This window comes from Telopea speciosissima, chromosome 9 (genome assembly GCF_018873765.1).
Source record: "Telopea speciosissima isolate NSW1024214 ecotype Mountain lineage chromosome 9, Tspe_v1, whole genome shotgun sequence".
NCBI lineage: Eukaryota > Viridiplantae > Streptophyta > Magnoliopsida > Proteales > Proteaceae > Telopea > Telopea speciosissima.
This window is the reverse complement of record NC_057924.1, coordinates 51721559-51793647: the sequence shown is the minus strand read 5'-3', so window position 1 is coordinate 51793647 and position 72089 is coordinate 51721559. Positions and strand designations below refer to the sequence as shown.

Genomic DNA, 72089 nt, shown 5'->3' with positions numbered 1-72089 from the left:
CACCATAAGCTCCTCCGATGCCCTCTGCGCAAGGGCCTTGGCCCTCTCACAGGCATCACGATACCCCTGTAGCTCCTTCTCCACCTCGTGCAGAACACGTTGTATCTGTACCTCACGGGAAGCGTGACCTTCCAGTCGAAGCACCGCCTCAGCAAGACGGTGATGGACCTACAATCAACATAGCAAGCAGTAAACACTCTAAACATAGGAGGAACGACGAACATAATGAAACCAAAAGGAATAACTCATCGAAGCCATATCGTGGTAGAGAGTCTGGACCAGACACGCATCGCTGAACCTCTGCAAGGCTAATCTCACGGTAAGAAGCCTCCCCTTGTCCACCCACTCCCGAGACACACCGGACCCGGCCAAGGTCAAACCCTTCGGTACCCCTAAAGTGATTACCAGTGACTCATCCATGGCACGAAGATCAGCGGCAACACCACCGGAAGAACTCACCCCTTTCCCCTTGGAGGGGGGCAATGCAAAAGACCCTGAGGGAACGACAGTAGAAGGGGGAGGCGGAGATCCTGAGGCATCGTCCACAGCTGAAGAAATACAAGGAAGGACGAGTCGCACACCAGAGCTCGTCACATGAGTAGAGCTTGGAACGCCCTTCAGCTTGGCCCCGACGACCACAGGCACGGAGGAGCCATCGACATCTGCGACCCCCGCAGATGAACCTCCCTGAGAAGCAGCCTTCTTCCACAGATTACTACGGAGCAAGCGAAAATCCGAATGCGTATCCACTGCATGACAACATCACATCAAGACCAAACGAGTCAAGCAACTAATAAAGCAAAAGATAAATGTAGGTGCAAGCTAAAAAAGGAAACATCTTACCGGGACTCAACTTCCAGAGGCACAAGAAGGCCTCAGAATCCAACTGATGAACATCGAACGGGTCACGTCCCTGACACTACCGGAGGGTGTCGAGCTTCGAGTCACTCAGCGCAAGAGGGCGCGGTTCACCCCCTTGATATCAAGAGCCTCCCAAGAAGACCGCAGTCCACATCAAGGGATCATAGCAAAAAAGAAGCAGTCCCTCCAGCGCTTCACCGAGTCGATGATCCCCACAACAGGATCGAACGCGGCAAAAGCGCCCTTGGGAACGCGACAGGCAAAGTGATAGCACCTGCCATCCCCCTTCCTCAGAAGATAGAAGTACGAAAACAGGGAAACAGTGGTTGCACGCCCCACCAGGGCGAAAAACACATACACCCCTAAGATAATTCACCACGAGTTGGGCACCACCTACCCAGGGGTGAGACACCAATGCTCCAAGACTAACTCTACAAATCGAACAATGGGGAGACGGAGACCAAAGGTGAGGAAAACACAGAAGAGGCAGACCTCATCCGCTCCGTGGGAGTAAGCACGGTCACCGGGATCGGGGACGTGAAGAATGATCTCAGGACGGATATAGAACTTGCAACGGATGGAAGCTAAGTCCGGGGCGATCAAGACACTAGTAGTTTGGGCCAACACACTGTGAGGGTCCCCCAGCAAGGCCCGGGGAACTCTGCGAGCCCTACCGAAACCAAAAGTGGAGCCTCTAGGGACCTCCTCCTTCCCATCACTAGCAGGGGGCGAAGGCAACGGCGAGGTGGTACCCGTAGGAGAGGACGACCCCGACAAGGACTCCCCAAGAGACTCAACCAACGCAATACTCAAATCAGAGTCGCCGGAGGATGACATGAATAAAAAGGGGAGGATCAAGCTACGTACTCAGAGCGACAGTTCCGACAGTCGAAGAGAGACGTCAACCTGCAACCATCAGCGTGTGGAGATAGTTAGGGAAAATCATATCTGGAAAAAAAAAAGAAAGGAAAAATGTATAAGTCCTCACTAAGCACCAACCACTGAAAGAGCACTGATCGTGATGGTGACGCACAAGCGGGCCGTGACCTATCACATGACCGTCAGCGACGAGGAGCGATCCAGAAGGCGAGTACGATGTAAGGCGGATGCAACCCAGGAGGGTGTAACAACCAAGAAGGGAGCGACGGCCTAAGGTGGGACGCGACAACGGCAGGCTGGCGCCACACACCAGAGGGAGCACAACAACAGGCGGGAGCCACGCACCAAGAGGGCGCTACAACGAGGCAGGCGGGCGCCACGCACCTAGGAGGACGCAACGATGCAGGTGGGCGCCATGCACCATGGAGGGCGCAACCACGAGGCAGGGGAGCCACGCGCCAAGGAGGGCACGACAGGAGGCAGGGGCACCACACACTAAGGAGGGGGCGACGGCAGGCGGGCGCCATGCACCAACGAGGGTGCGACTGCAGGAAGACGTGATGTGATAGCAGGCGGGCGTGTGACTCACCAAGGCGACCGCGATTGAGAGCTGGCGTCACCAACTGAGGGCGATCGAGTCAGACCAAAAGATGAGGGCGAGAACGAGGCGCAAGCCAAAGCCCAAGTGTGGCACGGAACAAGGAGTAGGATCGTAGACACACCTCTAACATAGAAGACACCACAAAGGCAAGCTCAAGGCAAGCCACAAGACACTAAGCTCCCAAGGCTAGTGGGCAAGAGAAAGCTTGAGAAAGGACATGTAACAAACACTAGGGGGGCAAACCAAGATGGGGACAAAGAACAAGGCAAAGAAGAAAAGCCAAAAAACAAAAAGTAGGAAGCATAAGACAAGAGAGAGAGAAAGTGAAAATGAAAGGGAGGAAGAAGAATATATATCTATACAAAAAATAAAAGAAAGGAAAAAGGTAAAAGGATGTGAGAGGAGGGATTTGAACCCACAACCTCCTCACATCAATAATTTGCAGACTCACCCTTGGAGAGGAATTATTTGCCAACAACCCCCTGGATGACATACAAATGCATGAAGAACGCTCTTGAGCATGTTGTTCCAAGAGACTGGGGGGAAAATGATGAACCACAAATCATCCCCACCAATCGGAAGATGCCACGTGTCCCTACGAAAGAAGATCCACTTGGACGTCCTCTCCTCCAAGGCAACGTACTCCAACGAGATATAAGTACGAGTTAGATTACACTACGTCAACAACAAGATGAACACCTCTGCAGGACTCCGAAGCTTGGCTTACTACTCACGTAACCCACATGGACTCAAGAAGGACCTAGTCATCCGGAAGGATCTATCCATCTAGAAGGACAATCCTACTGGGACTCTAAATCTCATTGGAAGACGACCAACCAGAGAGGAGCCCTGTTACTCAGGGAAACCTCCACCTACGAAGAAGACTCTACATCAACTAGGGACTCTCCACTCCGCCATGCATTACTATAAAAGAGAAGGTATCTCACACCCTCAACTCATCTTGAATAATCACTATTCATCTATTTGCTCAGGAGATCTAACTTTGGCATCGGAGAGCCCTAGGCCGAAACCGCACCGGTTCTCTCTGGTGACTTACTTGGTCCTCTTGCAGGTGACGGCACTCGTAGGACCGCTCGACGATTTCTTGTCGCAACAGTGCCCAATGAAACATCAAACGACTGGGCTGATTGGGTATGCATTGGGAATGCGCATAGGCACACATCCTGGTCTGGGCCCAATCAACTTAGCCGTTGGATGCTCACTAGGCACTCCCTGGGCGATGGGGGTTGTGGGAGAGGAGCCTAACGTTCTACTTAATGGGAGGACCAAAACCTTGCTTTCCTGTTTTTGCTAAAAAAGAAAAAGAACAAGAAAATTTTATTTTAATTGACCATGTAGTTGATATGCGATATAAATTTTGACATGTGAACAATTCATGGATCAAACTTATCTAAATACCCAAAGTAGGGTTTTTTTTTTTTTTTTTTTTTTTTTTTTGTTTTGTAAGAACCACGGTTTGTAATCTCGAATCAGATCGACCGATATCGGTCGGATCAGATTGGCATCGGCTAAGGTCGATCCCGAGATTAGACCAATCCGACAAAGTATATTTGTCATTTTTTTTTGTTGGTATTTTAACTCATATTTTGGGGATTTTGATCAATCCACACTGATTTTTAGTGTTTTATAATATTTTTTTATTGATCCAGTAAAACTTGAATTTTGATCATTTTTAACTGATCAAACCGATTTTGATCGATCTAGATCGATATCGAACTTGACCGATCCCGAATCCTATACCTAGATTACGAACCTTGGTAAGAACACAAAAAGTAGGTAGATCTAAGAAAGAAGTCACTTTGCAAAGTCCATCCATAAACCTTAAAATCAAACTGAATACCCAATGAATAATTGAAAGTTTTGATCAATCACAAGTCCATTCTTAACCATTTTAGCCCAAACAAATCAATGACTTGGTTCTTTTTATGGGTCAAACCACTAACCAACCATTTAAACCGGACTTGTCCCAAACACGAAACATCCATCTTAGTTTGACTCTTCCCCTTCTCGAGAAGGGAGACCCATTTTTTCTTCTGCCATTTGAATTGTACTTTGTTAGTATTAATTAACAAATCTAATCAAATTATTATCATTGGGAAAGACTAAAATCTTTTTAAAAGATGATTTGAGAGATTCAAATCAAAATCAAATCACCAAACCCATTACCCAATCAAAACACGACAAGGTGTGCTGACATGGGCTTTTTTTTTTTTTTTTTTTTTGCCAGATGTACTTATTCTATACCCATTTGACCTTAAAAAATATCCTTAATTTTCCATTACTATCAACACATCGTATCTCTTTTCTTTTGGTCTGTTTTTCTTCCTGGTTTGTTCTCTCTGCCTCTGACATCCTTTTGTCCTATCAAGAATCCAATCTTATGGACAAACCCAACCCCAACCCCAACCCCCAACCCCTAACCAGGATTTAGTTCTGACACTATTAACTACTACTGAACTCTAAATTTGAACAAAGGATACAAGGGTCATTTTAAATTTGATGCTTAATTCCCAAAAAGGGCACTTACCCACTTGCATGGAGCATAATCCATCATCATGCATTGTGTAAGTTTATAGTAACATGATGGCCTGCAAAAGGAAGTGACCACCCACTCCTTTCCCATTTGGTTCACCCATTTCTAGCTAAAACCTAATCATTAAACCCATGGCCAAAACTTTATGGTTTCCAACAAAAAAATTTGTTTATTTTTATTGGTTTTTTTTTTTTTTTTTTTTTTGCATTTTAAAAAAGAAAAATGAAGAATTTTAGGGAGCTTAGTTGGTCCACTATTGATTAATGCACTAATGCATTGGGTTGTATGAGTTCATGATTAATGGGGACTAGATGAACTTCCTAAGCCATTTGGACCGTATGGTTTCTTCGAATGGAACTTGTGGTTACAATTGTTGACATGTTGTGACCTTAAGGTCAACCACAAATTAATGTTAGTCCACAACATTTAATTAGTATGAACCATATAAGTTAATGTTTAAGGTTTCAAGCTTTTTATTTGGAGAGCCAATTAAGTACGTGGTTTAAGGTTAATTTTTTTTTGTACAATTTGGTCTCTTGGTATCCTAGGCACTGTTTGATAACGTTTCTATTGTTTTTGTGCTGAGAAACAACAGAAACAATTTTTTTTCCGATTGTGTGCAGAGAAACAGTTTTTGGGGTGTTCAAAAAGCGTTTGGTAAACTTGTTCCGGAAACGGTTCTAAGGGGTATAGGAGCTCTCTCAAGTGATAGCAAGTTGCAGGCAGTAGGAGCTCTCGAGCGATAGAGCTTGAGGTGGAGGATAGTCGATATGGCGTTGGAGCTTGAGGTTGGAGGAGAGATGATGGAGTTTGAGCTTTTTATCGAGAACTACTATTCCCTCGCCCCCACCTTTATTTTATCGGGCACAAGTTTCCTTCAAATTCTTTCAAAAAACAAAAAAACAAGTCATACTTGTTTCGTCAAACCTATTTTCTAACCCATAAATTTTAATTTATGTTTCAAACAACAATAGAAACGAAATGCATTTATCAAACACTTTTAGAAGTGTTTTTTCCGTTTCTCAGAACATAAAGACAAAAACACATGTTTCTTAGAGTGTTATCAAACGGACACTTCATGTAACATTATAAAGTTTTGAAGATTTATTGTATTTTAAAAAATCAATAAATAAGAAATAAACAAAAAAAATTTTGACATGTGACCAATTTAGGCCAAGCTGTCAATGCACATCGAAGCTTCCATGGATGGACTGATCATTTCTATTTTGAATATGCCAACTCACATAAATGGCTAAAGCCTATGAGGTTTCACAAGAGAGCTAGATCTTGGTTAAACCATTTGTCTTCAATTTACAATAATTTTATTATCCAATTATTATAAAATATTTTTCATGGAAGATAATCCACTCAAGCTTTGAAATTGTAGATTATCATTGCATTGAATTATTTATTGACAATTAATCGGCTTTACAACATCTTCATTTTATAATGATGTTTAATTAAGAGCTAAAGAAAATGATCCAAGCCCAATGGAAATGTTAAATAAAATTTCAGATGGTCAACTAAGGTCATCATCCTAGTCAATATGAAAATAATGGCTTTTGACTTTTTCATGATTAGCTAGTCTAAGAAGGGTTTAAAAAAATATCATAGCAGCATCTACAATGAAGTAAAGGCTTACACATTAATTATCTGGACAAAGACATTCTCCACAGGTTGTGTCTAGAGGCTTATCAACATGGTTGTGCTTCTTTCAGTCACATAGAACGGAGTATCGGTCAAATTAGCCGTTGGATGGAAATATCTAGATTTTTCTTCAATCAGGAATTCATCAAATGTTGAGTTTCATCTAAGGGTGCAAGTTTGGTCTTGGCGGCTCCAGGTCAAGCTAGGGTTGAGGCCTAGGGTTGAGCCTGGCCCGGTTTGACCCGATCCTGTTTTAATTTATACTATAAAATATATATTAATATATTATATATATTATAAACTACAAATGTCACACATCTTTGTTATATAATATATTATATATGAAGATAATAAAGTGATAAACCTAGCCCAACTCAGTCCACTCCATGCATCTCTCCCTTCCCCCACTCCATGACCAAGGCCAATCAAGGTTGGATTTTCTAGGCCCTGAAGCAAGGTCAGGCTAGGCCTGGGCCCGGCTAAGGGGACTTAGGGTTAGGCTTGGGTTTTAAAAAGCTCAGCCCAACTCAGACCCGAAGGAGAGTTGAACTCGTGACCTCTTAGTTAGGGATGTAAACAGATCGGATTCGACTCGGATAGAGCTATATCCGCATCCGCATCCAATTAGCTTTCGGACGGATTCGGATAATGCTAAACGGATACGGACACGGATACGGATCGAATATTTTATCCGTTTACATGTAAATATAGCTTTTCGGATAGCTATACCCTATCCGTATCCTCATCCGTTTAGCTTTCGGACGGATTTGAATAGTGCTAAACGGACACGGAAACGGATTTCGGCTATTCATTTACACCCCTACTCTTAGTTGTGCATTATCGTCGTGACTTTTTTCTTTTATGCATTATCCTTTCAATACACTTGGGATGCCTGATGGTTCCAACCCATCCCCAATTGAAAAAACTTTATTATATACATTAGTTCACAACTTCATTGGTTCTCATACTAATTTTACATTGATATTGTAGCACACCTATAGAAAAACGAGAACCTAATATGATGCAGAAAAAAATGAAAGTCGCAAACAACAATCACACAATGCACACAAGGATTTACATGGTTCGACAAGATTGTCTACATCCATGGTAAGATGAAATCTGCTTCAGTATAAATGGAGAATGGGGTTGCAGCCGCTCGTCCTCACACCTCTCTTAGATCGACTATAGAAAAAGAGCACTCGCTACAAATATATAGCAAAAACCCATACAGTCAATTTATCAAAAATACCCATATATTCCTTCAAAAAAAAAAAAAGCATTGATGGCCTTTTAGCCTCTTAATGATTATTTTGAATTAGCCCACTCAAGCAAGCGACGAAATACATGGCTTCGTAAAACCCCTCTTCTCCCCCCCCCCCTACAAAAAAAAAAAAAAAAAACACTGTCCTTGGTTTAAAAACTTGATTAATCCAAAAATATGAACCAAATGTGATTGGTCCAATCAATGTAGCCCGGTTCAGCCTACCTGGTACACCGGATAACTGTTTTGATAACATTGCTGCTATTGACAATCCAGGCCAACTTTTTTGCTTTTTCTTTTCCCTTAAATTTTTTAATGGGCAATAGTTTGGGGGCATAGATGTCTTTTTACATGAGGATGAGAGATACACTCATGGGCCAGAGATAGAGTTCTTTTTCTTTTTTTTAATAAAACAAATCTGAAATCCACCAATGAAAAGATAGATCATGTATCCGTTTTGAGTGGTTGAAAGCTAACATACACCAAGATCCCCTACAAGTGGTTTACAACCCACAAGGAAGCTATTAAAAAGGACAAAGGCATTGATGCCTAGGAACCCCATTTCCCTTTTATGAAACCAATAGATTTTAAACTAATAAGAAGTTGAGAATTTAGGGAATTCAGGGTCGTGTGGCTTTTGATACTCTGCATCGGATCAGATAACAAATCATTCCTTACACAGAGAACAGAAGAGAAGAGAAGAGAAGGCTTGAGAAGAGAGAGAATGGATGTAAACTTGTTCATATGGTGAATTTTCTCTGTGGGCAGTGCATGCCCATCTGTCAAGATCACTTCAAATCCATGGGCGTCAGCCAAGTTGTCAAAAAAAGACTAAAAGCAAAGACTTCAACTTCAACAGGTGAGTCAATGAAGCTTATATGGTCACCACATGAGACGTACAGGATCATTTCAAAAGCAAGCTCATAAGTTGATTCACTGATCTACCGTCAGATTTGATGACTCACTGTAGGTGTTTGGGGTGACTTGTACAGTAAGTAATGAAGATCCTCTTGTCTTGTTATGAAAATTCCTTCACCCATGGAAGCCAACTGCTAGTAGAAGGGTCTCTGTAGAAAATGAAAATTCTTCCCATCACAATCAGTTTTTATATATGACGACTTCGGTTCTAATTATAGATAAAACACTCATGTCAAGCTCAAGGTTCATACACTAATTACACACTATTGAGCATTTTTATTGATAGAGATAAATAGTGAGAGAGAGATAGAGACCACTGGATGAATTTTTCCTCTGCAAGCTAAGCAGAAAAGTGCTCTGAATCAGGTAGATTTGATTTTGTTCTTTTATTTACTTAATTTGGTTTTTGGGGGTTTTGGGTTTCTGTTCTTATTTCATAGATTTCTGTTTTTGTTGAAAAACCGCAAAGTGGTTGATATAGATTGGTAATTGTTTGAAAGAATGCTTGCTTACATGATAATTGGTTTCTCCTGCTTCTTAATTTGCTTGTTTCTAGCTGGGTTTCTTGATTTTGCCTCTTATCTTTCTTCCTCTGGTGGATTATTTCTTGGTTTCAATTTTTTTTTATAAGTTATATACAAATGACCCAGTGATTCCGAAATTCATACTTGATGTTTTATTTTATTTGTGTGAGTTATGCTGCTATTATATTTTCTTAGTTGCAATATTTCTCTTCTATCTTTTTTCCCCCTTTTTTTTTCTTCTTGTTTTCTTTTATTTTCTGCTTTGTTTTCCCGCTTAGATTTACTTCAAGTTATTATTTCCCAAATGAGTTTATTTGGCTATGTTGGAATTAAAATTTACACTTTATACGTGCATTTAAGTTCCTTTTTGTTCTTTCTCCACCTAAATTTACCTTTTTTGGGTTTTATTTTTTGTTGGTGATTGTTTGGGGGAATCTGAAACCAAGGAATTCTACTTTAAGTGGTTCTGATAAGTTGGGTTTCTGTCCATTGCTTCTTTTTTTTTCTCTCTCAAGGCAACTTTCAAATTCCCTATTAAAAGTCTTGAAAATGGCAGTTTTGATTACTCTGTGGAGTTGTATTTTGTTGCATTTGATCCTCATTCTTCTTTTATGATGTACGTTTGGTGCTCTGATCTTTTACTATATTTAGTTTTAAAGTTCAGTACAATGCTTTTTGATCATGATTACAACTCCTTTAGTAAGGGGCCTTGCTTTATTTGAGCTGATTGCTCTTTTCCTCATCTTTTCTTGTTTCCAGAATAACTACTGTCTGCCATGAACCACTGCGTCCCCAGTTGGAACATGGAAGGTGATCTCCTTCCGGTGGGACACCAGAAGATATCCATGGGGTGAGTGTCAAATCTGTGTGTGTGTTTAAACTGCAGCTATTACTTTCAGTTTGCTGGTTTATCTCTGAAAATAGGTTTTAAAAGAAAAATAAGATAGATGAAACCTGTTTTTATTTGTTATATACAGTGACTTATGCATACTTGACTTGATCCACAGGCCTGACCATGAGCTTGTAGAGCTCTTGTGGAGAAATGGACAAGTAGTGTTACAAAGCCAAACAAATAGAAAACCAGGTCTCATTGCTAATGAATCCAAACAAGTTCAGAAGACTGATCAATCCATGTTCAAGGGTATTGGGTCTTTTGGAAATTCAAGCAATTTGATTCAAGAAGATGAGACTGCATCATGGATCCAATACCCACTTGAAGATTCTCTGGAAAAGGAGTTCTCTGATTTCTTCTATGAGTTTCCAACTACCAATCACCCCGAGGTTTATAAGCCAGTCAAACAATTTGAAGCCGATAAATATGTTAAATTTGGTGTCGCAGAGGAGAACAATGCACTCGTCACTAGCAGAGCACTAAGATCACAGCAACCCACTTTCAAACAATCAAATGATCCTAGTTTATCTGCAAATCCAATGCCTCCTCCAAGATTGCAAGTTCCTCCTCCAACTCCGCAAGACCCTAACTTGGGTGAGATTAGAAGAGTTGTAAACTTTTCTCACTTTTCAAAGCCAGTCAAGACTGACTTAGGACCATCAAAAGGATTAATTGGGGAGCAAGGACCAGGAAAAGTAATCAGGGGTGAGGTTGGAGACAACTCAGCCCTGACTATTGGTTCAAGCCACTGCAGCAGCAACCAAATTGTAAATGAAGCTGATTTGAGTCGTGTTTCGAGTAATGGGGCTGGTGCAACTGGTATACTGCCCCAACCAGTCAAAGAAGCTGCTAAGAAAGTGCTTGTTCAGTGTGACAGAGCGCAAACAGGTTCCCTTGAGCCAACTGTTACTTCATCTTCCTGTGGATCTGGGAGCAGTTTTGGTAGAGCAGGCAAACAGTCCACTAGTACCCCTAGTAACAAAAGGAAGAGCAGAGATGCTGATGAATCTGAGTATCAAAGTGAGGTAAATTGTTATTGTCAAAATGAGAGTATCTCTTATCTATTTTCATGTCAAATGTAGTGGAAATGTTTAGCTAATGTTGTCATTTATGTCATGCAGGAGGCAGAATTTGAATCAGCTGAGGCAAATAAGCCAGTTCAAAGAACTGGGTCTTCTCGCAGGAGCCGTGCTGCTGAGGTCCATAATTTGTCAGAAAGAGTAAGTTCCAATAGATAATAACCTATAAATTTATTTTTGCTGATCATATGAATGGCATTATTATGGTAGCTCTTTTGTAATGTAGAGGAGGAGGGACAGAATCAATGAGAAGATGAGGGCACTGCAAGAGCTTATTCCACACTGTAACAAGGTCTAATTTTTCTCTCTGTTTTTTCATCTAATTTATCACTTGAGCAAGGGCTATACCTGCTTGCAAGAATTGGTTATAAATTGTTGGATTTCAGCTAAAGGTCAAGCAAGGCGGTGTTCTGTTTCATCATTGTTTCTTGGATTGAAACCCTTTAAACTTTCAAGGGATTTTACAAACATTTTGCATTGGCTCCAAAACTGATGTAACTTCTCTTTCTCTGGTCTTGGGATCGATGCTGCATCACGGAAACAATATTCGGGTGGAGTTCAGTCCCAATTGCCATAGCTAGGTTATTTGTATTTTACCATAGTTGTCAAATTTCATCCTTAGTGTTGAACATGAAGTTTTTGGCTCAAGGTTCAAAGCATCCCACAGAGACACATCCAGAACAAAAGGTTTAAATGAAAAAAAAAAATTACGATTTTTAAGTTGCAGGTCTGATCTAAAGCTGTAAAAGTGAATTAAAAAAAATAAGAGAATAAAATATACATTTTGTAACAATTTCTCAATATTTTTAGCCTACTGTGCTCCTGTTGGTGTAAGTTCCTTATTTGATTACTCTGGTGCTGATCTAATATTCATTCTACAGTCAGACAAAGCATCAATGCTAGATGAGGCGATTGAGTACTTGAAATCACTTCAGTTACAACTTCAGGTTAGAAGTCAGTGCCTGATATTAATATTTCTTCTCATCTTTCCTCTCAGAAAAACTTCGAAGGATTGTTGTACATAAATAAAAGTATGAAAGGACGGGGTGCGAAGACATACTAAAAATCCAGAGCTATTCTCATTGTTTACTCGTATTTTTTTTTAATTATTTTTTTTCCATATGGCTTCTGTAATAGATAATGTGCATGGGGAGCGGAATGGCGCCAATGATGTTTCCTGGTGTTCAACACTACATGTCCCGAATGGGTATGGGAATTGGTCCACCTTCCTTGCCTTCTTTGCACAATCCAATGCAATTGCCAAGGGTCCCAATAGTTGATCAAGCAATAGCTGCTTCTGCACCAAATCAATCAGTGATGTGTCCACCTCCAGTTTTGAATCCAATTAATTTTCAAAACCAGATGCAAAACTCCAATTTCCCTGAACAGTACGCACACTACGTGGGCTTCCAGCACATGCATGCTGCTCCTCAGGTTTCTAGCCTATATGTTTTGCCTTGAGACACATCTTTTGGTTTAGTGAGCGATACTATATGAAGAAACTTTTCTAATTATCTCATTGGATTCATCTTACAGCCCATGAATATGTTTGGATATGGTTCTCAAATGGTACCTCAAGGCCATAAAATGGTTCCTCCTGTCACTAGTGGTGGACCCTGCAATGGAGGAGTTCCTATCGACAATACTCAAGGCAGCAAGCTGGGTAAGACTGTTTCCTCCTTTAATGACATCAAAAGTTAAGAAACTAATATTCTAAAGGGGAATTTTGACTTCTTAGCTAGGTTAGATATGTAATGGATGAGGCATCAGTTTGGATGAAATCATACCTATCTTTTAAGCTAAAAGTCAGGTACTTTTTATAAATGGATAATTTACATTAATGATTCCTATACCTAAGCAATATCATGGAGCAAGAATATTTACTTTTGGCAGTTAAGTGGCATTACAAAGACCCCGCCACTCCTTTGGGTTCTCAGACTGCATCAACTTGTTTGCTTCCTTCCTACCCAATCATTTTAGAAACTGAAATGTTTCTGCTCAATTGCTCACTGCTAAAGGGGAGATGGTCTCTGTGTAGTGAATAGGTCACATGGCTGGCAGCACAGTATATATGGCTAGTCATGAAGATCCCTTACTGGATGAACATTTGGCCACATCCCATCACAATTCACATGACCTCTAAACTTTTCCATGTAATGAGAGAAAAAACTACATGGCCCATAGTGTTGCCTTGATGTTATAATTCTTGTTATTTGATCTTCTAAGAACTGGTTAAATGCAAGCCCCGATCGGGCTTCTATAATGGCTATCTTCTCTGATGTTAACAGGTTGACCTCCGACAATTCATGCTTATCTGATGCAGATGGTCCCCAGGGTGAATGTAACACACCCATAACTTGAAGCCATCGAAGCTTCCTCTAAGTCCTTGTGCAGCAATGGACCAGTCGGAGTATTTAAACTATTTGTACATGCTGGTGACAATTACTGAACTTCCATGATTACTACTGCAAGAGAAGGGGTGAAGTATCTCATCCATACAGATCATATCATTTAAACGGTGAAAGCGAAGTCTTAAGAATATTTCAATCAAGCTTCAAACTTGAGCTGTAACTATGTTGATCTTTGGTTCAATTATCCTGAGCTACCCTTCTGAAGTTTTGGAAACAAAGTTCTTTGTATGAATTTCATTATATGGGGAAATGTACAAAATCTGTAATTGTTTCTAATATGTGAGCACCTGGTCGTATCTCTCAAACCTCTTTTTCTTCTTAGTGGACTTGATATTCTTGTTTAATGGAATCGTTTTACCTTGGGAGATTTACTGTCAATAATCATTGCTACCATAGCTTGACATTCCAATTTTTTCTTGGGGGTACATGGTGGGGAATGAAACTGATCAAATGATCCATCTCACCTATGAAATTTCTTACATGTCATACTGAAAGAGTAAAAGGTCTACCCAGTGCACGATGCTCCCACAGTCGCCATTGCGGGGTCTGGGGAGGGTCATAATGTACGCAGCCCTACCGCCACTGCACGGGGAGGTTGTTTCCAAACTCGAACCTGTGACCTCTACGTCACAATGGAGCAACTTTACCATTTGTTGTACCTTCTGTTTCCTGTTTGGTCATAGCTTGATCTTGGAAGCAGATATGCACTGAACCTACAGTATCCCTTCAAATTTAAAAAACCAATCATCAGAAGGAATTCACTGGGTTAATATCTTCCTTAAACCAATCACCAGAAGGAATCTACAGAGTTAGATTTTCATTTTCTTCTCATATTCAACATTTATAATGCAAATAGTGAGTATATTGTCAAGATTTAACCTTCTTCTGATTGATCCTTGTCTTATTTTTGAAAGATTTTTAAGTTGGGTAACAAAAGATTTTCAAAATAATTTTAAAGTGACTTACAATTATACATGTTAAATGATTGGATTTTATCCACATTAAAAGAAAAAGAATGTATACTAATAGGGCAAAAAATTAAGTATGCATGGTCGAGTGCAGCCTGTGTACCTACACACAGACCCCTTGAAATGCCCGTCATACCCCCCTACAAAATGAAAAATCCTGCTTGATCGATGCCCCTGTGTGTTCCCATTGGCCCCTATGCTGGTGCAGGGGCCACATGATCAGGCAATAAACCTTTTCCCTAAAGATTTATATACATATATCGAGGGAAAAGGTTCTCCAAGCCTTATAAAAAATGACCTCGTTGATCTTCCATGTATGAAATCATTTTGTTGCTTCTCATTGGTGCACTCCTCTATGCCATACACTTTAAAAACCCTTCTCATATACCAAACATTATAAAAGTCTCCTGTTTGAAGAAACTCTAATTGTTTTGCTAGTTGTCAGTGGTCCCTTAACAAAATTAAATTAAAGCTAGTGAACCAACTGTTGCTCTATGGATACAATAAGAGCTTTAAAAACCATACTACCTGGTTACAGATCTTCAGCAACAGACAGGGTTCATGGGGACTTATTAATTATCTGATATTTCAATTCAAGTTCACCCCAACTTGTCCACAAGCAAAGGAGATGAACATGGACACACTAAAAATTATTATTTTAAAATTTTAATAAAAAAATCTCATTATTTTTTTCCTCAAATGTTGATGTAATCTTCCATTTTTGTATATTAGATATATCCACTTGCTTTGATCTAGAATCAGTATAAATTGGTTCTCTTCCTTATTATATTCACAACCTGATCTTGATGATCTAAGGAGAGGACCTGATGATGTTTGGTGTAATCTTTCCAACTAGCCAGGAGAAAACAGATACCACTAAATATTAAATTCCTCCAGTGGTACTTATAAAAGAATCAAAATTTCCCCAGCCCTCTTCCTGCCTCCTAAGAAAAATTTTAGGATATATTTGTCATTACCATCCAAAGATTCCTTACTCACCTTTCATGGATGATGGCAAAACAGTGACACCCAAAGATGTTCTCTCTCTCTATAAGATATATTTCATTATTTATTTTCCCTTATTTTATTTACTGTGATACTGAACATGTTTGATCTCTGAATCAAAATTATTGGTTCTGGGCAGGTTGGGATATGTAGTAAGTCAATGAGTGCCAGAGCTTGGTTTGGTTTGAGAGATAGAGAGAGAGAGAGAGACCCACAACAATAACCAACAACTAAATTATCAAAAAAAGATCCAACAACTAGAGAAACAGATAACATTCTTAATAGGAACCATTCATTCTCTCTTCCCTCTATCTTTTTCCTTCCTCTTTCTGGATGTTGAAAGGTGAAAAGCTATGGCCAAGTGGTCCTACCTCATAATATGGCCTTTAGTGGCTTTAAGTTCATGGTCAGATTTTTTTAAGGGTTCTTCTATCCACAAGTTGTATTCCAATGTTTCAGATTTGATCATATTAAAGATGTTTTTCTCATCATCATATTCAATTCTTTATATCCCACTTCAAATAAACAATTAGGATCAGATGAAAATGTTAAGATTAGTAGAGTACTTTCAATGATTGATGTTCATTCCTTTCCTTAATCTTGGGGAGGGTTAATTAAAAAATAATTAATTAACAGTAATGCGGCGAATCGACCACTTACCTTCTAGTCTCCAAACATAATCAAATTGACATTACATTATCTTAATATTTTTCTCTTAAGACCATGGATTTAGGAATTGGGTTTACAAAAAACCGGTTTCGGCCATTGAACCGGAAATGGGCTATGAACTCATTGATAGTATTTGATAGGCAATCCAATTAAGAAAATAATCTAAAAATTTGATTGTTATTTAAGAAAAATAAAATCACAAAACAGGCTAGCTAGATAAGATGAAAAAGAAGAGGGGGAGGGGGGGGGGGGATTGGAAAAGGAAGATTTGCTATGCTTTTTAAGATTCCTTTACAAGCTAAAAGACCCCAAGTAGGCTTAGGAGAATCTTTGGGAAAATCTTCATTTTGGGTGTTCAAGGGCAGTCTCATGCTCTGTTGCAGAAATAGAAAAGAGTTCATCCTCTAGCTCCCCATCAATATTCTGGTACTTCTCATGCATGGTATCACAGAGCTTATCATGGCTAACATTACCAACCAGCTGAAAAGAACAAACCCCAGAGACAAATAGAACATTAAATGCAAAAATGTAACCTTAATATGTTATCATAGATCAGATTAAGTACTTAATTATATAGAATTAAAATAATTTTAAAATAAGCTAATCTGATGCAAGAGTTTCATAAAACACTCAGATCTAATGAATGGAGGTGGATATCAGATGATTTTAATGGTAAATTTCCCTGTGACACTCACAGAAAGTTGGTCTTTCAATGCAATGATTTATCATATTTGGTGGAAAATAAATAAAAGAATATGGACATCCTCATATCGTACCATTGAGCAGATCTGGGACATAATTTCTTTCGAGATTAAAAATAAAATTCTTCGTAATTGTACTGCTTACCCTGGCACTTAGAGAAATAGGCATCTTGCGACCTCCTTTTTTTTTTTTTTTTTTCTCCCCATCCCCCTAGTTTTGTTGTATTATCAGCACCTTTTTTATGGTTGTTTCTGCCCCTCCCCTATATTTTGGCATATTCTCCATTTTTATAGATTGTTATGCCCCCCCCCCCTCCTCCTTGGGCCCTTTTAAGTTGTGGCTTAATTTTGTATTCATTTGTTAGGGTCTTTTCCCTTGGATAACTTTCCTGGCTATTCTCCTGAAATATATATTTTTACTCAGTAGGAAAAAAAAAAAAAAAAAAAACTCAGATCTAGGATCATATATTGTTGAAGTGTTGATTCCAAAAGCTTAAACTATAAGGTGGAGATCGAGGCTCCATTGGTATATCAAGCATCCAAGGTCCCAGAGTTTTCCAATGTATAATTATTCCTAACATTCTCCATTTCTCCTCACATGTTGCCTTCTCTTTTGGGTGTTGACCATACACAAAAGTTTAAGGGAGAATGTTCTTTGTGCCGCAGCGCAGGCTGCGCCCAGGCACATGGGTTTGCCACTCAGGGGGGTAGGGTGGTCATTGTGCCCAACCCCATGTGCCTAGGCCCAGCCTACACTGCGGCACAGAGAACAGAGCCCCAAAATTTAATTAATATAATGAGCCTAGTGACTTCGATACTATATTGAAATGTCTAATTCAAAAAGCTTAAGCTATTAGGTGTAGAGACCCAACTGGTACATAAAGGTATTTAAGGTCCTAAAGTTTTTCATGTATTGTGAGCCAGTGGTTCCCCAAAAACCAGAGAAATCCTCCTGAGCCCAGCAAAACCCAAGCCAAAATATAAGAAAACCAGAGAAACGTAGGTTGCTTGAACTATTATGGTCAGCTTGGGTGAGCCAGACCCAAAATGAGATTGGGTTGGGTTCATGCTTGACCTCATACACCTTTACTTGGGCTCGAACTGAGTCCAAGAAAGCCCAACTGCCCAAACACACTTTAGGTTCCTAATTGTTCAAGTCCGATTTATAATCAATCTTATTAATACCTTGTTTGCTATTGCTCCATCTACCATGGTTTTAGTGCATGATGTCAGATCGGGTACACCTTCAAAACCAATACAATATTGATATGGAGTGGCATGGATTTGTCAATGTTGGACAAGTTTGTCCCTGATTTTCCTAAAAATGGGATTTTTTGACTGTTTTAGCTCTAGTATGTACCGTTTCACCAATACAATATCAACATAATATGAAATGGGTGGCTTGTAAATACCGATACGGACGATCTGATACTGATGGTGAAGGTATTTTTTTGGATGATAGTGTTGCTAAAATGACTTAATGATGACATTGACAATGACGATTTATGATAACTGAACCAATTGCATATATTATCGAAATGAAAACACTTCAACAAACAGTAATTTCTAGAGAGAGATAGAGAGGTCTTTGGTTCTCCTTCAGCCGTCATGGGAGCTGGAGGATCCAGCCCAGCAAAAACAGGGGTGTTTGGGTTATTTTACTGGCGGACACCCATATGAAATGACAATCCCCCCCCCCCCCCACCTTTCCCTCCCCTGTTTTTGCTGGGCTGGATCCTCAGCTCCCGCCACTGCTGGAGGAGAGCCAGGTCCCAGAGACAAAGATTTGATTAAACAATAAATTTGAAGCACTCTATCAAAAAAACGAAATAATAATATTAATGGAAGGAAGAAAAGAAAATAGGGCAAAAGATATAATCTTTAGATCAGGACCTGAGCTGGATCTCCTGGGCTGTCTTTTGTTGCTGGCTTCTCTTGTTGTAAAGCTCCTTTTTCTGTTGTTGCCATCTTCGTTTCTGCTCTCTTTCTCTCTACGATAAGAATTTCTTCTCCTCTTATGGACTCTTTATAAGAGGCTAACACCTACAACTTAGAAGGATCCGTAAGACCCGTTCAGTGTTGTGTTGTCCACATCTTTTTTTTGGAGGCATCAAACTAAGCAATTTATTTTGATTTCATGGACTCCGAGATTCCCTCTTTGTTTGGACTCTAATGATGAATCTTTATTGGTGACCACGAGGGTATTGAAGGATTACACTTGGGTACTTCTCAAAATGCCATTTGGCATTGTAGTTGGATTCGAATTATGTTAAATAAATTGTTTTACGCATAGTGGGAGCCAATGGAAGCACATGCGGTAGCATCAACAGGGTGATTATTACCGCAATACTGCCTTTCATGGCGGTACACTCCCCCCCTTCCCCCATAGAAAACTTTCTCTCAAGTGTGATCAATGAACAGAACATTTCAGTTCTGCACCATCCTTCTATTTATTTGGAATTATTTTGATCCATTCAATTTGGATATTAAAATATACTACCCCCTTCAAATGGGATCTGGCTCCTGTCCTGCAGTGGCGGAAGCTGGAGCGTCCAGTCCATGGAAACCACCCAAAAACAGGGGGTGGGGTGGTCATTTTACATGTGGGGCCCAGGTGGGACCCACCTGTGAAATGACCACACAACCCCTGTTTTTGCTATCGTTTAGCTGGGCTGGACGCTCCAGCTCCCGCCACTACAGGACAGGAGCCAAATCGCTTCAAATGTACCTTCAGAGTTTCAAAAGTTGGGATTGGAATCCGGGGAGGCTGATCCCAATTTTGGCCAATCCGGCTTGGCTGATTCCCTTTCAAAAACTAGGATTAGGGTTTATGTGTACTGATTCTTACCCAATTCCTCACCAATCCCAAATCGCAATCAACTGGGACCTATCCAGATCCCAATTCCAAGTTTTTAAGCCCTTATACCATTGGTTTAATAGGTCTGGGTGGCAGTGTCAAACCCTACCCCGAACCAACGAAACTGGACTGAATCGATTGAAACCAGCCCAAACCGAAACTGAAATGAAGTCTATTGGATCGGTTTTGGATAGCGGTTTACAACACCGAACCCAAACCAAGCCGACATTAGAAAATCGAACCTAAACCAATATAACACGATTAGACACTGATCCATACCAAATTTTATTTTAAAAATTGGATATTTTTTCCATAGCTATGAATATATTTAAATGTAAACCAGACCCAAACCAGTACCGAATCAATAAGAGAAACCTATATGAAACCGAAACCGAAACCGATGCACCCTTATTAGATTGGTTTTGGACTCACTCATTCTCACACCAAAACTGATGAAACAAAATCAAAACCAGTCCAAATCAACCTATTGACATCCCTATATGTGGTAAAAAATTGAAGAATGAAGTCCATACATCTGATGATTAGGATCATCCAAATAGTATGACATTCTATGGACCCAATGCACACTCTCCTGGTTTTGGATGTGTTCTCTAGCTACCTCTTGTTTTTTCGTTTCCCATTTCTGGTGGCTTTCACCACGGATCTTTATCTCCCCCAGTTCCCTACCCGGCCCAGATCCCCAGTGCTTGTAAAAAGGGGGGGGGGGGGGGGGGGGGAGGGGCACAGTGACCATCCTACCCTAGTCCGAACACTCTGCCTGGGTGGGGTCCAACCCCCTTTATTACAGACAGTGAGGAACTATGTCGAGCATGGAACTGGAGGAGATAATTTTCCCTTTCATCACCATTTCTCCTTGTAATACTTCTGTAAGGGGATTTCCCTTTGACAGTCTTCTCTAATAAAGCTGAAGTGTTCCGACCAAAAAAATAATTTGTAATAGACAATTTTTATTTAATTTTTTGGGAAAAGAACACTACCTGATCACCTGGCCCTTGTTCCTAGACACAGGGGGTTTGAAATGATTGCCCACCCCCTCCCCCCCCCCAATCGAAAGTGAAAATCCTACTTCCATGATTCTTGCGTGCATACTCCCATTGGCCCCCATGCTGGCGCAGGGGCCATCGACTAGGTAGCATTCATTCTCTTGTCCTTATTTTTTTTTTCCCATCCAAAGCTGACAAAGAATCAAGAACCAGCCCTCTATCATTATCCGTTATTATTGTACACCAAAGAGCACCGCAGAGAAATGAATGTATGGTGGAATCGAGGTTTGGATCCATCTCTTTAGCGACATTTCTTTTTAAAACCCATTTAATTTTATTTAGTATAAAAAAAAGACTGAGTTTTCCTCCACCCACGGTGAATGTGATCTACAGGGCAGGAGAAAGCATTAGGAGGAAATTTTGGGAAGATACTAAAACCCTATAAGGCTTTGTGAACCCTAGGATGGTGGATGAACCATCCTCTTTGGGTGGAGGAAAAATTTCTCCTAAATAAAAGCCCCTGTTTAAATTGGCATTTCCAATGTTATTGTTCCCGCTCACTCATCCGACTTTGAGCGTAAGAAATCAGAAACTGATGATGACGACGTTTCAGGACGAAGAGGAAGGTGCTGCAGTATTTTACTCAGCCTAGTTACCAGGAAACAGTACCAAGTACGATGCAATTGTGTTAGCTTATGCGCTTTGTAATCACTGGCCTTACAAATTCGCTGGAGGTGAAGACAGAAAATAAAAGAAAAGAGACAATGAAAACAGAGGGAAGATATAACTTTAGAGGAAGATGTTGTGGAGGACTTGGTATTAAGTTCAGATGAAAATGAGTCAATCAGTGAGAACCCTTCTCCAGAGGAAGACGATAAATCAAGATTTAGCGTCTTCGAAACAGGGAAGCAACAAAGAGAATGCATACAAGGATTAATCAAACATTAGAGTACAACCCTGTATGAAGAAGCCAAAGAAGAGGAAGAGAGCAAAACAGAAAAATTACTTGGCATCTTAGTGTGTGCTGCTTATGTTTTGTATGAAAAAAGCTGCTGCAATAGCAGATGTGTTCTTGATCACAAGGCTCTCTGATCATGAATCCAACATCACCTGAGTGATCAACAGTTCTGCTAATGAACTATGTTTGTCGTCTAATCTGCTTCAGAATATGATTCTTTACGAAATTTGTAATCAAGAACGAGATGAAATTCTAAATTAGCAGTGTAATATCCTTTACCATCTTCACCATTCTCAATGAACATGTGGAGATCTCAAGGATGCTTCTGAACTATCAGAGTCACCTCTACAAATAAAATTTTGAGGATCTCTTACTTCTCACTACTGACATAGCTTCCTCAGAGCATTGCAGTCCTGCTACATCATATTTGCCATAAGTTAAATTGTCCTTCGGGTGATATCTCTTGGTCGGCTTTATGCCGTATTATCTTTCAGATCAAGATGCCATCTCTAATAAAGAAGGGCAATTCTTGTTGATTAATAACTTGGAAATCACATCTATGCCTGTTGTAGTCTCCCTAATCCCAATACATCATAAATTGGTTAGATGTATTCCTCTTGAACCTGAAAAAAGTCTTCATTGAGGGAACAATTAACCATAGAAGAGGAAAAAAATAACATAGCAAGAGCTGCAGAGATTTTATCAAGGGCAAACAGGGACATGCACTGTCAAGTTATAAGTGAGTTTGAAGTTTCACAAAAATCACATCGATGCAATTTCAGTATAGTAGAATCCAAACAGGGACTCACTTTTTAAGGAACTTCCACTACTTGTTTTGAGTAGAAAATTTTGACCATGAAAGGGATGTGATGTCTTATATCAATATTGACTCATTTACTATGCGATCAGTCTGATGATTTTGGACTATAACAGACCAAAAAAAAAAACTTCTTCAGAGAGCCTTACATGCTTCATATTAGAATTTGTTTTATTTGGAGGTTCTCTATATATGAACCAGTCGAGTTTAGATGCCGAGTCATTTCAGTTCCAACCAAATGGAGCTCAGAGAGCTAAGATCTCAGGAGCATCCCCAAATGGTTTGATTTTGAGTTAAGTGTGATACCTTATGATGATGAAATACAACTTAACAGCCTGGCTTTACTTCAATAAAAGACTTGATTTACTGTATTCTTCCAGTCGAACACTTGAACAAAGAACATGTTATAAATATGGACTAGACCAACCAGTCGGGTTAGGTGAATGAACCATGAACCTTGAGGGTTACTTAATAACTGAAGTAGATGTTTGGTGGCTCCATGGTTTATAGGTAGTTGGTTTCATATGGGATCTAATTTATCTTACATGAGTCCAAATCTCAGAGATACAGTTACTTTAGGCAACTAAGAGGTCCCTAAGGTGGAAGAGATTTAACCAACAAAGAGAGAGGGAGAGCTAACATACCCTAATTGTCCCATCTGAAAAATAATTTCATTCCCTAGTGAGCATTTCCACACAAACCTGGACCAGGCCTGACAAATGGATTGAGGAGGTGATAGACAAATAAGAACAGTCATAACAGTAAATGCTTAATATCTGTAAAGTCTCCCTCTGATGCATATCCTTTTGTGGTAAGTGAGAGAGAGAGAAGGGCTGAGATGTTTTGGCTTTGATGAATAAGTCAAACGAAAGACTCTACTCCTCCCCACCTCTTCTTATTCTGAGTATAACTGTGAATCATTGGACTTGCATCATTGAGCACTGGGGTTAGGAGCGAAATCTAAAGTGATTCTCAACTTTGCAGTACCATCTTTGACATAGGAGAAATACTTGACCACAGCAAAGTGGATTCACCAGAAGATATCTAGGCATAAGGGCGCAGCCATTGGGAACCTGAGGAAACAGAGCATCCTAAGAGAACAGTACTTGCTTCTCTCATTTGGTTCTATATAGCCTATTTTATATGCATATATGCATATCTAGAAACAAGGCTTTTGCTGAACTACACCAAAATACATACCAGGTCTTAAAACTAATTGAAAGGTCATTTGCTCAACTAAACCTTCTGAGCCAACAAGGTATAATCATAGGAAAGTAAGGACTCAAATGAGAGCCACACTGCTGTCAATATACATTCATAGAACTCACCATATTTGCGTTGTGTGCAGGCGATGACTAATGGCAGATTTAACGGCAGTGCATATCAAGAAGGTCGGGCTTTCTTCGATGTGGACTGGCTTGTCCAATCAGCTTCAACCTCAACAGGCATATCATCAATGTTTCAAAGACCCTCTAGAACAATAAAGGAAGCAAAACCGCATATTATCAATTGATTACAGTTTTCCTGCAAACTGTGAAAGCCAACCAAAACCAGATCGAAGCATGTTGGTCCAAATCGACTTCCTCGGCAGTTCAATAGCAATCTGGTTTTTAAAATTATGGGTCTAAGATAACCTACTCTTGCCAAACCCAAGCTTTGCATGGGTGATACTTGAATTTCAAATACCCAAATATGAAGAAACCACTCCATCGACATTAGAATGTCCCTTCCGTTAGTTTCCCCTAAATAGTTTGAAGGTTATATTTTACAAAGTACTGAAGAAGTTGTATCTCATTTTTTATTAAAAGAATTCAGTGAAGGACTTTAAGGCTACAGAAACTAGTCAAACATTTCATCGCATAGACTAGTTGGAACCAATATACAAGAAGCACAAGTAAAATCACAAAGGGTACAAGAGAGGATACAATGTTATTTATGACTATCATACTTAAAAATGATTGTTATAACCAGCTCAGGTGAAATCAAGCAATTTTTAGCAGTTGATGGAGTGTTTGGCCCCAACTATTACTAGGGCTTGAATATTTAACTCCAGTTTGACAATCTCAACAAAAGGAAAATTAAATGGTCAAAAGAGGGACAATCTGAGGAATTCACAGCTCACCATGTTGCTCATTAAAGCAAGAAAAAATGTAGTTAGTTTCAACCAACTATTCCATAACCTTTTCTTCAAAACAAGGATGATGCTTACAACCATAAAAACCTTTACTCAAAGTCAAATTGATGATCTAAACACTAACGAGTATGACTTGGGACAGAATACAAACTATTTCCTTCCTCTGCTAAGCCTCTGAAGGTGATAATTGATGCTTCCCCAAGGCTTCCTGCTTTTCCCACTCTGTAATAGTCAAAAAATGATCGGTGCCAGAGGAAAACAATAGGCAAATTGTACTAGTTATACAAAGATTAAATGATGTAAGTTCCACAATCCAAACAGAGAAAAATCCCTCAAGTGTATTAATGTTTAAAGAGATTAAAAACCTGAGCATCCATGCATACACTCAGAAGTTCCTTCTGCCGAACACATTTACCATCATTGTTCTGGTTCAGCGCCAAGCAATTGAGGAATGATACCATCTCCTTCATACAAGGTTTCCTAAGAGTTCCAAACTTCTTTGGATTGATATACAATCCACCTTGTTTTCGACCCATCTCTCTTAGACCTTCAAAATGCGAGAAAAAATTATTGCTTGAATGATAATTGGAGAATAAACTAGATTTAAAACCATATTTTGAATTTCATAACTTGGGAAACAGAAGAGTGAAAAGCTGAAGGCAAAGAAAACATTAAATCATCAAAATTTCTTCCTGAGAACAAAAATTCCAACATTTTTCCCGGATTCTCTCAATTCATTTATTTGTTCTTGGTACTTGATTATGCTTTTCACTGAGAAAGCTGGCGGGCCTGGCAGCTACCCATTTTTAAATGAACTTAAGGTGCAGATAAAACCTAAAGCAGTTAACATACTTGGACGATGAGCCATTGGATACTTTGAGATACTAACGACAATTTACACACTTCTACCCACATTCTAGGGGATTGGGATCAGCAGCTAAAAAAGATTGTCATACTTTGATGAACCAATTAAGAATGTGGAAAAGGGAAAAACATTTCCTAGCACTCGGACATACTGATGCAGATACGTCACCTAAGGGGCTTATTTTATTGGAAAGAAGTCTTGGGTTGGGTAATGTAGGTGTTGGGCCTTTGATCCCATGAGTTTTCTTTGTAATGGGGCCTAAAATATGGGTAGAAAGTAGGAAAACGTGGTTTACTTCATTAGCGTAGTTAAAGCCCTGTTTTGAGTCATTTCCTTTCATTATTTTAGCTTCCTAGTCAGTTTATGTTACTTTATTAGTTAAGGATTGGGTTAGTCCTTTCCTTTTTAATGTTTGAGTATGTTTTTTGAGTCTTCTATATAAGTTTGTAAGGGGCTACACCTTGTACACGAATTTTGATTAATGAGATTTTTCCTTGAGCCTTTTCTTTATTCAGTGAGACTCAGATGTGAAATACGGTGCCATATGGTGCGTTATCATTAATGGCTGGTGGGATTCCAGTCAAGGCTAGGTGGGATGGCTTAGTCATGTCTTCTTCTTCTTTCTTCATATCCACAAATACTCAAGTAACACTTCGTTTTCTACAATTCTGCCATCGTTGCTGCCTGTGATTTGTCAGTCCTATCACTACTAGGATCGCTGATATTCGAAGATGAATCTCTATTCTGATTCATGTTCTGATTTCAGTTTCATCTTCTTCATACTGTCAATTATCAAAACCTGTTTTAATTTCTTATTCTGTTGGCGAATTAAAACAGTCCTATTCATACTAGGAATGCTTGATTTTGAGAGTTTTATTGCTGATTTCGATTCAGAATGATGCTGTCGACATTATTCATATTCTATAATCAATTTCAGATTCTGTCAAGTATTTGATAAAATCCCATTCCAGGTAGGATTTCATCTAGGGGCCTTGAACCTGAAATAGATTTATCTATTCTACTGGTTTGTTTGATCTGAAATTAACACTGTTTACTGGTATTCTGTTGTATTAACTAAATTTGTAATCTGTTCTTTGATCAGACTCATAGTTTGACAGATTAGACCATGTCCTAGTGACACTAGGATTCCTTTTTATTTTCTGATATACCTGTTCGACCAGTCTGAGAATTTCAGCGAAGGTTTCCCTTTTTAAGAAGAGAACTCAATCCATCTGATTGTCTGATTTTATTATAAGAGTTTTCTCCTATTGCTGGAATTTTGTTCACTGTTTTCGATCCTGTTTTGGTACTGTTTTAGTCCTTTAAAATGGAAGGTCTTGTCTGGTAGGCGAGTCAAGTTACGGGCAAGCGGAAGCCTGTGTCGTAATTTGAAACTCAAATTTCTTCGAACCTCAAACACCTTTGAATGGACGGTCAATGGAAGAGTTTGAAGATACCTACTAAAGGTTTAAAGCCAGTACTACATTACATACTCCTGAGACTATGAATCCTGTTCCTCAGGTTCAACAAATTTAACACTAAAGACCCTTATCAGATTCCTATTACGTGTGTAATACAGGGCTTTACCTCTCAATACTCACTTGCAGAAATCCTTTACTCCAATATTGTATGTGTGTGTTGGGGGGGGGGGGGTATAATGGGATACTGTTCAGTTGTAATCTGCTTTTAGTTATTTACCTTTATTGTAATTAGACTTAGACTCTTAGTAGGTATCATACTAGGAATAGTTTACTTAATAAATAAGAAGAGGTCTAGACCATGATAAAAACTACTCATTCTGAATCTATCATTGTTCTAGCTTACTCTCTCCTTCCTCCATCATATTGTGCACTCTTTCTCTCTCTCTCTCTCTCGGTTTTTCTTCTTCTTCTTCTTCATAGATTCTGGTTTATTTGATTTTGCTACATGATATTAGAGCCATGATGAAGAAGAAGAAGAAGAAAAAGCTGAAACGTAGAGTGCTGTTGTTGACTGGGGTTCTTTCTACTTGTTCCTTACTTTCTCCTTCCTCTTTTCTTCCCTTATTTACTCTTTTAGTACTCTTTTTATATCTCTGCTGCCATCAACGTTGCTGAGCCAAACCTTACTCTGTTCTTGGCAGTACTGGCAGCCCCCAAGTTTGAGGTCGCTCTCCCTCATCTCCTACCCTTTCTTCCAAAGATTTGGGGTGGGAGGACCTCTGCTATAGGTGACCTAAACCTCAAGTCTAAGCCCCTAGCCATTTTCTGTCATGAGAATCAAAGTGAAGATTGAACTGGTCACACTCCTACTGCCCATTCAGGTTTCAGATTTTAAATTTTTTTTCTTCACTTGCTGTTTGGGGTGATTAGTAGTTGCATTCAAGAAGGATTTGGGTTGGCAATCACATCCTAAAGTTTCAGTTCAATCAGTTAACAGGTGGAAGAGATCTCTGCATCACAATGTTGCTGGTTTTCCGCTTTGGTTGGAGTCGAGAGGTTGAAGACAACCTCAAATCGTGGTTGTCTTCTAACTCTTCTTATCCTTTTTTTCCAATATTTCCCATTCCTACCTCCTTTATTCTATTTTGTCCGTTATTCTGAGTTTATTACAAGTCTCACCAATCAATTAATATTAATCCCCTTTGTATCTTTTTACCCAAAAAAAAAAAAAAAATCCCTTTGTATCCTCTTCTCCTTTGTCTACCTTAGTAATCCTCCAACATTCTGCTTAATTACGAGTTTGCCAACCCTTTGCTTCTTTTGATATAATTCCAATTCTGCAATTCTCTACTTATATGAAGATCCAACCATCAGATTGCCACCAATTTTTGCAGTAAGATTTTTTGACTGATCACTATACTTGGTCAGAATATCTATCAGATCAGTTGAGCTTTTCTTGGGTTTCTTGGGTTTCTTGGTAACTTGCTAATTTGGTTGGCTTGCTATATATATTGCAAACCAGTCGTTAGATCAACACAATATTTTGGGGACTATTGTTATTTTCTGCAAGGAGGAATTGACCAGAATTTGGAGACATCAGGCTCTCTGGTTTTAGCTGGTGGTTCTACTTCCTACAACTGTGTTTCCGCACTGCTCTGTGATTTAGTTCCATGTGTCTGGGATTTCTGGTTTTATCATGAAATATGTCTAGCAGTTGGAGTTCTTTATCTATTTTGATCTGATCTGTTGCTTCCATTGATGCTATTGCCGCTGGTCTTGATTATGGGATTTATGTATGCTCATCTTTATTGCATCCTCTGCATCATTTGTCCACGTGTAGTGCTACACATGAGTGGGAGATTGGTGGTTGTTGTTGTTGTTGTTGTTTTACTCTTGCCATCAGTATAGTTCCATCTACTTATTTGAAGATTATAATTATCTGTTCATGTCTTCAGCAACAATTTCATCTTATAAGATGGTTACTTGTTTGCAGTAACCTTATACTGTTACTTGTGGTTCGAAGCAAGCTTATGTTACTTGTGGTTCCCAGATACCTTATGATGTTACAGTGATTCGCAGCCATCTATGCTGTTCTTTTATTAGTGGCTCGCAGCAACCAATGTTGCTCTTTTATCAGTGGTTCGCAACAACCTATGTTGCACTTTAATCAGTGGTTTGTAACAACATATGCTGCACTTTTATCAGTGAATCACAGCAACCTATGTTGCATTTTTATCAATGGCTCGCAGCAACCTATGCTGCACTTTTATCAGTGGTTTGCAGTGACCTATACTGCTCTTTTATCTATCTTCTTTGTGAAGATTACTACTTGCCGTCCTTGAGAAGAGCTTATGATGTTGTTGTTGCTGCTGCTATGATATTTTGGCTTGCGAGTGGTTTTCTCTACAACTTATTTTGCTCGTCGCTATCTGGATTTATTCAACACGAAAAGTTTTCTCTACTGTTGCTTCTGATGGTTGGTGTGCTTGTGTTGATATTGCTACCGGAATGAAGTTCTCTCTGTGGTCACTGCAACTACGACAGCTATATATGTTTAAGACTAGTTCTTTTCCTTCTAAATTTTAACCAGCACGAGAAGGTAACAAGGTATCAATTTGGTCAACTTGAGTGGGATAATAAGGTATCATTGAGGGGTTTAGAGTTGTTTAGGCTAAATCACAGTATAGCATAAGGATAGGTTGGTTGATTATGCAAATCTCAGGAAATACAATGAAGTATGCTACCATCTTACAAAACAATGGAAGATAGATTTGTTGGAATTAGCACCAACAGAACTCCAGGAATTGACACACCTTCAAAACAAAGAGGAATTGGAATCTAGGCCAATACCAAGCTCAAAATTAAATTCCCATTCGTCAGCAATGAAGAAAAAAAAAAGAGGGGGGATTACAATTCTTTTGTAGGAAGGCACAATGTACTGATCACTTGTCAATCTTGCTATGATGTAGACTCCAAAAAAGTCCAAAACTAAATTGACTGACTAATAATCAATGATAGCTTATCTAACTTTTCTTCTCCACATTTCATAAGCGTATCAAAGATGTAAATACATTGCCACCAATCTTTATTTTTCTCTTATGATACTCGGATTTTTTTAACTAAATAGACGTGTCTAATGACTTCATCTTCCTCAGAATAAGCTTCATTATCCAGGTTGGAGTCATCTGGGTCCATAAAGGATTCAGCTTTTCTCTCTAATCCTCTCTAAGCTCTTCAGCAACTCGTCAGCCACAGCTGCATTGGGTCTTCTAGTAGGCACTCCTTTGCCTTGTGCCCAAATTTTTTTTGACGACGGTAGCACCTATGCCTTCAAGACCTTCAGCTGGGGCTTTGCCATATTATCTGTCTCGTAACCATTAGTCCTATTGCTGATGCTTGGCATCGTGCCCAGTTCATTGGATCTGGAGTTGCGCTTGTTGGATTTCTTGTACACCCCACCTTGAGAATGGGACTTTCTCTCTGATTGGCTCTGGTTCTCTTCCACACTTTGGGCCTTGAGGAGGCAATCCTGATCACCATAAATGGTGATAAGATTCAAGGCTTTCATAATATTTGGATGGCCATTCTTAAAACATGATAGAGCCTATCAGTAAACTTCAGTTATGTCAAATCTTGATAAGAGTTCATCAAACTTCTCTATATAATCAGTCCCTGACAAATTACTGTCTTAAGCTCAGCATCTGATCACACAAATTTCTCTTAAAATATTTTGGAACATATTTACTTCTAAGTTCTTGCTTCATTTCATCCCATGTTATTGGTGCTTCATGTCTGCACAAACAGGCCCACCATGTCTTTGCTTGAGCTGTGAGCTTATCCCTGGCGTATCTAATTTTTCTATCTTCTGGCATGTTGTACCAATCAATGAAATCCTCAAGTGAAGCAATCCAATCTAGAAATACTGGAGGATCCATCTTTCTAGTAAAATCAGCAACCTCAAGATGTACCTCCTCAGTGATATCATTTTGCTTTTCAGGTCCATCTAAATCTAAAATGGTCCAAATAATTTCAATTAGAGATCCTAATGCAGATTCATCACCAAATAGGGCTTGTTTCATTGGGAATAAATCTAGGGTTGGGTTACATACATGTAGGGCCTTTGATCCCATGGGTTTCTAATGTAATAGGCCACTTTTATGGGCCTAAAATATGGGTATATAGGTTGCATACGGGATTAGCCTAATACTTAGTTTATTTTTATGTTTTTTAATTGAACCGGCTCAAATTAGTTGCATCCAATTGGTTCAATTTAAGTGATCATGTGACTTGGTTAAGTGGTCATGTGACAACTTAATTGGTCATGTGATGTAAGTTGGGCTGGATTAGGACTTTATAAGTCCAACCATGTTTTGAGTCTATTTCCTTTAGTATTCTAGTTTCCTAGTCAGTTTAAGTTACCTAATAGGTTAGGGATAGGGTTAGGCCATTCTTTTTTAGTATCTAAGTCTATTTTTGAGTCTTCTATATAAGTTTGTAAGGGAGGCCAACATTAGAGACGAATTTGATTAATAAAAATTAGCTTTATGCTTGCTGCCATTGCTGCTGCTCTTTGTGAGTGTATATCCTTATGGATCTCAAGGTGGTAAAGGGTAGGTGGATACCTTCGACTCCTTGCACTATGAAGGTCAGGAGGTCTCTTCGAATCATCAAGCTGCTGCTGTTTCTGCAATCTCAGGCCTGCAACCAGTAAGTGACATCTGATTTACTATTTTCCCTTGCTGAACCCTAACCCGCAACTATTTTCCTGCAAAACCCTAGTTCTCCCTTAAACCCTAAAACTCCTAAACTCTGCCCAGCCCTAACCAGCCAACCAAATCATCCCAAACTTCAACCGAACCCTTTTCCCTACCTCTGTGACACTCGGCCAGGACCCCTTAACCTTTTTCCCCCTAGAAACCCTAGATCCCTTCATTCCCTTCATTCCCAAAACCCAAAACCCTAACCCTAATATTTCTGGAATTTTATTTTCTTTTCAAACCTAACCAAAACCTATACCAATAGGCTTCTAAAAACCTGCATACCATTAACCAATAAAACCCTAACTCAAAACCCAATTCCTAGCCCTAATTTTGCCCTAATCAACCTAATCTGCCCATTCGGCCAACCTATTACACAACCCGGTCCTAAGTGAGACTTATTCCACCTAGGCTACATCAGATCCCCTCTGTCGTCATTAGAGAACTGTTGGTGCTCTAGGGACTGGTTGAATGCCCAGTAGGGTACCCACCAGCTGATATGTGGTGGAATGTTGATCACCACTATTCACATGCTCTAATTGGTCTCAAAGTCATCAAGGTGAATCCCTCCAGGTTCCAACTGTCAGCTGCTTTCTAGGTTTGAGGGGAACAAGTCTTTCATCAAAACAAACTTTTCTAATAGACTAATTAGAAGTTCATCCCTTCGCCTATCAGTACGTCTAAGTCAATAGTTACTTCCATGCATAATTGACATCCTCTCAAACCAAAGCTCCAACACAATTTGGTACAGGCAGAAGAATTCCTAATTCAAAAATATGCGTAAAGCCAAATCCAGCAAGTACCTAGAGTAAAATATCACACCCAAACCAAATCTATACGATCATATTATCATAAGTGAATATATAAGGTAGAAATTTTATGAATTCCCATTCTTTTTCAATGGGGATAATTTAAGAAACAACTCAAATTAGCTCAGAATTTAAAGAAACCGAGTATCCTCTTGACCCTATGGAGCATAAGATTCACAAAAGATTGGTTTCTCTTTCAAATCAAGGGTTGCAACTTCGCCATAGAAAATATCTAGTCAGATTTCAGAGTGTGAATTGGTGGCTCAATTGAATTTGTAGAACAGCACTATAATTTAAGGAAATTGAACTACTCTACCTGAGCAGTAACTGCATAACCGCAAATTTATGAATCAAATTGAAATTTAGTAAAGAAATATAGAAGTCAGACTATTCCTACTGACAGTTAAGCTGTTAATGCACAGAACTGAAACAGTTCAATAGAACAGAATTTGAATTGGAGAAAGTCAATAATCTAACCCCTCGAAATCGATGAGAAACTAAGCAGAAATACCTGCAAAACTCAATTATGGTTGCTGTAAGCAAGGAAAATCGAAAACGAGAGAGAGTACTAAAAACCTAAACTTCACTGATTCTGGGACTAGGAACACCTCTTTAAATAGAGATTGAAACATCAAATTCCTGCTCTACTTAGTTATATATTCTATTCATACTCGAAGGACTCAAAGTACTTAAAGCCTATCCAAAAAGAAAGAAATTAATTTAAAACTAACAACCAATACAGAAAACACATCAGTTAAATTTTCCTATCTAGAAAACGCTAAAATTAATCGAACAAAAACACAAAAACCGACAATGATTGGATTGAGTCCACTGATGAGACTAAAACCCATTTAGATTTCTCCAATTGCTTCATATGTTTTATTAATCGAATGTAATTAATCTATCAGAACAGACTCACGTAGGTTTCTGAATAACAGGGCTTCAATATAACTGAATCAGAGGCGATGGGAAAACTGGAAATTTTATCGAACTTAAACATCCATAAGATACACCAAAGGGGGGAAAAGGATTCTTTAGGATCTCTCAATCAGTCAAATCAATCAATTAGCTGCAGAAGCTAAGTCAAAGTGGGGGATGTAACACAGAAAAATAGAAACCTAAAACTCAACTCAGAGAATCATCCAGAGAGAGAGAGAGGCATACCTTGAGGTCGCTCAGTGAGTCACTCTTGTTCTTATCGCTGCAAAGTGCAAACACAGTCGCCGGACAGAGCGGGATGGAAGGTGGGAGATTTCCGTTAGGTTCGTGAAATGGGATTTGGCACAGCCTGCACAGGGTCTATGGCGAGGGCCATGGACCCTGATCACAAACCGGTAAAAAAGAATCGTTATCTCATGGGATGGGTATTAACCAGAATGGCTAATTTGGGATCTTTAGATAAAATTATTCACTTATTAGACACCAATCAAAAGATCTTGGCAAGGAGGTGTACCATCCTTTCTGCAATAGATTGTCTGTTCCATTAGACATCAATCAAAAGATCTACGGCAGTTAGTAGTGGAGGAAGCATCATATGTGGGGATTGGTATTTTTATCTGCTCTATTTCCTACCCGCTCCATTTTTCCAAGTTCCTCTAATAGAGGGTGGGGGGAGGTGGACTCCACCCGGGCAATGTGTTCGGGTAGGGGTAGGGTGGTCATTCCGTCCATCTTTATTAGAAGAACTTGGAGAAATGGATCTGCCCAAGAAATGGAATAGATAAAGGTCCTGAGAATTGGTACTTCATTTAGTAGGAGGCAGAGGTGTATTTTTCCTTCACGCATGGCAAAAGAAAACACTATCCTATTCTAAAAGCCATGATTCAAGACTCGAAATTTTGAGATGCCTCATAACAAGGCAAATGTATGATTAAGTAACATGCATTGAGTATATCAAAAGAAACTAAACATATTGTTTTCACATGCATACATGACCATTACATAAAACAAGCTACTTCGATGCGACATTTTGAGATTCACCATAACAAGGCAAATGTATGATTGAGTAACTTGCATCGATTATATCAAAAGAAACTAAACATATTATTTTCACATGCATACACTACTATTTACACTAAAACAAAGTACTTTTTTTTATAAGCATTCTATATTCTATTTTAGGGTGGGGGGGGAGAGAAGGTGATGACTAGGAGGCTCGAACGTGAGACCTCTTAGTAGGGTGGATTTTTACACACCACACTCTACCAACTACACTAGGTAGTTGTTCTCAAAACAAGCTACTTTAATGGTCTACATTGTGCTAAAAACAAAGGACAAAGAACCAAACCTAAAATCAAACTCAATGAGATAAAAATGAGAAAGTGTGATGTTGATGCAAAAAGCAAAGTATGGAGTATCCCTCGGGTTGGGGATGACAAACGGTTGCCTCTCTCTCAAAGGATGGAGTAATGGTATGTAATGTGGGTTCAGATCACTCAGAATGCAAACAGAATTCAGGGCTTTTGCTGCTAACCCTAGTTTTGATCTGGAATATCTAACAAAGTGTCAAAAAGAAATGAGAAACAAATGATAGAGCTAACCACCTCTGGAAAAAAAAAAAAAAAAAAACACAGGGACAAGTAACTCAATCATCTTCAATGCCTAGTCATAGATCTTTCTAATCATATATCATAGGGTTTTCTCCTCCTCCTCCTTCTCGTCCTTATCAATAGAATCAATGTCTTTACAAGTTTTTCTTTTGAGTCTTCGTATCTTTGGGGTGTCAATTGTTGAATCTAACCAACTAGACCAAAATAACCCAATCCAAACAGAACCCATTAACAGTTCGGGCTAAACCGATGGACACCCGGTAGCGTGACCTATAGAACCTGATTTGGAAACCCAGAATAAAATATCTTTTTGAGTCTTGTGTGTGTGTGTGTAACCCTAAATCCTAGGCCACGTTTGGTATGTATTCTAGACCAATTTTGCATGCACGGATGATAAAAATAATTGTTTTTATCGTTCAAGAATGCAAAATCGACCTAGAATGTATTCCAAGAATGCATACCAAACACATCCCTAATCTTTTCCTACCTTCTCAATTCTCGAATCCCCTCATCCTTTGAGAACCAAATTTCCTTCTCGACTTATCTTCTTCTCGAATGCTCTCACCTCTCAGCCTTTTTTTGGATGTTGTTAACTAACGTTCACCAAACATTAATAGAGTATTGGCAAGGGAGAACCCATATGTTCTTGAGGTTTCTACTTTGTATCTTTAGCTGCTAATTAGTTAAGGCATACTCACTGATCTCTGTGATTCATCAAGCTCTTGAAGGCGCTGGATCTATCACCCCCCCCCCCTTTTTTTTTCAAAATCCATAAAGCCATGTGATTCACCAAACCAGTGCCCATACTGACTAAGCTAGGAAACACTTCACAGCAAGTGCTTACTTGTTTTGTAAGATGAACAATGAAGAGCTGATTTTTCATTGTACTTATATCTTAGTATCTTCCAAATTGACAAGTGGTCAAATCAAATACTTATATAAATGATAACTACAACATTTACAATCTTTCCCCTTTGTACTTCCACCTGTTCATATGATTTAAAAGAATATTGTTTTGTCCAATTTTCAAAAAAACTTCCTTATATGCCTATAATATCTTCTAAGTGACAGATCAGGAAGCACCCAAATTATATTTTCAGGTCTAATTTTCAAGAAAGCTTCCGTGTATGACCCTAATATATACCACATAGCAAATCAAGAAGTATTCAAATTACGTTTACAGGTAAGCTACAATATCTCAAACTCACATTTGCACTCAAAAAAAATATCTCAAACTCACACATTAAGGCTGTGTTTTGGTATGTATTCTAGGTTGATTTTGCATTCTTGAGTGATCCAAGAATGCGAAACTATTGTATTTATCGCCCAAGAAGTTAAATCAACCTATAATGCATTCCAAGAATGCATAACAAACACCGCCTAACACTTCAACTCAAAAAGAATTGAAAGAAAAATATTTCCACACTGGCAGAAGAGGCAATACCAGCACCTTCACTTTCTCTTCATCTCCCTAGATTCTTAGAGGTCAATATAAAAAAATTATATTAATATGTATTACTCCAATTACAATTAGCGTGTTCGACAATGTGGCCTCATTCCACTACATGATTGATGGAGCTTTGTATTCATCCATCCATGCGTTCTGCACGCGATAATCAATGGATATCTTTTTACCCAACACCACAAAAAAAAAATGACGCATCAATAATTGGTATGTTCTCCAAGTTGCCAGTTTGGATAACCACTCTCCCAAAAGTGTATCCATGGTTGCATAAACTTGAAGCCTATTTTAAAAAAAAAAATCGAACTTCAGAAAATTTTTGGAATACAAATAGTAATAAAATATAGGGAGAATGTTCTCTATGCCGCAGTGCAAGTTGCGCCCAGGCACATGGACAGCCTGTGCAGGAGGGCAAGGTGATCATTGCGCCCACCCCCATGTGCCTAGGCACAACCTACGCTACGGCACAGAGAACAGCGCCCCTAAAATATATAAAGATCCAATTTGAGAACAAATTTTGAAAAGATGCCTTTCACATCATCTTTCAATACCTGGTCGTGTGTGGCCTATACGCTCAGACATAGGGCTGTGCAAAATAACCATTACACTTACATTGGAAGGCAGAAATTCTTGAAGGCACAATGATCATAGCTCGCTGCCCTGTGTCTAGGTGGAGGGCTGCGCACCACATGGGATCAGGTAGCATTCTCTTTCTCTTATCATTATTAGTATCAGTATAATTATCATTATTGCAACAATTGGCCTCACCTGTAGTGTACATGCATATCTTTGATATTTTATTTTGCCTTATGGCAATACATTTGACCTGAACTTCACTACGATTAGAAGCTTTGGAGATAAATGCTTTATGCCCACAAAATCTGAGCACCAACACCATCTGTTGAGGATTTTTCTTTCGTTTCTAATTATGGAGCTCAAGTGGTTCAAGTCCTGAAAGGTCCATTAGTTGTGAACCACTTACCCAAGAAAAGAATGAGATATAAGATTTAACAGATTTTTATTTGAATTTGGATCATGCAGATACATTTAGACCTAGATAGAATATAATTCTTGCTTTTATCTTTTAGAAAGCCAACACCATCAGTTGAGTATCAGTGCTGGAGAAGAGTTATTGATTGGACCTGCCCGGTGATATCTATCGCTGTAAAACTCTCTTCATTATATCCTGTAATGGGTTCCCCATTCCTGCACCAACAGTTTCCGCCAAATACTTTGCCTGCAAAAATTCCCAGCAGAATGAGGCGATCATGGTACCACTCCAGGAACCCACATTGGCACAACCATAGTATTCGGATAAAGAAACAGAATGGGATAAGTGTTAGGAGCTTACCTCTTGGATAGCCTTCCCAATGTCGAAAGCATCTTTGACTCGACCATCCATGAAATGCCATGTGTCCTGAAAATCTGCAGCAATTTGAAAGCAAATACCAATCAGAACACAAGGATGCAGTACCCTACTTCTAACCTCCCCCCCCCCCCCTCCTCCCCTCCAAAAAAAAAAAAAGAATCCATGGCTTGGTTAACCACACTATATTTACTCCATAACCACCACAGAAGAGTTTATAAACCTATGTCGAAGAAGTGCACAAGAAGAAAACAAACCTGGTGAGTTATCAGTCAGCATGTACACCTCAGACGTTGAATATATTCCTCCAATGACCGTACGCTTCAAATACCAGTCAATATCAGAGGCCTGATCACCAGTGGCATGCAAGATTTCATCAACCAGCATTGCTCGCTGCTTAAAACTGGTTGGAATATTCATTGGTTGTGCCTGTCAAGAAGCACAAAAAAAATTTGGCGGAGGAATCAGCAATTGGGCTCGGTGGCTGAACCTCTTAAGCCTAATGACAGAAAATAGTACAACCTGGATGCTAAGTGCCTGAGGCCATTTTGATATGTGGGGAGCTTGCATTTCTAGGCGAATCCAAATAAGCTTTGAGACACATTCGCTGGGTATCAAGTTTCTCAATTCCTCTCCCGAGTCAATTATATCAATAAGTCTTTGTAGGCATTCATCCATGAAAAACTGGATTAAGAAAAAAATAGAAGATCACATGAATCTGAGACACTAATAAAATTATTCATTAAATGAAAGAGAACATATCCTGGCTAGATTGTAAAGAGCTAGAATGCTCTCAGCATCACTTGAATAAGGAACATCTACAGTAACCAGGACTAGAACTCCCAAACTAATAAGCCTAAGGCACAGACACCGGCCAGTGGTGTATGAGATGAGGGTGTTCACCAAGATATCCATCGAATCACCCAAAAATAAAAGGAATAATATACCAGATAAACTTTCTCATCACTACCCTCTATACAGCCAGACTCGCATAGGATTTGTAGGTAAATCAAAAACCAATTGGAAAAACAAACATAGGGTTTCCAACCTCTAAATTTGCTGCAACAAATAGTGAACAGTTGATTAAAAGCAATAAGGAGGCCTGTAAGTACTGACTCAAACGCATGCTACATTGGATTCATCTTTGGGAGACAAGAAACTGCTATGCGACCTCAAACTCTTCGTATCCAGGGCAGCTAGTGCTTCTGAATCCTGATGATTACTAACAGGAAAAAGAAGCAACCATCACTTGACTTCCGAATAGGCCCTTATTGCATTAGCATGTGTGAGAACCCTATTATTATCACTTATCAACATTGTCGTTGGAAAAGGGCGACTTCTTCAGATCGTCTTCTTCCACCAGATAGGGGAGGAAACTCTCTAGATCACAGGCTGGTCCCCTAGGCCCTGAGGTTTGGCGTGATAGGTCATCTGTAGAAAGAGTAGGGGATAGTTAGGTGGATGCAACAGGAGAAGGCTATCCAGATGTGGATCAACAAGGAAGCAGCGTTGAAAATTGTTCAAGGTAACAAAACTTTGGGTGTGGTCTAGCCTCGAGGAGATGAACATGTCTTCGATATTTTTCATTTATTTGGAATAAAAAGATCATGGGTTTGAGTTCAATCTTGTAATATTCCATCTGGGAGTTCGGCCTGGGGTTTGTTTGTTGGGAGTTTGGAAGGGAGGGTAGGGTATGGAAGGGGGGTTTTTCTCTTAGATCCGGTGTGGTCTGCCATGCCTTCCACTTCTATTGGTTTTGTTTCATGATGATTTTGGAGTGCCTCTAATTGAAGATAAGTTGAAGGAGAGACGTTTAATGTGGTATGGGCATTTGCAGCAGAGGACTTTGAGCACAACAGTACAGAGTGATATAATACACACTAGAGGAGTTCAAAGGTCAAGAGTAGACCAAATATTACTTGGGAAGAAGTGTTGAAATATATGAATGGCTTTGGGTTGACCTCAAACATGGCCTGTAGAAATTGGAAAACAGCATTTGTACAGCCGACCCTATTTAGTTGGGAAAAGGCTTACGGTGAGTTCTTTCCCTCCCTTTCTTCTAGTAAAGTTATGTTTTGTTTTTGATCCCCTCCCCCAAAACCCAAAGAATAAGATGAAGAAACAACCAACACAGTGAAGATAAGAAGAGGAAGTCTGAACATAGAGGACTTATCTGGTGACGCTGAAACTCCCAATTGCCTCAGTAAAGGAAACTTAAAAATTGTCACTCCTTACAGTAGCAATACTTCGGGGCCAGACCACCCCTCAGTGTGTAAAGAAAAAGAAAGAAAGGGAGCTATTAACTGTTACGTGCAGAATATTGGTAGTATTATTCGGCTAGGGTATATATATATATATATATATTGAATATTTAATTATTAATTATTTATTGGTGTTATGTAATTATTGTTTTAAGTAGTTTTAAGTATTGGGTTGGGAGTTATCAACGTTAAGTTGTGGGGAGTAGTTATTAGTAAGTGGTAGGAGTTATTACAGAAGTGGGTTACTTAGTTGTACGGGTAGTTATTCATGTCTAGATGGAGTTGTAGCTCCCTCATTTTCCAGTATGATAGCCATTGAGTTTGCTTTTCTGTGGGAGTGATGTGGCAATATGAGGAATCCTATCCATGTATTTAGAGTGGACTTTGATCTAGATTGAGTTAAGTGTTCTCCTCTATGTACTCTCTCTCTAAAATTTTGGATTAATTATGCTTTCATCCCAACATGAATTAGTGAGTAGTTATGGCCTAAAACCAGATAGTGGCTATACGGGAAATTGTATTTCACAATTTTGAATGATAATGAGCTTTACCAACATGAAAATTCAAACAGATCCATATATCGCCATTACAAATGTATTAATCCATGCCACCACTAACCCCCCTTAAAAAAAAAAAAAAGAGAGAGCAAAGGGAAAAAATCAGAACCAAAAGAATGGGAGAAGAGGTTTGTACCTCTACAAGTACAGCTTCTTTCCTGGGGAATGATCCAACAATAGCAGGAGAGACTCCAACCTCCCTTGCCCCTGTAATCATGGCTGCTTCAGTCCATCCCAAACTGACCTGCATTTCAACCCAAGATAAGAACTTCACTAATTCACAAACCAAACTGCATATCTCCACAAGTTAAACTTATGACTCCAAATCCTAATCAAAGCCACAACAAAATAATTTGATTGGTCACTGAGTTCAGCCTATTTTCTCCATTAGTTCGGTGGGATAATGTAGTGGCTTACATATGATGCAATGGCTCTTGATTGGATTGAGAAACTGAACCGAATATGGAAGCCCAGTGTACCCAGGCCGATAGGTAGCCAACCCAACTCAAGATCCAGGCCTCTTTTGGGCCAAAATAAGGCTTCAGTAGGCACTTGTGGGGGCAATGTTCAGTGATTAGTTACTTAAGTTATAGGGCATTTCATAATTTTTTTTTATTTAAACGGGAGTCCGTGCAGTCATGAGTTTCTATTTAAATCTTTAGAAAGCTTCTTATTATTAATTCTAGGGGTCCCAATTAGTCGCCAAGTTGGTCCATGTCTCAAGCTAGTTATTGTTTGAGTTAAAGTTAGGATTTTAGAATCATATATGTAGGAGATCATAACCCACAATTTCGTTGGTTGATTGAAATAAAATTCTGGTTGTTGAAGAGGTGTGCTTCTGCCGTACTGACTCTACGCAACAGCAACTGGAATTTTCTCTTCGAAATTTCTCTCCCATATCCTATTTCTCCCATCGAATCCCTCTCTCCCATATTTTATTTCTCCTACTTTCTCTCTGACTTCTTCCTTTTCCCCCTTTTTGGTTACAGGTTGATACAACTGGGAACGTATCAGAACTAGGTTCAGAGCACTCAAATTCACACAGAACCATTATCTTCTGCTAAACATATCTGTAAGCCGAGAATCAAAGTCTTCTTTTAATCTGTAATAGGTCTGTTTAATTCTTTTATCTGCCTCTTTTTCTCTAGTCTTCCTTTTTTTACTTTACACTAATCGTCCCTCTTCTTTTCCCTTATGCCCTTAAAAGAAGCTTTAAGGAGGATGAAAGTAGGCAAGGCAGAAGGCCCAGATGAGGTCACAATAGAAGTGTGGAAGAGCTTAGGAATCTGCGGTTTATCTTGGCAAACCAAGCTGTTTAATAAGATTATGAGCACAAGGAAAATGCCAAATGAATGGAGGAGAAGCATCGTAGCCCGATTTACAAAAATAAAGGTGATATTCAAAGGTGCAATAACTATAGAGGCATAACAATAATGAGTCATACTATGAAATTATGGGAGAGGGATATTGAAACTCACCTGAGACAAGAAACTACTATTATGGAGAACCAATTTGGTTTTATGCCAGTATGATCCACGATAGAAGCTATTTACTTAAGAGACTCATCGAAAGATTTAGAGATTGCAAAAAGGATCTCCATATGAGGGCGGGCCATGGTGCAACGGTTAGGTTCCTCCATTGTGACCAAGTGGTCATAGGTTCAAGTCTGGAAACATCCTCTCTGTGAAAGCAGGGGTAAGGCATCTATAGTATGACCCTCCCCAGACCCCGCAGTGGTGGTAGCCTTGTGCACTGGGTACGCCCTTTTTTAATAAGGATCTCCATATGGTCTTTATTGAACTAGAAAAAGCTTATGACAGAGTCCCTAGAGAAATAATTTGGCAAGTACTAGATAAGATAAGTGTTTCAATTAAATATGTGGATATAATTAAAGATCTATATGATGGTGTGGCAATAGGGGACCAAGCTAGTGAATCTCAATTACAATTGGGTTACATCAACGATCAGCTTTAAGCCCTTAACTTGATTTCGCTTATCATGGATGATTTAACCAGAGACATTCAAGATGAGGAACCATGGTGTAGGCTCTTTGCTGATGATTTGTGTTGGTGGATGAGACAAAAGCAAGGATTAACGCCAAGTTGGAGTTATGGAGATCAACCTTGGAATCAAAAGGTTTTAAGATAAGTAGAACAAAGACGGAGTATATGGTGTGTAACTTTGGTTACACTAAGACGGATAATGAAGTGGTGGAAATTAAAGAGAGGGAGGTTCTGCACAGTGATTATTTAGGTATCTGGGCTCACTCATAAATAAAGAAGGTGATATAGAGGATGGCGTTTCACACAGAATTAGACTAGGACGGATAAAGTGAAGAGGTGCGTCCGAAGTATTGTATGATCCGCCAATTCCTTTAAAACTTAAAAGAGAATTTTATAGGACAGTCATACGACCGGCTATGATGTATGGTGCTAAATGTTAGGCAATTAAAAAGCATCATATAGATAAACTCAAGTGTAGCAGAGATGAGGATGTTGAGATGGATGAGTGGTAAAACTAAGAAGGATCAAGTAAGGAATGATCATATTTGACCTGATTTGGGAGTAGCTCCGATACATGATAAGCTACGAGCAAGTCGTTTAAGGTGGCATGGCCATGTTCAACGGAGGCCTTTGGATGCTCCAGTACAGAGGAGCGATTTGATTCAGATTGAAAGAACTAAAAAGGCTAGGGGCAGACCTAAAATGACCTTAGGAGAAGTGGTGAAGAAAGACATGAATAGCTTAGACCTTGTATCAAGTATGACCATGAATAGAGCAGATTGGAAAGCAAGGATCCATGTAGCTGACGCCATTTAGTTGGGACTTGGGATAAGGCAGAGTTGTTTCTGTTGTTATTGTTGTTCCATATTCCAAATTCTGAGGTCTAATTTCTAATTCCTTTCTACAATCAATGTCAGCTTCTTAAACCTATTCTGATCTGAAAATTAATGGATAATATAGAACAGGAATCTATTACTACTTAAACCAGTTAATCAAAAATCCTTGAAACTCTTTTAGCCTTTATTTTAGGTCTGATAATATAGAATAGGAATCTGTTAACTGGTACATGAATTTTCTTCTCCACAATAGGACTGAAAGTGGGGTAGTGCAAATTGATGATAGAGAGTTACCGCAAAGTGATAATTTTAGGTACTTAAGTTCAATCACAAATAAAAGGAGGAGATATAGAGGATGATGTTGCACAAAGAATTAAAGAAAGGTGGATGAAGTGGAGAGGTGCGTTCGGAGTGATGTGTGGTTGACGTATTCCTTTAAATTGAAAGGGAAATATCATAGGACAGTTATAAAACTAGCAATGATGTATCGAACTAAATGTCGGATAGTGAAGAAACAACATTAAAACAAAACTTAGTTGCTGAAATGAGGATATTAAAAGGGATGAATGGCAAAACTAGAAAAAGATCAAATAAGGAATGAAAACATTAGGACTAATTAGGAGTAGCTGCAATAAAAGATAAGTTGAGAGAATGTTGTTTGAGGTGGCATGGACATGTACAACAAAGGCTTTAAATTCTCTAATAAGGAGCAGTGACTTGATCAGATTAAAGGAGTTAAAAGAGCCAGGGGTAGGCCTAAAATGACCTAGGAGAAGTGGCGAGGAAAGACATATATAGCTTAGGATTAGTAACAAGTATGTCTATGAATAGAGCTGGTTGGAGAAAGAAGATCTATGTAGCTGACCCCATAGTTGATTTGAATTGAGTTGACTAGTTGATCTCTGTCTGCATTAACATATCAAACAGACTGCAAAACTCAATACTATGCTATGATTATAACCAATAATAACAACACACACACACACACTGATGCAGATCCTAGCCTCCTCGAATTGAAGAAGCCACCCTAAGCCTAGGGTTTTAATAGGAGCCTTAGCTTAGTTTATTTTAGTTCCATACTTAGTTTTCATTTTGTGTTTTTAATTGAACCGGTTTAAATTGGTTGCATCCAATTGGTTCAATTGGTCTAATTTAAGTGAAGTGATCCTATTGGCTAAGAGGTCCTTATATCTTATTGGCTAGTAGGGAATCTTCTTTTATTTTAAGTAGTTTAAGTTTTTTTTAAGTCATTAGGACTCTATTTTGAGTCTATTTCAGTTTCCTAGTCAGTTTAAGTTAGCTAATAGGTTAAGGATTGGGTTAGGCCATTCCTTTTTAGTGTCTAAGTCTATTTTTGAGTCTTCTATATAAGTTTGTAAGGGAGGCCAGCATTGTAGACGAATTTTGATTAATAAAAACTCAGCTTTATGCTTGCTGCCTTTGTTGCTACCTTTGCTCCATCATGAGTGTGCCTTGTGAGTAATATCAAGGTTGCCTTGTGAGCAATATCAAGGTGAAGGGATTGGTGGATCTCCAATCGACTCCTTGCATCGTGAAGATCAGGAGGGCTGCTACTTATCTCCTTGCATCTTGTAGATTGGGAGACCCCATTGTTCATCTTCAAAGCTGCTACCATTGAAGATCTCTTCAAATCCAGTAAGTTTGAATCTGAACTTTGTTTAAACCTTCTTCTCACTCCTACCTCAACTAGGACTCCCTCATAAATCCAGATCTAGCCATCAACTTCGAACCAAACTTCCAGCATACAACCCCCACACTTCTCCCTACACTCAACCTTAACCCTAGTCCTTAGTCTCCACTGTAACCCCTCCATTCCCCCACTCCATTGAACCTAGAAAACCTGCAACTCGATTCTGCCCAACTGCAGAATTTTAGAACCCTTCCAAACCCTAATATTCTTATGCCGTTAAAGCCTCCTAAACCTGCATTTTAATACCCTATAAACCCCTTTCCTAAAATGCATCTCTAAACCCTAGATTCTAAAACCTAAAACCCGAAACCCTAAACCTAAATTTCTGGAATTTTAATTTCTTATTTAAACCTAATTAAACCTATACCATTAACTTCCTAAAAACCTGCATATCATTACTACTTAAAACCCTAACTCAAACTCCTAGTCTTGACCCTAACTTCTGCCTATTTAGCCTAAGCTGTCCCAAACCAGCAGCCTTGTTAATTGATTCTATCACCCTGGCTCCTAGTGGGACTATTCCTACCTAGGACTACATTACACACACGAGAGAAACTGTGATCAAACATCATGCTAACATCTTCTGAAAGGCAAACATAAATGAGGGTGCACTAACCACATGACGAAGAGCTGCCTGAAGGACACGTGCTTGCTCCTCTTGGTACTCAATTCTCGGTTGTCGCACTCCTCTAGAGCTCTGTCTCTCCTGAGATTGTTCATTTATAGATGCAGCTGCTCCTGTTGTTGCAGATGCAGAATGTGCTTCTTCATTACTGAACCCAGCAGCTGCTGTTGTTGCAGATGCAGAATTTACGGTTTCTGTTTGTTTTGGGGAATGAATAGGGTCTGTGTGTCTCAAGGGTTGAGCATTGGAGTCGGTGGAGAAACAAGAAGATTTGGTGGTGATAGGAGAAACTGCAAAGCGTCGATGTGCTGGGATGACAAGGAAGCGCTTCACCACGGATCGATACATCTCAAACGCACAGTGTCAATAGTTTTCTGCCAAGAATCAGTCACACTCAGTATTTACATGCCATAGAGTGGCTCCAAATAAGATGATTTAGGGAGTTCAAAATCTGTATGTAATGAAAATTTGGTTTGCCAAATTATCCAGTCAAGACACCAAATCTTACATAATTCTATCGTTACTCATGATAACTACATTTCCTTTCAACAGCAGCAAAAACATCAACAAGAAGAAGCAAGCAACATTTCCTAACGAAGAAAAGGAAAGGTAAACAAATCATAACAGAAGAAACTTTCAGAAGAATTAAGAGAAATGATCCAACCATCCCACTAGTAAGTCATTTTTAGATCCATACAGTATAGAAAATATAAAATCATCACTATCAACATTCATGCAATACACACTGCCTCTTTAAAATGTCCTACAATTAAACAAACATGTAATTCCTTCTTTTGGTAACTTGTCTACCAGTGTTGAATCAATCAACAACTATAAAACTATAAATTAACGTCCAAAAACAAAAGGAAGCCATGTTTTGTTTCAATCATATTCCATTATGCATGTCAATCTTATAATAGTAACATGGTATATAAACTTTAACAAGCAATTACAATCCTATAAGGGAAATGTTTTTGGATTGCCACAGAACAAGGAAAGTCAGTCCACAAATAATAAATATTAAACATAAATTAACAGTACTTTCACACTTATTGTCTTATTACAAATAAGTGGATTTTTTACATTGACGCAGTGAGTTGATGTCAACCAAAGCCAAGCCAAAAATCAATGTAGGAGTGGACCATAGTTTGAAATCACAGTTGAAACCACCAAGATTTCGCGAAATATTTCATTTCGAAAAAGGTCAAAATGAAACTGGATGCTCCATCAAAAAAATAAAAAAAATGAAACTGGATGCAACTCAGTAGGAATGTAGGGTTCGACTTGGTTTTGGTACAAAACGTACATATTAAAGATTTTGTATTTTTTGGCCAAATCAGCTACGTTTCTTGGTGGAACAAAGTGTTGGGGACTACTACAATGCATCTACAGCTGCAAGGTATACCCTTTTCCCACGAAAGTTTCGAACCTTCCCGAAACTCTATGAGGTACTGACATAGAGCTGAAGGAACAGTTTTGCAGGGGCTTTTTAACCTTGGTTGTACAATTGTACTTGACTACTTATAATACTTATACACTTGTACTGTACTTGTAACACTTTGACAATGTGTAATATTAAATGGTTTTTCATCATTCTTAATGCATATACCATTTTGGGTGTGTGTTTTTATAATCAAAAGGTTCCAATATGTTTAGAAATACTTAATTAAGGTTTAATTGAAGTTTCAGGCCAAGAATATGGTTATTTGACCACCGAAATGGCCAGCCGAAACATGTAGAGTTTGGTCGAATTTATTCTTCCCTGTCGTGATGTGATCCCAATCAGATTGTAATTCGAAACTTTTATGGATCCCAACAAGGCGATACGTGGGTTTGGGCTTCTCCTACATAGATGCTCTCCATGAACTGTAACATAATAAAGTCAAAATATATCATCTTTGTTTAGATTCCATACATCTTGAGTGGATTTCATGTTCTGTATTAAATGCTTCCACATTAACATTATATTGCACATGCCAAAATAGATGTTGGAATTCCTGAGGAAATTTCACTTTTACAAGGCAAAAAGAAAAAGAAAATACCATATTCCCAAGGAAATACCACTCCTTCCAAAGATAAACAATTGCCACCATATTCAAAGTGGCTTGAAATTACATTCTATACATACTCAGCATCAAATTTGCATGTCACAGGAATACCTCTAAAATTTAATCATGCTAGGGAGTGACATCACAAAATCAAAACCAGAGATAAATAAAAAAAAATAGTAGGATCTGGTTGATGCAGATTTATCACCAAACTGGGCTTCTTTGCTTAGGAGTAAGTCTAGGGTTGGGTTATATACATGTTGGGCCTTTGATCCCATGAGTTTTCTGTTTTATGGACCTAAAGTATGGGTAATTAGGTTGCATATGGGATTACCTTCTATACTTAGACCGCTCCAAAACTGGTTTGAGCCAGTGGTTCAATTAAAGTGATTTAGTAGTTTTTCTTTTAAGTGTTTAGTGGGGCTAGATTAAGACTCTGTTTTGAGTCTATTTCAGTTTCCTAGTCAGTTTAAGTTACCTAATAGGTTAAGAATTGGGTTAGGCCTTTCCTTTTTAGTGTAGGAGTCAATTTTTGAGTCTTTTATATAAGGTTATAAGGGGGGCAAGTATTGAACACGAATTTTGATATTAATAAAAAGCTTTTGCTGCTCTTCTTCCCCAGTGAAGATTTTTGTCTTGTGTTTGATCAAGGCAGGTGGGATTGGTGTTTGATCCAATCGATACTTTGTGGTGTAAAGCCCAGGTGGTTCTTTTGAAGCTCTTCCTTCAAGTTCTTTGAAGATCTCCTTCAAGTTCTAGTTAAAGATTCAATTCTTATTCAAGTTTCTCAATCAAACAAGCTGCTGCCAAGGAAATTCAGCAACAACAGAAAGTTTGATTCATCCCAACCCTAACCTTTCTTCTTCTAATCCTCTAAACCACCAAACCCTAACATCTCCTCCATCTCTGAACATTGTTCCCATAATCCAAATTCTGCCTAGACCAAAGCAGCCAGCAAAATCCCTCTTTTTTGGATTGAACTCTCCTCTCACCATAAGGAAAACTTGATCCAAGTTGCTCCCTCATCTGACCATCATAAACCCTAAATCCATCTTTTCCTCTTTTCAAAAACCTGAAATCCTTACCCTACCCTAACCTTGCTGCCCATTCAAGTTTACATACCTAACTCCATCAAAACATCTCAGGACCTTCACTGGTAGACTCCCCTACTTCAACTTGACATAACCCATACATCAAACACTAACCCTAACCCTAGTTTCACCAAGAACCATATTTTGACCTAGCCGATTCACCTGTTCATAACAAAACCTGGTTGTCTGGCTCCCAGTTGGTCTTCTACGAATCTAGGACTACATTACTGGTAATGTATTATTACCTATTCATGTACAGTATTGAAACAAAGCAACAAAACTGAATTAAAAAACAACAGCTCAGCCTTATCCCAACTAAATGGGGTCGGCTACATGGATCCTTGCCCTCCAATCAGCTCTATTCAAGGTCAATACTAGATACAAGGCCTAAACTATGCAAGTCTTTTCTCACAAAACTGAATTCAATTTTAGAAAATTAAGAATTTGACCTATCAAAAACCAATGAAAAACTAAGCTGAACAGATTGGCAAAATTTGTTGATGGTTGTTGCACTTGGAAGCAAAAAAAGAGAGAGAAATGATAAAAAAAAAATTACCAATCAAACTACTCCTCTAGTTAATTATAACCTATTCATACTTTGTAAAACTAACACTCAATAGAGAGAGAACACATCACCTGAAGTTTCCAAACTAGAAATTAAAATTAATCTAAGAAAACACACAGATTGGAATTTATTTGACTTAACGAAACCCACTGTTGAAAATAAAATCCAGTGAGGTATCCACAATTGCTTAATAAATTGTCTTATTAGATGTGATTAAGCTATCAAAACAGTCAGTGGCTCATGGGTTTCTGAATGCATCAGAAGATATGGGATAAAATCAGGAACTCTGAGATGCACACCCATGAAATAAACCAAAAGTAATTGGACAAAAAAAGTGTTTCTTTACCTCCTTTCCATCAATCAGATTCCAGGAAACAATTGAGTGGCAAGTCAAAGAGGAGAAAGAAATATAAAAAATAAAATAAAATCTGAAGCTCCACTCCAAAGATCAACCAGAAGGGGAGAGAGAGAGTGGGGAGGCATACCTTTGAGGTCTCTCAGAATGAGTTACTCTTGTCACAAGTGGGTCCTAGTGCCGTTGCTAGTGATCAAAAACTCGACCGAAACCTGTCGAAACCGTTGAGTTGTTTCGGTTTCGACAGGTTCCGAAACGAAATCCTGCTGGAGTTTTAAAAATCCCTTAATTCGACCAAGTTTCGCTGGTTTCGGCCAGGTTTCGCTGGTTTCGATCGGGTTTCGCTGGTTTTGGCCAGGTTTCCCAAGCCCCTCCCCTTCCACCCATTAATGATGAATCTAATATACGATTAAATCTATGTATTATTAAAGACGAGAAAAGCGCATGCTTGACACTTGTAAGAAGTTGTTATTGTTATTGTGCAGAGTGCTGAGTTCGGCGTCGTTTTCTACCCAAGAAAGAGTTTATGGTGAAGCACTCGTGAAATTCTAACAACCTTCCATTCCCTTAATAGAGGATTAAACGATACTTAAAGTAGAACGGTTGGAGACCACCATCAGTCCACTACCCATCTTAAATCGAATTAATACTATACTATAGAAAGAAAGCAAGATTAGACTCCACAGAGCATAGCGTCATGGGTAATGTTGAGCCTCGGCCTATGCTATCTATGCTCTATGAGGAGGAGGAGGTGAAGAAAAAGTCAAAAGAACAATAACCCCATTAGTGACAGAATCGGACGACGTTGAGCAGCAACAAATTCTTACAATCTCGGTGAGCCCTTCCCTAAATTGGGATATCTTGGACAAGTTGACGATGGGGCTTATCATTGAGCAGTAATGGACTATCAGACCAACTGGTCCCATAACATGTCATGAGATATGTATGTTGTGCATTCGGAGGAACAGCTTCACAATCTTTAGTGGTACGCTATTCGCCTGTTCGTGGATTAGACCCACCAAGCAACTCCGCATGGAATTGAAGAGGGGCATCTTAATGTTTTATTTCGATTAAATATATTATTCAGGGTTCAAGTACTTTATAATCATGTGAACTAAGTATTTATAATACCACTTTAGTGTCTGTATCAGTGCGTACGTTAATAAACTTGGGTCAATAACCACAAGTACCATTTTCAGTGATTTTTTGGTGAAATTAATTCATGGATTGTGTTTAAAATGTCAAAAAATAGGCAACCTGCAAAAAATCAGACTTAAAAAACCTTTTTTGGGGGTCGAAACCTTGGTTTCCCCATCAATGGGTAAAAATCCCTGGTTTCGATCGAAACCTACCAAAACTCGGTTTTGGCCAAGTCGAAACCCGAGTTTTTTTTCCTTGGTCGTCGCTGGTTCAGGCTCCCTATCCATGATTTCCAGGGAGAGAAAGAGGATAAGCGAAGAACATGTATTTGGTTATATAGAGGTTTCCATGTGGCAGTGCACAGTTGGTCATTGATGGAAATAGATCCAGGGTCCACATCAAAGGCCATGTATGTTGATTGAAACTCACTCATTCAAAATATTTTTCTCATGTGGACGAATTCAGCTTGAATGGTAAAGCCTATAAAGGGAAAAACTCATTCTCAGATTTCCGTTTTGATAAGAATTTTGAGCCATGTGGACAGATGATGTTGCGATTCCAACTGTTGGTTAGATAGGAAATAGTCTACAATCTAGATTAGCCCACATGTCGATTTTCAGACTCTAATTCAATCAAAACCTCCCCTGTATTTCCATGCAACTTATTAATTTCCAACCGTCCATGTGTGTCCTTGCACCCTAGTATTAATGTTAGAAGATATTAATAACACGAGCATCCCGCGCTCAGAAGTTCCTTCTGCCGAACTCATTTTTCTTCATTGTACTGCAAACAAGCAATTGAGGAATGATAGAATCTCCTTCATGCACAGTTTCCTAAGAGTTCCAAACTTCTTGGGATTTATACACGATCCACCTGGATTTTGACCCATCTCTCTTAGACCCTATGGAGCAAGAAATAAAAAACAACTGGTTTCTCTTTCAAAACAAGGGATGCAACATCGCCAGAAATAAATATCTGGTCAGATTTCAGTAGCAATTGGTGGTTCAAATTGAATGGATAAAGCAACACTATAATTCAAGGAAATTAAACTAGTGTACTTGAAAAGTACATGCAGAACTGGAAATTGAATCAGTGTACATGAAGTCGCGAACGGCACTTGCAGAACTGAAAATAGATGAATCAAATTGAACTTCAATCAAGAAATCCAGAAATCAGATTATTCCTACAGACAGGTTAGCTGTTCAAGCACAAAACTTAAACAGATAGATGGAAACAGAATTTGAATTTAGAAAGTCAAGAATCTAACCTCTTGAAGTCGATGAGAAACTCAGCTGAACAAACCAGCAAAATTTGATTACAGTTCCAGGAAGCAAACAAAATAGAAGAGGGGAGAGGAAGGAGATAGAGAGTACTAATAATCCTAAGCTTCACTGACTTCAGGGGCTAGAAACACCTCTTTAAAAAGAGATTGAAACATCAGACCCCAGGTCTACTACTTACATATCCTATTCATGCTATTGCTAGGAGTTAAAGTACTTAGAGCCCATCCATAAAGAAGGAAATTACTTAAAGCGAATAACCAACAGAGGGAACAAATCAGTTGAAGTTTCCTAATTAGAAATGCTAAAATTGATCAAACAAAAACACGAACAACAGACACTGATTGGATTTGATGAAGTTCATCATTGAGAGGAAAACTAAGCTAGATATCTACAATTGCTTCATATATTTTCTTAATCGAATGTAATTAAGCTATAAGAACACGCAGGTTTCTTCTGAACAACTGGGCTTCAATAAAACTGCATCAGAAGCGATGGAAAAATTGGGAACTGAGATCGAACGTAAACATCCATAAGATATATACAATAAAAAAATAGAAACATAAAGCTCAACTGGGTTCTTTCGTAACTCTCTATTAATCAAATTTAATCAATCAGATGCAGAAGACAGGTCACAGTGGGAGGCAAAACCCAGAAAAAAACGTAGTAACATTAAGCACAACTCAGAGAATTACCCAAAAAGAGTGGGGAGAGACATACCTTTGAGGTTTCTCAGTGAGTACCTCCTGTCGCTGCAAACACGTTGCTTGACAGAGAAGGATAGAGGGTGGGAGAACGATGTTACGACAATATGTGTTAAGTTAAAGGAAAGGTTTCCGTCAGGTTCGAGAAATGGAACGAGGCACAGGGTTTATATCGAGGACCATGGATCCTCATCATAAACCGCTAATTTAGAATCTTTATCTCACGTAGTGGGTAATGAACAGAATTGGGATCTTTATAGGCAAAGTGCAACAGATTATGATTTATCTATCCGCATTATTGGCCATCGGAAGTTTGGTACTGCCAACCGGATAAAATCCTCTCCAATTCTTTAATCTGGCAATTTCTGGCAATACCACCTTCCCTGTTCGACACGTGGTGTTACAAGATCTTGTGGTGGAGATTGAATAGCTCCATGTCATGAAGCCCAACCCGATTTGGCTTCCGGATCAATTTCAACCCGATGAAATGAAAAAACGCAAAAAACCTCGATTGTCCCTCTCCATCTCCCTCTCCATCTCCATCTCCTTCCCTCCTTCCCACCATTGGAGAGGTTCAGGGTCTGATGGATTTTCTTTTTTCCAGACCATGAGGTATTTCAATCCCTGTTTATTTGATTTCTTTCGAGAATATCAAAAAGTGACCCCAAAAAAAAATGAGAGAAGGATAAACTGAATATGGGTTTCCAAAGAAATTACACCCTGTTCATTTGATTTCTTCTGAATATCAAAAAGTGAACCCCCAAAAAATATTCATAGAAGGATAAACTGAATATGGATTTCCAAAGCAATTCCACATACTGGCTTCTCCTGGAAAATCTGACTCTTTTCATTGCTAGGTCTTCTAAATCTCGGTCAAATTTGTAGATCTACAAAAAGTTATTTTTGTTTACTCTTATTTTGCTATCACACTTGGACAGAAAACCGTCTTGGATGTTCAAAACTATAACAAGTACCTGCAACGAAGAATTCTAATTGAAAAAATTGATCCGTCACAAATATATGTGAAACGAAAACCCTTATTCAATTTAAGGTAGCACAAAAGGGGGGAAGCAGATCTTCAACACGATGACCATCGAAATATCCACATCTCCATATAACAGAATTCTGATGCCTAGGGCTTAAAAAAATCGGACCACTGGATCACCAAGCAGGGAGAGAAAAAGAAAGGTATACCTTCTGGTGCTTCTACGCGAAGTTGAAATCCTAAAAAAGCTTCCTGTGACCGTTAGATCCCTCCCCTGCTCCCAGCCAGAGCCATTCTCCAAGTTGCAGAGCTTGTGATTTGATTACCAGAACTTGAAGCTCTCCAAAGGTGGGATGGAGGGAAGGTGATGAACCGAGAGAGAGAGAGAGGGGGAGAGGAAAAGTCTAGGTTTTCCTACGTTTTGGGTTTAGAATCTCATCGGGTTGGGAGTGATCCGGAAGCCAAATCAGGTTGGGTTTCATGAAATGGAGCAATTTAATCTCCACCACAAGATCTTGTAATGTCGTGTGTCGTGTACGGAAGGTGGTATTACCAGGAATTGGCAGATTAAAGAATTGGAGAGGATTTTTATCCCCTGCGAGCCTGCAACTGCAACTATCTTTTCCTTGTTTAATGGGGCACTATTCTCTGTGCCACCGCACAGCCTGCACCCAGGCACATGGGGTGGGTGCAATGACCACACTACCCCCTGCATAGGTTGCCCATGTGCCTGGGTGCAGGCTGCGGACACAGAGAACATTCTCCCTTTGTTTTTTTATAAATTTATTTTAAAGCTTTTTAAATTTTTAAATTTTAACAAATAAAGCTTCTTGGTTGTTATTGATTGGTCAGAGGGCTTGGAATGTAAACAAATGAAACCAGATATTAGGGATGTAAACGGATCGAATTCGGTCGGATAGTGCCATTATCATATTCGTATCCGATTATATTCGGACGGATTCGAATAATATCTTAATGGTTTTAGGACGGATTCGGATAATTTCCGGATAGTGATTTTTTGAATACAGGTTCTCTTAAATGGATATGAATACGGATCGAATACAATTTCTCAACTATCCATTGACATATTTACTGTTTTTATGATGAGGATTAGGGTTGAGACTTGAGAGTTCAGTAATTACCCTTTCTTCTACTCTTCTTAGTCTTTTATTCTTTTACGTTTTTTACTTTTGATTTTTTAATAGATATGTAATTTTATGTATTATATTGCATAACACAATATATATAAACCAATAGCAAATCTAGAAAAAGAATCACATTATCTTAACTTATAAATTTATAAAAATAAGATAACAAAATCCAATAAGGTAACTTAAAAGGATAGACAAACACAGAATTATATTTCTGATATTTTATTACCGTCAGACTGCTTATCGAATCGAATAATAATCGGTCAAATAGGGGGATTATCATATTCGTATCCGATTAGTTTCGGACGGATTCGAATTCTCCTAAACGGATACGAACGCGGATCGAATACGAATTTACGAATATCCATTTACATCCCTACCAGATATGAATGCAAATTGAATTTGGACTTTCAACTATTGTTATTGATTGATCAAGGGCTTTTAACATTGTCATTAAGAAGTCTTGATTTGTAGTGATGATATATAATATCCGTCACAGAAAATGATATGGTACCATGCATTAAAGAAAGATTGATGTAATGCTATGGTATTTCACTTTCTGTCATAAAAAAAAATCCTTTATATTTTTAGCTATCGATAAATGTATTTCTGTCGTTGTATATGATGTAGGTTTTATAGAAATTATACACATAATTTGTAATTTTACTTTTGGGACAGAGAATGCTGTTTGGTTGGGTGGTCCTATGTCAACGCGAGGGTCAATAGGAGCACGCACCTAGTCATACAACATGGGGGACACAGTGGCCATTTTGCCAACCTTGTGTCTAGGCATAAGGGGTTCGTGATCAAACATCGTTCTTTTTCCTTTTACTTTTTTACTCGTTTATAATGCATGCATAGGATGGAGTTTTCTGTCCAAGAGTGTGGCATATGCCAACACTCTCATGTGTCTCTCTCCTCCTCAAAACAAGGGTGGCAGAGGTGTCTTTTCATATGGGGAGGAGAGAGATAGACTCTTGGGACTTGGGAGTGCTAGTGTAGGCCACACTCCTAGACAAAGTTCTTTTTCCCTACTTGTATGTTAGAAAAATAAATGTTAAAACACTGACATCTTTTGATATCAATTCAGAAAAAGACCAACACAAATATTAAGATCAATAATATAAAATGGATACAGGCTGGACAAGCTGGCCGTCTCTTTCTCACCCCTATAGAAATGACTCCTAGCCCTCCCTTCCCCACCCCACCCCACCCCACCCTACCCTACCCTTTCCTACCCTACCCTTTTTATTGGATACAACTGCTAGCTCTAGGAAAGCCGTGTGCCCAACCCTCTTCCATATAAAATGACAGTATTTATTTACGTATTTACGGTCACTGAAAATGATTTTACTTAATGAGAATGGTTTAAAAAAAAATCCTCTTCGATGCCCACATCTGCTAATGTGGGTGCTGGAGATCGACACGTGACTTTATTAAAAAAATAAATAAAAATGGATACATGAAAGATGCTAAATCCAATGGTGACAAGCTCAAAAAAAAAGAAAGAAAGTTTGAAAAAAAAATAGCCAATTGAGCTCGTCACCTTTGGATTTAGCATCTGTCACGTGTGAAACTCCAACGCCGCACCGGAGAGGATTTTAATCCAATGGTTTCCTGTTTCCCGCGAATACTGCTCTCCCTCTCTAGCACTCCCACGGAGCCCCACCCTTCCCGCACTATAGCACTCCCACTCTCCTTCCTCCACGATCATGGCTAAACAAAGTTTTCGAGTCTTCATTCAGGTATGGTACTCTCCTTTCCTTTTTTCGATTTTCTGTGTTGAATATATAAGAGGATGGAAGCCTCTCGGAATGGGGGTTTGATTTCTCTAAGTATCAATTTGAGATGTATTTGGAGCATGATTTATATGAGGCTGTTTGTAGTGAGAAGATCCAAAAACACCGTACAAATTCTATGTTTTTTTTTTGGGTGGTGTGGGGGGGGGGGGGGGGAGGGGAGTGAAGAATGCATTGTCACCCACACACACACACCCTTGAGAGGTTTCTTAGATGATTGCCATTTTACTGGGATGTTTGAAGCAGAGATACCCTGTCATCCCCTCTAACTCCATGACACAGCCAACTGGAAACCCCTGTCACAGCCAAATCCCAAAATGGTAGTGTTTGCTCCTCTGGGAAGCAGTCAACTTTTTTTTTTTTTTGAAGAAAGGCAAATAGGTTCCTTACAGTAAGAGGTACTTATTCTGTCTTGCGTTGTTGAGGTAACCCTTACAGTAATGAGGTGCTTCTGCAAAGCAACCTAATTGAATGAAAAATCCCAATTTGACTTCATTGGATTGGTTCATCAACTTGAACCTTGGAGATCTTTTTGATGAGACTCATAATTCTTTGATCATGAGTGGGTCCACTGAATGAGCCTGTCCTGCTTGCCTGTTTTGGTCAATGAGGACAGTCCATCAGCCCATTTTGGGGGGGGGGGGGGGTAACAGGTTCCAGTGCATCAATTGACCATTTTGTTTTATATAAAATAGTTTTAGTAATTCAGTTGTGGTCAATCAGGACATGTATCTGATTCGTCTACAGTAATACACTCTCTCTCTCTCTCCCCCCTGCGAAGTTATTTTGAATAGAAAGTGAATGTTTTTTTTGATATGTAAAATTGAGTAGTTTTTCATTTTTTGATGCATTTGTTTGGTTGAAATAACTGATTGTGACTTTCCGGGGAAGGGAGGGATTGCATTACATTTAGCTTATGAGATCTTCTAATGCATAACTGATTGAGGGAATAAGCACTGTTGGTCTGGATTTTGTCATAGCTGGAAGACTTGACTGCCCCTATTCTCTATGTCATTCTTTATTGGATTTTTAGATGGAAGACAAGGTTTTGAATTTTAGTGTCAATATGATTCTCTCTCATTATACTGCCTGCACATTCCCATGGTCTACTAACATAACAACTATCTCTGCCTCTAGCTCTTTCATTAAATGTGATAGAATCAAATAATGATCTCTCTCTCTCAAGTCAAAGAGCCACAGCCTTTTTAATTGAAAGTAGATCATTAATTGCAGAGATGAAGGAGCAAATCATAACCACCCAGTAGATCCTGCTCTACAAGCCTAGTGCCCAACCTACCAAATGACATAATAATGTTACAGTGAGGAGTTGCTGTTATGCTATCAATCTACCTAGAGAAGTAAATAGATAGTTGAAAATCTACTAGAACTTGATTCTGTCTTTTTATCTGATTTCACTCTTCTTTTTTTCCTGCTACTTATATCTTCCTTCCCCATTTTTCTGTTGAACTGCTGAAATAATATTCTTGGATTGAGTTTAATGCATGAGCCTCCTGCCACTGTGGGGTCTGTGGAGGGTCATAATGTACGTTGCCTTACCCCTGCTTTCGCAGAGGCTGTTTCCAGAATAAATACGCAGCCTTACCCCTACTCTTGCCATTGAGTTTAATGAGTATATAACATAATTAAGAAGTTACAAAGTCTTCATGTATGATCTTTTTAAAGTCTAATTTGAGTCTAATTTGCTGTACTTTCAGTGTATATCATTATACCTCTAAAATCTAAACAAAGTCATGAAATTTTGTAATTCATCTTTGTGGCTGTCCTTGTCCAATTTGGTGTTGCATGGCTGTAAACCTGAATTTATTTTCAGTTGTACTTATAACCTAAGTTATATATCATAAGAAAGTACTTTTACTTGGAGGAAACTCAATTTAAATTCAGCATCCTACAATATAGAGCTGATTTGGGAGTAGCTCCGATACATTATTAGCTATGAGAAAGTCGTTTGACTAGAACATGGCATGGCTATGTTCAACGGAGGCCTTTGGATGCTCTAGTTCAGAGGAATTGAAAGAACTAAAAGAGCCAGAAGCAGACCTAAAATAACCTTAGGAGAAGTGGTGAGCAAAGACATGCATAGCTTAAGCCTTGTATCAACTATGACCTCGAATAAAGCTGATTAAAGGCAATGATCCATGTAGCCGACCCCATTTAGTTGAGCTAAGGCTGAGTTGTTTTATGACTTTTATCCTACAATCTTATTGAGCTCTGAATCTGACTTGCATCATTGTAGAATGCTTATATTTATTCTGAATTAAGATATCAAATTTGTTAATTCAAACATTTGATTACATTGAAACAAATCTTGAAATTGGCATGTCTATGTTCTGCATTCTGAACTGGCATATCGTTGTACAGCTATTTATAAATATATTTTAGCCAGTATATGATTTGGCATCCTATTACTTAGCTCTCTAATCATATAAGGACGAAATAACATTTCATTGTGAGTCACAGTTACTTATCGTGTAAGTGGACTTGGATTTCTATATTGTGACTTTTGCAATTCTGTCTTCACCAATATATATCTGGACCTCCACTTGAAAAATGGTGGGGGTTATCTTGACCCCTTGGTGATGCCTAAGCATAGTGATGTAGATCGAAGCATGAAAAAGAGAAGGACCAAAATAGAATTCCGGACAAATTACTGTTCACGTGGGTAGTACCTGAGTTACTGTTGATGTGGTACTGTTCACCTGAACAGTAGTGTGGGCCCCAAGTGGACAGCTGGTGTGAAGATTAGCTGTTGCATGTTGGTGGAATATTCTATTAGAAGCTGCTATAATTTAGTTTCTATTTTTGTTTCTTTTTTTTGTTTTTTTGTGTAGATCTCTCTTGTAGAAGAGTTTCTATTTCTTAAGAGATTTATTCCCACACATGGGAATTACTTATTTTGTAATCCAGCCTTTCATTATTATGAATAAAGACAAGGAGACCAGCCTCCAACGATTTGCTGAAAGTAAAAAATAAGATTTGGCTTATCCAATGGCTGTGAGAGGCAATGTAGGAGAGAGTCCTATGTGAGGTGAGAGGCCCTTGTAGGTGAGATGCCTAGGGGAGATTGAGAGGCTTAAACCATTCTATCATCCGCTTCTTTTTTCCATCTATTTCTTTCTTTGTTCTGCATTAACCTACTTCAGAGAAGAATCGAAGGCTTTGTTTACTCCTCCATTGAGGCTTCTGATCATCAGAAGACTGTGCTACTGTTGTACCATCGGTTTCTGGCTGTTGGCTTAAGAACATAAAGTGTGGGTATACTGTTTTGGAGTTTATTGCAGCAGACTTCAAACCTATGCAACTCCTGATCTGTCCCTCAGTTACAGCTCAAATTCTAACAGAGTTATACCCCTGCTATGGTCTTCCTTCGATGGTAATGGCAGTCTGATCCTATGGCTGGATAATTCTGAGAACCACTCATATGTTACAATCCGTCCATCAGATTTGATAGCAATTTTGAAGAGTTAATCTACTCCAAGGACCCTACCCTCGATTGAATTATCTTACCCATCCAAGTTGTGTAGTTTCTAAATCAGGATCAGTTGCTATTTCTTGAAAATTTTCTGTTATGGTATTGCTGGAACCATCTGTTAAAGCCTACTGTTTCAGTTCTTATGATCCTCCTGTAGGCTAGGATATCATTAACGTAGCCCTACATTACATAGTTGTCAAAGCGCTAGGCAACCCAAGGCGTTTGAAGGGGGGGGTTTAAAAACTAAGGTGACACCAACAAGGAGCCTAGGCGACCAAGGCACCATCCCAAAAAAGGCGCAAGGGAGGAAATTTCTTCTCTCGATCAGCAGTAGTGGCATCAGCAAGTTGGACTTCCAAGAGGAACTTCAGAGACCTAATCAGCAGCTTCAATAGTGATTCGATGGGGCTCAGATGGACGGGAAGTAAAACTCAGAATGGGGAACGATTGGAAGTAGAAAAATGGGGAAGATAGGGGAAGGAGGAAAGAAAGGGTTGGGTCTCGTACTCTTCCCTGGGCCTCTCACCTCACTGCATCTCACAGCCATAGTTTGCAAACAAACCAAATAAAATATAGAAACTAAAACTGACCACTAAAGTCCTCCATGCAAAGACAAAAACTGAACTCTTAAATTGTCTCCTTGACAGCTTTTGATCCCTTGGGAAGAAAATCTCCACGCAACTGGACTTCAACTTGCCTCCATACAGCTGGCCATGGGGGCCACGAGATCTGGAAAATATCCTGCCAATGGAACTGATCGATAGCTATTCAATTCTGGAAAATAAATCCCCTTTTATGCTGCTGGTCGGTACCTCTCTGGGCAGAAATCAATGGTTTGGAATAAACCCAGAGTAGGAGCTAAATACATGCTGGCTCGATGGACTTAATTAAACCCATGACATGGAGATGAACCAATTTTGAAGCCCACCTGATGGACATGTACTGCATCAATAGGTATATGGTTTATTCTAATCTACTTAAACCATCCACATTTTAGTTGTTTCAATTCTAAAAATTTTGCTTCTTGTTTCAGAAAGGAGGCTATGTTTACATATTGTAGAGTGGACCTGTACATATTGAAGAGTGGAATGTGCATGCTAATTGGCGATGGTATACTTACTCCACAATTTCAGGTTTGATACTGAGAGTCTGAGACAATTCTTTAACTCACATCTTGATGAGTTTGTTTTATAGCTATTTTGCATCCAAAAGTTTTCTGACTTCAAACATTTGTTTTATGGTTTTATGATTTTATCTGCAATGGATGACGGGCTATGAACACCTTTTCCTTCTGTCAGTAAAAGTAAGTTTTGATGCTGATATGCTTTACTTAAGGCTATGTTTCGATGCCAAGAAAAGAAAAGAAAAAACTAAAAAAAAATTGAATTTGAGGAGAGAGATACACACATAAATCAATCATTGTGTCATCATCATTAATTTTTTGAGTTTTTTCTTTTCTTTTCTTGACATCCAAACATAGCCTAAAAGAGTAAGAAAGTGTAGCCATGTAAATAATTCCTTAATTTATAATAATATCATATACACTGAGCATTTCTGATTGTGTAGCTGTGTAAATAAATTCTGCTTACTTTCTAATAATGCATATGAACAGATTTGGGAGGTTGGTTCATAGTTCTAACACTCGTTTCAGTAGGTTGTTTTGGTCAGGCCGAAACCACTGAAATACCAAGATATTGGCAAGATATCACTGAAATTTTGTAAATTTTGCCAACTTGTTTCGATGGGCAAACGGCCATAGTAGGCTCCGATACTTTAGGGAAACCTTGTTTTAGGCTAAATAAACATATGTAAACCTTCAAATTGCAAAAAAAGTCACACAAAGTAGTGTTTTGGATATGCAACCTTGGTTGGTAGTAAACGTCGAACCCTATTTTATACCTTATGTAATGTTGCATATTCTACACATTGTTTTAGTACTATGAAACAGAATAGGCAAGTAAAACAAGTAAATTATGCAACCATGGATGAAGGAACATAATACAGATTAGTTATTTAAGAAATAGTTAAAGTATAAACTATAAAGTATAGTTCACTACATAGACACCCAAGTCTCAAGTCCCAAGTCTCCCACAATACAATACTATGCCTATCTATTGATATGAACTAAGATTTGCTGGATCGAGTCCACTCATGGTTTGATAGAGCCGACATGCATTTTCTTGCGACTGCATGACAAATGTATGCCACATCACAATGTATGAGAAGAAACGAGAGTAGTCCTCTACAGCTGCCCTGTAAACAACCTCATTTACATACTGACGGTAATCTATCCTACGGTATGGATCACTGTAATGGGAAGAACCTGCCACTAAGCCACTTTCAAAAGATGGTGTTGGTAGAAGATACGACTGATGGGCTGGGTAGGAGAAGCAACTATCAACAAAGAACGATCCAGTATGTACCTGGGAGTGGGTGTTGTACTCAAAACTGGGAACAAATGAAGAAGTTGCGTGCTCCCCCAGGCCAGTGAAATGGCCATAAGCACTAAATTCCGACCAGCTACTATCTCCAGTAAAGGATGGGGCACACCAGTGCCCACGTCCTCTGCTGTCCTCTATACTCATGCCTCCAAGAGTGCTAGACAAGCTATCAATGTCCATACAATTAGCCTGCTCATCTAGTTGGAACCTGCAATGAGGCCCTCTCGTATAGCATGCACGTTAGGAGTATGGATGTGCACCGTGGTCTGTATCCTATGTGGCATGATCGAACTAGGTCTCCCCAGTGAATCAAATCGGCTCTGGCTCCGACTCCTGCACCTCCTCTGCTTGGTCATACTCATACTGCTCTCGAATTCCACCATCACCTCCTTGAGTGGATGGTGACAGTGTGCAAGTCTAACCACTTGAGGTAATGGACCAGTTAGGGTCCTCCTCCTTATCATCCTTGCTAGGCTTGGGATCGAATGGCGAGGTATCTGTGAGTGTATCTGACCCTTTGAAGCCATGTAATCATCCACAGCAGCACCCATCTGACTGGCTATCTTAGGGTCAAGCCTACCTCCAGGCTGATCCATCAGTGGCTCACCTCTATCCCTCACCTACTCCATCAAGGAATCTTCGTCATCTGACTGGATAGTCTGGATCTGGAAAATGTCGACGAGCTTGATCATGTTCCTGTCGTTCTATATACCCATGCGTATGTCTTGCATCTTCAGCCTCATATTGTAGTGTACATACACCAAGTCTCCAAGTCAACGAGATGTTGGGAACCTAATTGGTTGCCCCTCTTTGAGCCGATGAGCGAAAATATACTTTAGTTTCGCTACATCCAGAGGTGGAACATGTTTGGGAGAGGACCTTGACTGCTATCTTCCTCAAATGTTCTGCCGAACCCCCATACAACACCCACCATTCAATTGCATTACAAGTTATAACAACAAGACATGTTATTTGCATTTCACAAGTTTTTATATAGATTAAGTAAGAGAACATGATACTGAATTACATACCAACATCAAAAGTTGCCCGGCCAACAGTGGCGGCGGGGGCTCCAAAACTCCTAAAGGCATACTTGAAACTTTTAATCTACACCCATTTGGAAAATTGTTAAAGCTAGGAAACCATTTGGAGTAATTGCTTATTATATTCATAAAGAGGTACAAAACTCACCTCATTGTTGCACATAGACTGTAGTGTACTACTTGGCTCCAACATGGCAGCCACTTTACTGCTTCTAGAAGTTCCAGATTCATCCCAAGTTTATGGCTATATTGATACATTGGTGTTTAGATAGTTTACTGAAAATTGACTTATAGATATTGTCAATGTATAGAAATATAATATAGTCTATGACTATAAATTTTAATGTGAATTAATCACATATAAAAAAACTCGCCAGCCTTGTGCAGTGGGTAGATAAGTTGAAGCTCCTAGCGGTCCAAGATAATCTTCAGGAAGGTCTTGCTGCCACGTGACATCGCATTGTAGACGTGGTCCTTCATCATGTCCACAACATCATACAACTGTGGCATGGTGGGCTTGAAGAAGATCCACCATCCTTAGGACTGAGACAATTGGGCCCAAAACTTTCACCAGCTTACTCAGTTGTTGCCAAAACTCCTCAGATGCATTGGTTGCGTGTGCTGTCCTACCACCAAGGGAACTCGACTCCCTCCACCCAAACCACTCCTCAGATGCAAACATAGATTTGAGTCCAACCTTCTTCTCCCCAAAGCTCTTTAATGCAATATAGTTTATGGTGAATCTTGTGACGCTAGGTCTGACCAAGTCTTCCTCATACTTCTCCCTTAGAAGGTTCAGTGTGAACCTATGGTTGTAGACAAAGGTACTCACCTGTTTTGCTCTCTCAACCACACGGTGCACCAATTTACCTTCTCATGTCCTTTTGCATCAGGTCAATGCAATGGGTTGTACAAGGTATCCAGAAGAGCCTGTACCTACTGTTATTCATCAACTTCTGACCGGTCTTCTTGAAGTTGCTACCGTTGTCCGTCATAACCTGGACAACATTCTCCACTCCCACCTCCTAAACCACCTCCTTCAACAACTTATAGATGTATTTTGCATGCTTTTTATCCTTGGATGCATCTACAAATTTTAGGAATACGATTCTCCCTTCACAATAAACCATAAAGTTGATGGACTTTCTTGTGGGCCTAGTCCTACCATCACACATAATCGTCACCCGTAGCTCTCCCACATCCCCTTCAGGTCATCTATATACTCTTGAAGCTCCTTTTTTTGTTGGGGCAAATACACATTCATTTCCTCGTATGCAGTAGGCCCCTTGACCCCTGAGCCAACCTCAACAACCACATCTAGCATCATTTGATAATAGGATCCCGTAGTGGTGTGTCCTGGGATGTTGTGGAATAACAACTACTTAGATACAGTCTCCCCAACCATCCCCCTCACATTACCCACATCCCCTTCAGTTTATGCTGCCTGTTGCCTTTTTTCCCTGTAGATGCTGGGATCCTGCTCTAATCGGGGTCCTGTCGTGGTGGGACCATTAGAGGTGGCGCTGTCCTAGTACTCTGTGATCTATTAAAGAGCAACACAAGCTGCATCCTCCCCTGTGGTTGTGTATATCTACTACCACTACCACTACGGCACTACCACCTATTCCAGATGGGCAAGCTCCTCCTATAGAGGCTCTATGTCTACCCTGCATCTCATGAATAGTATCTTTGCTCCTCGTCTGTGTCCACCGAAAATCTCTTGTAATGCCCCCAAATCTGGGTAAAATATATGGGTGCTGGTCCTCATGCTCACGGGCTGCCTTGTGATAACGACTGGTCTTCCATTTATTAACATAATAATGCAGCGGAAACTAAATTCAATAAACATATGGTACAACGGAAGAACTATTACATTAAACATCCACAAGATACATGTATAATCAAGCTGCTGTATCCAACTCTTCATACTTTCTTTTACATCTCTGCAATCATCCTTTCAATTACATCAGAAGAAATTTTTTCAAATTTACATTGATCACAAAATCTCTAACAAAAGTCTCAAAAGTGTCTCTATCTCACGATCTCATACTCAGGGGGTCTTACACCCTTCTCCTTGGTCTTGGAGGTATACTTTGCGCAATGGCACTCTATATGTGCATGTTCTGAAAAATAATCAATAAAGGAGGGTTGAGCTCAACTACCTCAATGAGAAAGAACAATATCATATTAAGCAACTAAATCAAAACATGTACACTTGATAAATCAACTAAATCAAAACATGTACACTTGATAAATCATACTATAAAGATGCCTTTTTCATGAATCTATCAATCCGGAATATCATATCTGATCATACATAAACTATATCTAAAACGATGAAAAAATTACTCATCTTTTACTTCTTAAGGTCGGTTATCTCAATGACCTACCACACTGTGCCTTATGGGAGTGAGGACACCATCTCTTTACCAGTAATGCCATTACGTATCGCTGTCGTATATTGGTAACCATCTCCAGTGTACCATTACATATCATCATTGCACACTGGAGACACATCTCTATTCATGCCGTTATGTATCGCCGTCGCACGCCCCAGTCATGTCATTATGTATTGCCGTTGTATGCTGGGAGAGAGACCTCTCTAAGCCTCATCCAATATCTAAACCCCTATTGGAAAGGGTTGGCAATCACAGGGTCTGTATTGTTCATTTCATTTCATTTTTTGAGTCTATAGCACTTCTTTCCTTTCCTTTACTTGCTTCCACTTGCAGTCCCACATTATCCATCCCAACTCTTTTGCAGGTTGGACATTGATGAACCTTCAGTTTCAGTCCTTTTCTGTACTTTTCCTTTCACCTTGGGCTTATCATTCCTCACTATTTGTAAACAATTCATAAAACCACATTTCATTTTATTTAAAACATAAAATGATCTCAGAGGCAATGATGTCCATATAAATATTGTCAAATGTGCATTTCACTTACAACATAAATCATGAGATGATATGATAGAATTCCCCTCACCTTGTGTCTCTACTGAATAAGTAAATACCACTTCTAGTTATCTGATGTCTCTTGATCAAACTGGATCCCTACATAGGAATTTGTATTCATTATACCTTGCTCAAGTGGTCCTAGCCTAGTAGGCAAGATCCCCTACAATTTCCATTTAATAATTCAGAAAAAATACCCCTTTTTGGTCAACCAGATGAAGTGTCAGTTGACCCTCTATCATCCGGGTACAATCGGTCGACCGGTTCCTGGGGAGTTGCTGCCCGAGAATGGCACTCTCACACTCCCCCCCCCCCTTAAAAAAAAAAAAACCCTTCAATGGGATTTCATTATTTCTACTTCAATTAACACTATCCTATTATCTACTCATCATAGAACCTTATAGACACATTAAAATCATATCACAATACCATATCCACCATTGTAGACAAGATTTTACCTCTTGGGTGATCCAAAATCTTTCCTCCAAAGCTTGTTTCTGATCCAATCACTAGATACCGTTGATTGCAAATCAATACCCTAGGTCCTTGTGCTCGATTTCCTTCTTTCCTCCTCTTTTTCTCTTCCTCTCCTCCTTCCCTTTCCTCCGAATATTCTACTCTTGAATCAGAGATCATTCGATATTTTGGAATTTGGAATCTTATATGAAGGAAGACAGGAGGCTTTTTCAGTAGTGGAAAAGCTTCTGTTTTTGGGGTTGTCCCGGACACTCACGTACGGCATCTGATCCATGTCAGCTGCTGTTCACATGGCTGGCATTACAACTTTTACCACAACGATGCTGTCCATAGATCAAATTATTTCGTGGATTGAATTTCACTTGACTGTCGACGGCACCATTGCTTCTCTCTCTAATCTCTAATTTTGAAACAAAGAAGAATTGAACTAAAAACCAACTTAAAACTCTATTTCGACCTCATCTGGTCGACCGGTTGCTTAACCGACTAAGTTGCTGAACTATTCAGACGCATACTGCTTGACCACCATATCGTCTGGACTGATACAGTCGACCAGTTAATGGTTAACCATTTGGTCGACTGCCACCCTGATCTGGTTGACCGGATCCTGTTTTCAGAATCTGGTCTAATGACCTTTGCCTATTCAAACAGCTGTATCCCTCTCTTCCAAACTTTGAGTGTCCCGATTCTTTTTCCATTAGAAAGATAATTCAATTACCTTCATTTTTCATGTTTTGGGCTGCCCCAAACTCTAAGCAAATGGTTCCCTAAGGACCATGTGAAGTCACTGCTTCACCCAAAACTGTACAACTGATAGTTCCATCACCAAAGTGTGGGCTATCACTAAGTTCCAAATTAGTCTTAGGGTCGATCTAACTCATTCAACCCTGAATAATCATATTAATTCACATTTTTCAACATAAAAACATCATGGCTCATATTTATCTATAGGTGTCAATACCCTTTAGCTGGAGCAATACAAGCCAGATTTCGTCAAAAGGAACCCGTATAGTACCTGTCAACCATAAATAACGTTAAAATTAATCCTTTTTTGGGTACAGGGTATAACATCTCTAGCCTTTGCCTCTGCACATCATCAGGCACATACATAGAGGGTCGTCATTGTCATCATCACTATCATCCCCCAATCCTGGCTGGGTCACATGAACTGCTGCCTCCTCAAAGTTATCCTCTCCTTCTCCTTTTCTAACTTCCTTCGATTCCCTCCCCTCATGTGTGCAGCTATGGCCCTAGAAATCTCCACAAGTACCATGGGGCATGTAGTCACATCTTTGGCATTCCTAGCCAAATATTGTTTCAGTCTTGTGGCCCCACCTCCCATAATCTTCTTGTGACGGTAGTTACATTATGTTTTTCTTTTGTCACCATCAATCGGCACTCCATGCTTCCATGCTATCTCTCCTCTGTCACCTACCCTAACGCCTCCCCTGTCAGCTATTATCTCACCTCCTTACTATTGCATAGAGGAAAGAAGTATTATTAATTGAGAAACATCAGACTGAGACCACTGAAACAATTATGTAGCAACTTATTATTTTTCCCCTGATCTTTATATTACTCTCTTAATTAAAAATAATTTTCATAATTTTGCTCAATAAAATATTGGCCTAATACCAGAAAAGCAAATATGTTACAACATAATAAGCCTCATATGCGCTTCGAAACATGTTGAAATTACTTTCATAAAAATTTCAAATAATTTTAAAAATTAAAAATTTATTGGAAGAAAATAATTTCCGACTCCGTGAGGTCGTAGATCGTCCAATGGTGATTAGCATATATATAATTTAGCCTCATCCAATTTATATCAACCCTACTTTTTCACATTTTTTTTGTAGGAAAAATCAAAATTTTAACTAGAAAGATAAAAAATATGTATATAAACAGAAAAAAATTTCGACACCGTGAGGTTGTAGATCAGCCTCCGGTGTCTGACATAAAAATTTCATCACCAACCAACAGGTAATTATCATATTTTTTGCAAAAAATAAATTTTGGGAAAAAGTTGCTTTCCAAAATCTGTTGTATGTGCAAATCTTCCCCAGTAAACAGCAACCGATCTCTTTGGAGTGATGTGGCAACCCCAGCAGTGTATTCTAGCAGTTTGAGGCGGTGATGTAGCAAAAATCCAAGCAGATGCAGTGTTTTCCTTCTCCAGGTCAAAATGGGCAAAACCAGTGAGTTCAGGTCGAAATTTTGATCTTAACTCATGAAAAGTGGTATTTACAAAGGGTGGAATGTAAGATTTTGGTGAGGCGCTATAATCCATACCGATATATTGGCGTAATGGAGAAATTTCACCCGAAGTGATGCATGTTTCTTATTTTGCCCCTCATTTCGTCTCAGTGGCTTCAAAACTACTGAAATTATCCGAGATTTTGAACTATTGGTTAACTTCCATTTAATGAGCATTCAAGTTAGTAACATTGGAAAATACCATCTGCTGTAACTTGTACTGTGGTTGGGACTAGAATTTAATGGATGCCGAGCTTGTAACAAAGCAAACATCCTGATTTGGTGAATTACGATTGCACAAAGGATAAGATGGTGGAAGAGGTCTTGAGGTTGTATTCATTTGAGATGTATGGCTTTATCATCATGAATCTCTGTTGGATTCACTGGGCATGAGGTACCTTTAGGTAGAAGTACAATAGCTGTTTACCTTTGTAAGTTGGTTACTCTACATGCATAAATGGATGGTGCAGGGTATTATCAAGTTTGAGGCTTCCAGCTGTTTGTTAATCTGGTCTTGTAAGTGCTATTCCCTTTACCTCAAGACACTCTCAAGAGTGAGGGAAGGACCACGAACAGAAGTAGTGGATTGTAATGCAGATGAGATTTGGCTAGGTTTGTGGAAGAGATGATATCTTTGAAGTTTTACATGTGAAATGCAGAGCAATTGAAAAATGAAGAAGATAATACATTTCTATACTTACAGTAACAACAGTGAACAGACTTATTGTACTTTTCTAGACTCCCATTTACTTTCTTTATTCGTGTGCAAGTGGCAGTTCCCCCCCCCCCCTTCCTTCCTTCCTTTTCCATATGCACGCAGATTGATGAATAGGAACAAGGTTACCTGTTTTATGGTTAATTCACTATATATAAGTCCACCTCTCTCTCTGAAATTCTATGACTTCTGATGTCAATCTGTTCTGTGCAGGTTATGAAGCATAGTTTGCAAATCAGAACCTAATCATGAGAGGTTTCAATGTCATCGATCGCATAAAATCCGCTGTGGAAGACCAATGCACTGGTGTTGTGTCTTGTGCTGATATAATTATTAAAGCCGCCAGAAACTGTATTCCTGGTGAGCTGTTTATTTCATTTTCTTTTACTATGAAGCAAACAAGTAAAAGATCTTGGAGGCTTTCACTGAAATTACTGTTTTCGAAGGCCAATGCCCTGATATGATCAGTAAGAATGCTGTTGAGTGTACTTTGGCTGAGCTTGATATCTTGATTTCAGTCTGCAATCCTTTTGTGGTGAGCAGTTCTAGTGAGTGATGTATTTCTTTTAAGCTACAGTATAATTCCTTCTCAGTGTAACTGGAATTTGAAAAGTGTATACTTGCATGGATATAGAGTTGGGGAATATTGATGGGTCATATTATTCCAGTCTGAAGGGGTTGATTTTTCATCGTAACCATCAGCCTATCCCACCCGGTTCTTTTAAAGAAACAGTTAGACCCAAGTTATTCAACCTGCCTCTTTTGTCGCCCAGTATTGGGGTTAGCATATGTACCTGTTTTTATTTTATTTTAAATATGTATACATATATATAAGACATAACCATAAGCTGCTCTAATATATATTTTTGCATCTTATGGGGATCATACCTTTTGTGGTGAGCAGATCTAGTGGGACATCTTTACTGGGAGAGGATGAACCACAGTTATTGGCATCTGAGAAATTGAATCAGCAGGAAAGATGGCAAAAGCATTTGGTTGTGGGAACCCTTGATTATTTGACTCCAGAGATTCTCTTAGGACTGGGCATGGTCTATAAAGCTTTCTCTGTTTATGACTTCCTGATGTATTTATTAGTTTATTGCCTTTTCCTATCATTAGATTGTTTACATCTTGCAATTTCAGAATTTTTTATCTTGTGATTCTTTCTTTTCCTTAGTCACAATGTCTGATTGATGATCAACACAAGGAAGAAATGTTCATAGTAATGGGGTTATTGATGGGGACATTGATATGGACTTGGTTGGTAAAGAGAGATGAGATGGGTGAGAGGATTGAGAATGCTGAAGAGAGAAGTTGGGAGAGTTAAAAGAAGTTATTGAAGGAAAGGAGAGTTTTACAGAAGAATATTGGTTTTCTTTCTTGATAGGGTTATATTCTCCTAATTCTAGCGCTTTCAAATCCTTCAAACATTTTTAGGTGTATAGCATTTTTTAAAAGTGTGATGAAAGCAGTGAATTCTTATGTCACATGGATGTGTAGTTAATTTTATTTTATGAGATGGACAATGTATGGAATATGTAATTGTAGGTACAATATTTTTACTAATTAAAAATAAATTATATATTTTTTTCTTATTATCTCTTTAGCTATGGATAATAAGTTATTTTTATTGT

At 39.0% G+C, this 72089-nt stretch overlaps 3 protein-coding genes and 1 long non-coding RNA gene across 9 annotated transcripts; 2 read left to right on the top strand and 2 right to left on the bottom strand.

Moving 5' to 3' along the window:
- The first annotated feature begins 9678 nt into the window (after positions 1-9678).
- On the top strand, positions 9679-13932 carry LOC122640378 (transcription factor PIF5-like). 2 transcript variants are annotated; one of them, XM_043833545.1, is made up of 9 exons: positions 9679-9714; positions 9999-10095; positions 10253-11162; positions 11259-11357; positions 11443-11508; positions 12098-12163; positions 12354-12650; positions 12753-12879; positions 13540-13932. In XM_043833545.1, exons 2-9 carry the CDS (start codon positions 10022-10024, stop codon positions 13575-13577), a joined length of 1677 nt encoding a protein of 558 aa, XP_043689480.1. In that variant the 5' UTR covers positions 9679-9714; positions 9999-10021; the 3' UTR covers positions 13578-13932. The 2 variants fall into 2 exon arrangements, with proteins under 2 accessions (XP_043689480.1, XP_043689481.1); XM_043833546.1 differs by having other exon boundaries at positions 13505-13932.
- A 10635-nt stretch (positions 13933-24567) lies between these two features.
- LOC122640430 lies at positions 24568-53309 on the bottom strand. Of its 2 annotated transcripts, XM_043833624.1 has the most exons (5): positions 53275-53309; positions 53185-53236; positions 33757-33778; positions 25106-25288; positions 24568-24962 (listed from the first exon to the last, which is right to left on the bottom strand). In XM_043833624.1, exons 4-5 carry the CDS (start codon positions 25274-25276, stop codon positions 24891-24893), a joined length of 243 nt encoding a protein of 80 aa, XP_043689559.1. In that variant the 5' UTR covers positions 25277-25288; positions 33757-33778; positions 53185-53236; positions 53275-53309; the 3' UTR covers positions 24568-24890. The 2 variants fall into 2 exon arrangements, with proteins under 2 accessions (XP_043689559.1, XP_043689560.1); XM_043833625.1 differs by lacking the exons at positions 53185-53236; positions 53275-53309 and adding an exon at positions 32098-32102 and having other exon boundaries at positions 25106-25287; positions 33761-33778.
- On the bottom strand, positions 37598-59941 carry LOC122640429 (ubiquinone biosynthesis protein COQ9-B, mitochondrial). 4 transcript variants are annotated; one of them, XM_043833623.1, is made up of 8 exons: positions 59930-59941; positions 50151-50158; positions 45954-46332; positions 40924-41031; positions 38492-38653; positions 38227-38398; positions 37955-38028; positions 37598-37840 (listed from the first exon to the last, which is right to left on the bottom strand). In XM_043833623.1, the coding sequence occupies exons 3-8, from the start codon at positions 46308-46310 to the stop codon at positions 37760-37762; spliced, it is 954 nt and encodes a 317-aa protein (XP_043689558.1). In that variant the 5' UTR covers positions 46311-46332; positions 50151-50158; positions 59930-59941; the 3' UTR covers positions 37598-37759. The 4 variants fall into 4 exon arrangements, with proteins under 4 accessions (XP_043689558.1, XP_043689556.1, XP_043689555.1 ...); XM_043833621.1 differs by lacking the exons at positions 50151-50158; positions 59930-59941 and adding an exon at positions 53162-53200 and having other exon boundaries at positions 45954-46336; XM_043833620.1 differs by lacking the exons at positions 50151-50158; positions 59930-59941 and adding an exon at positions 52781-52800 and having other exon boundaries at positions 45954-46336.
- Positions 54349-70062, top strand: LOC122640431. The gene is made up of 3 exons (XR_006329659.1): positions 54349-54443; positions 55261-55264; positions 70050-70062. It is a non-coding gene; the product is annotated as an uncharacterized LOC122640431 (long non-coding RNA).
- The last annotated feature ends 2027 nt before the right edge of the window (positions 70063-72089 follow it).

Bases quoted from the DNA above. Each gene is read 5' to 3' on its own strand.
- LOC122640378 (XM_043833545.1), top strand. From the start codon at position 10,022: ATGAACCACTGCGTCCCCAGTTGGAACATGGAAGGTGATCTCCTTCCG. The intron at 10,096-10,252 runs GTGAGTGTCAAA...CTTGATCCACAG, and splicing joins CACCAGAAGATATCCATGGG to GCCTGACCATGAGCTTGTAG. The intron at 12,651-12,752 runs GTTTCTAGCCTA...TTCATCTTACAG, and splicing joins ACATGCATGCTGCTCCTCAG to CCCATGAATATGTTTGGATA.
- LOC122640430 (XM_043833624.1), bottom strand. From the start codon at position 25,276: ATGGGTCGAAAACAAGGTGGATTGTATATCAATCCAAAGAAGTTTGGA. The intron at 24,963-25,105 runs GTTTTTAATCTC...TGACTATTACAG, and splicing joins GTGTATGCATGGATGCTCAG to AGTGGGAAAAGCAGGAAGCC.
- LOC122640429 (XM_043833623.1), bottom strand. From the start codon at position 46,310: ATGTATCGATCCGTGGTGAAGCGCTTCCTTGTCATCCCAGCACATCGA. The intron at 41,032-45,953 runs GTTAGTGCACCC...GTTGAAATGCAG, and splicing joins AGGCAGCTCTTCGTCATGTG to GTCAGTTTGGGATGGACTGA. The intron at 38,654-40,923 runs GTACAAACCTCT...TTCTTAATCCAG, and splicing joins AAGAAGCTGTACTTGTAGAG to TTTTTCATGGATGAATGCCT.